The 60,948-nt window shown below is 39.8% G+C and overlaps 1 long non-coding RNA gene across 1 annotated transcript; it reads left to right on the top strand.

The window, feature by feature from the left end:
• The first annotated feature begins 1,473 nt into the window (after positions 1-1,473).
• On the top strand, positions 1,474-19,603 carry LOC124283439. Its single transcript, XR_006900342.1, has 3 exons — positions 1,474-1,547; positions 15,313-15,484; positions 19,533-19,603. It is a non-coding gene; the product is annotated as an uncharacterized LOC124283439 (long non-coding RNA).
• The last annotated feature ends 41,345 nt before the right edge of the window (positions 19,604-60,948 follow it).

The raw sequence follows: 60,948 nt of genomic DNA, 5'->3' as shown, positions 1-60,948 counted from the left end.
TGACATTCTCTCCCGAATTCGGTTCGAATTTCGGAAATATTTTTTTTCTGGCTGATTCTCCTTGATTGCTGTCAATTCAAAATAAGTGTGAATGAGCCTTTAGGTAGTTGTTTCGCTTGTTGTGGATTCGCCGAGATTGAAGTATTTCATCCCTCAACTCTAACACAGAGATGGGAGACTGTCACTTTGAGAATCTGTCTTCATTATCTAGCAATAACTTGTTGGGCCAAGCCATTATCTAACAGACAACAGATGATGACTCGGTTTATTATATTTCTTAAATTTGGAACTGGATTGACAGAAGGTAAACGAAAATAACAAAAAATACACACATGAAATTAATAACATAAACATTTTTATGTAGCTGTGGATTAAATAGTTGTAGCTATTAAATAGCCGTGGGTTTGCATTGAGTATTGATGAAGACAAAACGTTCAATAAGGTGAAATATTTTGCTTTTGATAGATGGCGGCTGCTTTCACACTCAATGAAACCTCAAAACAGTTATCTCGTCTTACTCATTAATAAGCTTAAAACAGTCATTTGCATTGGTCTTATTTTCTGTTTAGAAAATAATCTACCGTAGGTGTTGCGCACAGAAGTATCATCATCATCATCATCATCATCATCATCATCATCATCATCATCACTAGTATGCTCTGAGATGGCCCTAACAATGCTCCAGAACCTATACTGGACTAATTACACACTCACAGGGTAATATGGATGTTATCGTCACACATGATCCAGTGCATGGACAGTGCATCATCATCATCATCATCATCATCATCATCATCATCATAACTAGTATGCCCTAACCATGCCCCAGAACCTCTACTGGACTAATTACACACACAGGGTAATATGGATGTTATCGTCACACATGCTCCAGTGCATGGACAGTGGTGAGGTGTAACGGAGTGTCCAAGCAGCAGTACATGAGCAGTGCTTATTGGAGGGTAGATGGAAATCATGATTTCAACAAGAGTTTGTATTTTTTTTCCAAACCAGCTGCACTGAATTTTTTACTGTGTGTTTTTTCGGTTCAGTGAGGTATGTATCGAAAAGCATTGAGGTATTAATCGAAAAACCGAAGTGCGCAGCAGACTAAACACTGCACATAGGTTTTTTCGATTTATCCCTCAATGCTTTTCGATTCAAACCTCAGTGCTTTTTTATTTAAACCTCAGTGCTTTTCGATTCAAACCTCAGTCCTTTTAGATTCATACCCCAATGAACCGAAAATGAACACAGTCAAACACTTGAATTACGTTCGCTAACGAACACCGTTACATCAATTCAATCAAAAACAATTTTATATACTTACACAGACAAAGATGACGAAATTGATGAACAGAATAAATACAGCGGCGGTACGTGAAGGTCAGCTTCTAATTTGCACACATAACTTGACACGCTTACAAAGTCAGTAGCCTTCGAGGGAAAGTAACACCAAACCAAAGTTCATATTACCTGTCAGTCGAGGCTAGAGTCGACTAAATATGACACCCGGAGACGTGAGGATTAATGGGCTATGGATGACACAGGTATGCAGAAAAGGGAATTCCCGCAGAGTAATAGGAGCTATTTGAGATTCCCTGACTGTCCATAGTGGTGAAATGTTTTTGCTTGTTGTTTAACGTTGCTCTCATCAATAATGCCGATATATGGAGGCGGTTTGTAAATAATCGAGTCTGGACCAGACGATCCGGTGACTGACATCATGACCATCGACCTACACAACTCGGATACGATGGCCTGTGTCAATCAAGTCAGTGAGCCTGGCCACCCGATCTCGTTAGTCGCCTCTTACGACAAGCATGGGTTACTATAGACCAATTTTGACCCGGGTAGTTGTGAAAGCAGTCGGTTTTGTTGAGTTTGTTTGAGTTTTAAATTCTATTATAAATCCGTGGAAAAATGAACAAGAAGCCTTCTTTGGTGGTCATGTACACAAGCATTAACTGCAAAGAATGAATTCCAAGCCGGAGCTCTAAGTGTACATTTTAAACAACGATGAAGTCAACAAAGTGTCCATCTGTGACCTCTGGGACACTCGCTTCTACTGGGTGGTATCGCACTTTAGCAACACAGCTATTTGCTCACACCAACGTATACTGTTTTTTGTTTCTGGTCTGACCCGAACAAACTGACCACTGTTATGCAACATTTGCCCATTTATTCGCCGAAGTGCTCGCCCTTGGTAAGACATTGTGATTTTACGGCCGTTTCAAACAACTTTGTTCATTATAATTGTAATTTATAAAACCGGAAAAGTCTTTCAACAGTCTCTTCATTTGTCTATATAATTGAACATAAAACACAATGTACAGTCTACTGTATAGCGAGACAGCTTGTTACATATTGCACCAATGGTTATCAGTGTGAGTGTGCTTTTTAAATGTTCCACGTGTTCCTACGTCGCCAGTGTAGTGTAAACTCATTGAAGCGCCATGTATATCCTTCGAACCCCGTCCACGCAAAACACAGCGCTGTCTTTGAAGGCTGGCACTGGATGAGGGATTGCTTCTCTGGTATACAGGGTAACAAGGCCACAATCGTTTACATCGTAGGATCGATTTCACAAATGTTCCAAATGTTCAGCATATGTTTTCATCCGCTATTTTACTGCTGTTGTTTGTAATGACTGGGTGTTATAATCCCCATCAAACAATCTTTGAACAGGAGTTGAATGATGCTGTTAGAAATCTTTGCATTACGTGTTTGGTCTATTTTACCTCGGAAGTTCAAAAGAATGGAGCTACAAGAATATTGACTGAACTATAAGGCAATTTACCATTGGAGTGTTGAAGATATAAGCAAATTATCATGATATCTTTCTTCGAGCTTCCAACCCCAAGAGAGAAAGAAGATGCTGGGGTCCAAGCGCCGTAAGCTCCGACAGAGCCCAAGGTGGAAGCTTTGCTCCCTAAAACCAAAGCATAATTGCAAATTCCCTTCTCAGAAATGTCACTGAAAACGATGCATTGAGACCTATTTCTATTTCTGTGATTTTTATATGAAACCATTGAGAGATTTATCATTTTCTTTCGTGAGAGCGTGACATGTAAGCAAAGGCGTGAGAGTTGGCAGGTATGCCTTTTTCATGTTACACGACAAAGGAACCTCTAGCCTACCGCTAATGCTACATTACTGCGTCAGCACTTATTGCGAGTTTGCGGCATGGTGCTGTAACATTATCGTTGTGTCATACATTGGAGTTCTTCCGTTTTGTCTGCAACATATGTGTTTTGTGTAGATGATGCGTTTATGCTCTAATTATAAAAATTATACAACAGAAAATGTAAAGAACGTATAAAAAACATTTGTGATATTGACTGGAGATCAAACCAACACTATCGGCTGCATGTATGACAAACAATAGAGAAAGAGCATATCAAGTTCATTATGTCAGGACATAGTTATGAAGCTAAATTGTTTTCCAGAAGGTTCTGGAACAAATAATGTTTTCAGACCAAAAGCCAGTGGTGGCCCCATGCCATCATTAACCGACTTCAGAGCTTCATCCCTTTAGGAACTCTCTGTGACAGCCTTCCAACGGTATGTGTTTGTAGACTGTCTAAGGCCTTTTGTACTACGTCATTCAAAGTTGTATGCCCAACATACTGTGCATCACTGCCGACAATGTCAATAGATTCACGACATCGGATCTTTGAGGAGAGCCACCAACCTCTATTGGAATGGCGCTAAGAGGCAGATGTTAGATTCGTGACATAAGATTATGTTTGTTGTCAGTTCATAAAGAAAGAGAATAGTGTGTTGAAAGCCAGGCAACTCTGAAGATAGATATTCTGGACGGGGCAGTAAATACCCGAAGGTCTTATGACTCAACCGCACTGACATGAAGATGTTCAATGATGTCTTCGAAACAATGTCAATTGGAGTATACACGTTAGAGTCCCCTTAAGAGGATCGATGGGTATTTTTTAGGGGTGGGTATTGCAGAGAATTTTCATATTGCGATATATTGCGATGCGAAAGCATCTATTGCGATATGTATTGCAATATATTGCATGAAGTATTTTAAAACAAAAAACTACCTATAATCGAGGTAATGCTTGATTTATAGAGCAAATACACAGCAAAATCACTAAGCTTGATTAAGCTTTAATAACAACTTTTATTCATGATTAAAAATAAAAATGTGAATAATATTTGGCACAAATGAAAAAAGGAAATATCTGAAGATTTCCGAGTGTTACGAAGTTTTCCGAATGGAAGTCAAAATACCGGTTTTCGATCAGCGTATCGCAATACGTATCGTTTTCATGTCTGAACCGGTAAACCGGTTATATTGCGCAGGCCTAGTATTTTTCGTCGCATAAAATAATGTTCTCAGTAACTTAGCCCTCGCACCGGGATTGAGCGGATGATCTGGCTCAGTGACGTGGTTGACAGGTGTCTTCCTATCCCAATGGCGTTGATCGATGTTCATGGTGTTGATCACTGAATTGTCTGGTCCAGACTTGATTGTTTACAGACCGTCGCCATATAGCTGGAATTTTGCTGATAAACAACAAAAACAAAACGTCAGCTTGATTCTGTATAGTGAGTACAAACATTGGATCACTGTGCAGAGTATAGACATCCCCTTTACCCAATGATAGTTGCATAAGTAGATCAGATAGACACATAACGAACCAGGTGATCATTGTGCAGAGTATGTGCATCCCCTTTACCCAATGTTAGTTAAAGAAGTAGATCAGATAGACACAAAACGAACCAGAAGTTCATTGTGCAGAGTATGTTCATCCCCTTTACCCAATGTTAGTTACAGAAGTAGATCAGATAGCCACATAACGAACCAGATGTTCACTGTGCAGAGTATGTACATCCCCTTTACCCAATGTTAGTTAAAGAAGTAGATCAGATAGCCACATAACGAACCAGATGTTCACTGTGCAGAGTATGTACATCCCCTATAGCGGTAGTCCGCTAGGTTTCCAAGCAACTCACGTGCAAAACACAATCTATAAAAGTTCCAACATTTATTCTTCATTTAAAATACAAAGTTGTCGCAAACCTTGTCCGTACACATTCTCTTCACAACTTTGTGAACACCATGGTTCCTCACATCGCATGAATGTCCATCGAAGAAGACATCGCAAAGTTCAACATGACATGTGCTTTCAGCCATGATCTGGTTTCGCAAGGGGGACCAAAACAAAAGGGAGGCAACCCTCTGCCAATGCCAACCCAAATACCACTAAAACTCCCCACAAATTAGCATATAAACTAATTTTAATAGGAAACTATCTATAACTTGCAACTAATGATACACATATAATTGCAATATCCTTAATTTCCATTCATGCCATCGCAATTTACATATTCATATAGCAAGTTAACTCATCCTCGCAATTTAAATGTTACCAAGTAAATTAATTCTTAACACACATTCAAACTTTAAAGTAAACATAGATTTCACTAAAACATGACATTTCAATAAAACAAACGGTTTTGAATAAAATCTTATCCAACCTTAAAATGTTCAAACATCATTTCAATTTCAGATATTTCACACTTCAATACTTGCAAAGTTCACAAACATATCCACTCAGATCAGTTCAAGTAGTTAGCTCAGTCAGCATAAACAGTTCAAATCATTCTTCATGTTCAAGGAGAAGTATCAGTTTCTGGACAGGCCGTTCCAGAAAGGTAGTGGAAGATTGCCGTCTTCCCTTTGAGTCTAATCCTTGATCTGCGATCTGAAGTTTTACTTTCCGAACATGTCCGTCCTTACTCGGAAAGGTCTCAACAACTCTACCAAGTTGCCACTGATTTCTTGGTACATTGTCATTCTTGAGGATCATAACATCGCCAACACGTACATCTCTGAAATGTTGGGTCCATTTCTGTCGTGTCTGCATGTTTTGAAGAAATTCCTTCTTCCATCTAGACCAAAACTCATTGGCATAGTACTGCACTTTACGCCACTGCTTGCACGCATACAAATCTGCCTTCTGAAAATGTCCGGGAGGGGGCAGTACAATCTGACTTTTCATAGTCAGCAAGTGATTTGCTGTCAGAGGCTCTAATGATGTTGGATCATTAAGAGTATCAGTTGATAGCGGCCGACTGTTCACAATCGCCATAGCCTCCAGCATCAATGTTCTCAGGGATTCATCATTCAGCTGGGCCTTCACTTGGTCCATTAGGGAATTGAGCACTGAACGCACTGAGCGTATCTGTCTTTCCCAGACACCACCCATGTGGCTGGCTCCAGGTACATTCATGTTGAATTTCACTAAGTCACAATTACATTTCAAAAGGTAGTTTCTTAACATCTCAGTCTCAAAAGAGTCCTTTAGTTCATTCATGGCACCAACAAAGTTTGTGCCTCTATCACACCGCAATTCTCGCACTGGTCCCCTAACTGCCTGGAACCGCCTCCAGAGCATTTATGAAGAATCTGTGGAGAGTGATGAAGCAACTTCAACATGTATGGCACGACAGGCTAAACAAGTAAAAGAGTATGCCATAGCGTTTCTGAGTCTTCCGACCTTCTTTCACCAGGAAGGGTCCGAAGCAGTCTACACCACAATATGTGAATGGTGGGGACGCATTCACTCGTTCAGATGGTAAATCTGCCATCCTTTGTTGCTGTACTTGACTTCGGAGTTTCCTACACTTCACACATTTGTATATGTAAGATGAAACTGCAGAGCTACAGCCTACAATCCAATAGCCACTTGATCGTATTTCATTTGTAGTCATCCCGCGTCCTTGATGACACGTTTTCTCATGGCAATGACGAATAATAAGGTTGCTAACATGTTGTCCCTTTGCAAGTATCACTGGATGTTTCTCATTGCAGGTGACAGAAGACTGCCTGATTCTACCTCCGACACGAATCACACCAGAGCTATCCAAGAATGGATCAAGGCGAGAGAGTGAGCTCGTCTTCTTCAGTTGTCTGAATGTGTATTGATTGTCTTTCACAGATCGCAAAAATTGAATCTCCTCTGCATAAGCACTATTTTGACAGTGTTTGACTATCTCATTTTCAGCTTCCAGCATGTTATTCACAGTAACACTAGTGCTTGATCTAATAATTTTGTCAGCTCCGCAGGTCTCGCTGTGTTTCAATTTCACATCTCGTCTCAACTTTCGCTTCAGTTTCAGGCACATTGCAACAACACGCTTCAACCTGAACCAATCAGAGAAGCGTGCAAATCGGTCAACCATGTCTAGCTTGGTTGATTCAGTTGTCATCGTCTTCATCACAACACCTTTAACACATTTCACTTCTGGATCATCTGCGTTTAACATCACACTGTTTGAATCTGTGTGCTGTTCAGGTAGTTGCTTGTTCCAGAGAAAGACTGGTCCCTTCAGCCAGTCGGACTTGTGTATCAAGTCATGAGGTGTGAGACCTCGAGAAGCGTCATCTGCTGGGTTATTCTCAGTCTGGATGTATCTCCACTGAACTGGCTCAGTCTTATCTCGGATCTGTGACACTCGATTAGCCACAAAGACGTGAAATCGCTTCGAGTCGTTGTTTATGTAGCCAATTACCACCTTGCTATCTGTCCAGAACACATGTTTCACATCTTCAAATTCAAGTTCTCTGGACAACAAAGTACTGATTCTGACTGATACCAGTGCTGCAGTGAGTTCTAAGCGAGGTATGGTGACCTGTTTTAGCGGAGAAACTCTAGATTTTCCCATCAGGAATGAGACATATATCTTTCCGCCACTATCAGTCAATCTGACGTAAGAACACTGACCATATCCCAGATTGCTGGCGTCTGAGAAATGGTGAAACTCCACTCTTTCAATCTCACTGAACTCCTGTGGTTTGAAACATCTATCCACGTTAAGACTTGTCAATTCTAAAATCTCAGTTCTCCACTTCTCCCATTGGGATCGCAGGGTTTCTGGGACTGGGTCATCCCAGTCAGCATTATCTCGGCACATTGTTTGTAGTATAGCCTTTCCAACCATGATGACTGGAGCTATAAAACCCAAGGGGTCATACACAGAACTGACTGTTGATAACACGCCTCTAACGCGTCAGTGGAGAGTCCTGTAAAGTAACTCTGATTGACAGAGTATCAGTTTCTACGCACCAGTGAATTCCCAAAGGCTTCTCAACAATGTCCATGCCTTTGAGCAGTTCTGTCTCCTTGGAATTGGCACGATCCTGTGGACGGAGAGGTCATGACCTCTTTGAGTTGGACACAAATTTGTGTAACCTGATGCCACCCTTCGCACAAAGTTCTTGGCTTTCACTGACAAGTTTGACAGCTTCCTGTACTGTCTTCACCGACTTCAACCCATCATCTACATAGAAGTTGTTTCTCAAAAACTCAGCAGCTTCGTGTCCAACTTCTTCCTCATAATCATTCGCACATTGTCGCAGACAATAGTTGGAACATCCCGGCGAGGAGGTAGCTCCGAACAAGTGCACCTTCATGCGATACTCAACAGGATTGGAATTAAAATCCCCTTTATCGAACCAAAGGAAACGAAGATAGTCTCTTTGATTCTCCTCAACGCGAAATTGAAAAAACATCTGTTCAATATCACACATCACCGCAATCCGTTCTTGACGGAATCTGTGGAGGACTCCGATCAATGTGTTCGTCATATCTGGACCTTGCAAGAGGTGGTCGTTTAGGGATTCACCACGAAATCGTGCACTGCAATCAAACACGACTCGTATTTTGTTGGGTTTCCGTGGGTTGTACACCCCATGGTGTGGAATATACCAAACAGTTTTCTTGCTGTCATCTATCACAGGGGCTCGTTCAGCATGTCCGTTCTGGATGATCTTATCCATGAATGCTACGTAGTCTGTGTGGAATTGGACATCTTTTTCTAAACGTGATCTCAGCTGCTCCATGCGACGGGTAGCTTGAACTTTGTTGTTAGGCAACTTTGGTTGTGGGTGACGAAAAGGCAGGGGCATTTCATAATGACTGTCAGCGCATTGACGAATTCTGGTTCTTTGCAATCTTTACGAATTTCGCATCATCGTAGGACAACACCTTGTCACTCTTCTCACATTCAATAAAATCTTGTTCAAGCAACTTGACAACTTGTGTTGTTCCTATAGTTTCCTTCACCGAAGTCTGCAAGGATATCACCACGTGGTTCAAAAAGCTCAGACTTCTCTGCATTGCATCTGGAAGACAGCTCTTCTGGTACCTTATACGTGAGCATACGGTGGCTCGTTCCAATAGGATCTTCATCAACAGCCTCTGGATCCATGACACCAACCACACTCCATCCTAGGTCTGTTCTCACAGCATACGGTCCACTTGCATCTGCAGGTATGACATCTCTGGGTGTGAGAGCTTTGGGACAGTTGTACCCAATCAGAATACCAACTTCACAGTCCTGTAACTCTAACAACTCACTTGACATGCTTGCGAGGTGCGTCCACTGAGCTACATTCTCGGGTGTAGGAATGTGACCACGATTCACAGGCATTATACCCCTGGTATAGGAAATAGGTAAAGGTATCTTCAGTGAAGAGTTGTATCCTCTGACAGTAAGATTCCTGATCGTCTGACACTCAATTGTTTCGTTCTCTGCATGCATTGTAGATAACATCAGCTGAACCTTTAGGTCCAGTAACACCAAGCCTCTCACAGGTATCCTTCAGAATGAACGTTGTATCAGACTGGGTGTCCAATAAAGCATAAGTCAATATCTCAGAATCTGGATTATCATCATGTGACAACCACACTGGTACGATCATCGCACACTTGTTATTCTGAGCAGTGTCCTTCATATGACTAACAGCTACTTTCCCGTTCACAGATTTCACTTGTGTTTCGCAATTCAAACTTCGCTGATCTGATTTCATCTCACATTTGTTGTCCACACGGTCACCATGAAACACTGTTGGGTGTTTCCGAGAACACACTTGACAAGTCAATCTGTCCTGGCAATCCTTTGAGCGATGACCCCATTTCAAACAACCGAAACAGATCCCACGTTGCATCGCAAATTGCTTCTTATCAGCAACAGATTTCTTGAGGAAAACATCGCAATGTTCAAGTTCATGATCTTTGTTGCACAGGAAGCAATATTTCTTCTTTACTTCTGTTGACATAGAGATAGCTGGTCTTCTCAGACTATGATTTGTCTGTGTGTCTCTAACCCTATCCTTCTGTGTAAAGGAATCCTTGATTTTGTCCTGCTTCATGACAAGGACACGTGTGACTGGTTCACATGCAACATTGGCTTCGTCAGTCACAAACTTCACAAACTCCGAAAATGGAGGATATACTTTCCTCGATCTAAAATGACAACTATGCGACTCCATCTGTGAATCAAGTTGTCTGGCAATTTAGACACTAACATTCTATTCTCCTTCTCAAAGTCGAGGGCTCTCAAACTTGGAATAGTTCTTGTTGCAATCAAACACTGTTTCAGAAAGTCAGCGTACTTTCTCAATGCTGTTCCATTTTTCCAACTAATTTTCGGCCATGCATCTAGTTTATCCCTGAATGCATCTCCTAACACAACTTGATTTCCATATCTATCTTCAAGAAGCTGTTTAGCTTCATCGTAGGCTTCAGGGGTTCTCATAAGAAAATATCCTTCTAGGTCATCTCGCACACTGCCACCAACATATTTCTTCAAATAATAAAGTTTTTCTTGGGGCTGAATTTCACGGGTTTCTATCAAAGTTTCAAAGGCAGTTTTCCAAGAAGGAAAATAAATGGGATTTCCATAGAAAATACCAGGTTCAGGAACTGGTAATCTACTCAAACTAAACTTCTCTGCAAATGTCCTAGTCATTTTAGCAATCTCACTTGCTGCAGCCATAACACAGTCTACATTTGAAATCTCAGACCTTCTGGGAACACAATCAGGTGTAAACTTGGGTGTGAATTCATCTGCACCAACATTCAGCTTCGTTGAAGAAAATGGCTGTGTCTGTCTTTGTGTTTCTCCTGTAGAAATTGGTGTGGAATAGATTCCTGGGTTTGAGCACGATCTGCACCATCAAATGTTTTATCATGATCCTGGTTAGAATTCTGAATATCAACATTTGGTAATGTTTGAATATATTTCTTAACAAGTTCAGTCTTATTTTCTTCCTCAATATTTACTGATTTCTACAGCCTGTCCATTAACATTGGGAGAGATTTTATCTGGACTAGCTCCATAAAGAAATGTTTCACTCGATTCAAACTGTTCAAATACCTGTGACTTGGCATTTTCAATATCAAGTTTCTTCTTTAATTCAAGTTTCAAAAGTTCACTGCGCGTTTTCTCTTCCCTTTCAACATATTCTAACTGCACACGATATTCCGCTGCCTTCGCTTGAGCTGCCATTTGCGAGTCACGTGACTTTGCCGACTGTCCTGACAAACAAACCACTTATCACTGAAACTTTATCACTCATCATGAATCGTAAAATGTTCTGCTATTCACGAGTTGCATTCAGAGGAGGTGTTCACTATAGCGGTAGTCCGCTAGGTTTCCAAGCAACTCACGTGCAAAACACAATCTATAAAAGTTCCAACATTTATTCTTCATTTAAAATACAAAGTTGTCGCAAACCTTGTCCGTACACATTCTCTTCACAACTTTGTGAACACCATGGTTCCTCACATCGCATGAATGTCCATCGAAGAAGACATCGCAAAGTTCAACATGACATGTGCTTTCAGCCATGATCTGGTTTCGCAAGGGGGACCAAAACAAAAGGGAGGCAACCCTCTGCCAATGCCAACCCAAATACCACTAAAAACTTCTGACCTACACGATAACCGCTACATCCCCTTTACCCAATGTTAGTTGAAGAAGTAGATCAGATAGCCACATAACGAACCAGATGATCATTGTGCAGAGTATGTACATCCCCTTTACCCAATGTTAGTTAAAGAAGTAGATCAGATAGCCACATAACGAACCAGATGATCATTGTGCAGAGTATGTACATCCCCTTTACCCAATGTTAGTTAAAGAAGTAGATCAGATAGCCACATAACGAACCAGATGTTCACTGTGCAGAGTATGTACATCCCCTTACCCAATGTTAGTTGAAGAAGTAGATCAGATAGCCACATAACGAACCAGATGTTCACTGTGCAGAGTATGTTCATCCCCTTTACCCAATGTTAGTTAAAGAAGTAGATCAGATAGCCACATAACGAACCAAATGTTCACTGTGCAGAGTATGTACATCCCCTTTATCCAATGTTAGTTAAAGAAGTAGATCAGATAGCCACATAACGAACCAGATGATCATTGTGCAGAGTATGTGCATCCCTTTACCCAATGCTAGTTACAGAAGTAGATCAGATAGCCACATAACGAACCAGATGATCATTGTGCAGAGTATGTGCATCCCTTTACCCAATGTTAGTTAAAGAAGTAGATCAGATAGCCACATAACGAACCAGATGTTCACTGTGCAGAGTATGTACATCCCAGAGTTTACCCAATGCTAGTTACAGAAGTAGATCAGATAGCCACATAACGAACCAAATGATCATTGTGCAGAGTATGTACATCCCTTTACCCAATGCTAGTTACAGAAGTAGATCAGATAGCCACATAACGAACCAGATGTTCATTGTGCAGAGTATGTACATCCCCTTTACCCAATGCTAGTTACAGAAGTAGATCAGATAGCCACATAACGAACCAAATGATCATTGTGCAGAGTATGTACATCCCCTTTACCCAATGCTAGTTACAGAAGTAGATCAGATAGCCACATAACGAACCAGTGGATCACTGTGTAGAGAAATGATATCCGCTGTACCAAGCGTTAGTTTTGGAAGTTGATCGGCTGGAGACAACGGATGCTGGAATAATACATGCATGTTGCTGTGAATTTATAGATTAAATACCTGGATCAATGTGGACATTCTGTTAATCCACAGCAATTCAGTCTTGAACTAATTACGACATTGGTCGGCCTGTATGTTAGTCTAATTCCAAAGACTAATTTACCATTTTCCCAAGGTATGTATATGCCTAGAATTACTCAAATGCATTAATTGGAAGATGCTAGTCCCGACTGTTAAAAGTCCCTATTGTAGTGCGCATGTACGGTCAGCCACCTAGAACGAGTAGTGCAACATGGCAGCTCATCAATTACTATGGTTGACAGACTTAATCTGTGTCAGTTGTGCCCAGGGACACTAACACAATAAGTACCTCCACTGCCCATCTGGCTTTAACTCAGTCTTGTGTGTATCTACTTGCATTAACAAATAATCCCCGGAATTTCCTCTGGGCTAACATATGTCACGATGCAACCCTGGTTGCCACTCATGTCTGAAGTGTTCCTTAACTGTGAATCCATTTGATGACTTGCTTGTTGCTCAACGCCGCACCTAACAATGTTTCCATGAGAATTTGATGTAACTTACTTTAAGGCCAGTTAAACTTTAATACTATATGTTTGTGATGTGTAAGAATCTAATTTGCAATTTGAGAACAATTTAATTGGTCAAAATAATGTTTCGAGAGTCGAAATATAGGCCGAAATAAAAAAAATGTCTGTTCTTGCTTTAGGACATAACTTAGTTTTTTGTGTATCATATCAGTTGTGCGACCTTATAAAATCCGTCCAATCAAATAACTCTAATGAGCGAGAAACGTTTCATTTTCTAAATGAATGTACATGGTGCTGGGGTGGGTGTCATGTCGTCACTTCCGGAGCGAAGCCATTATGGAGAAAAGGTCCAGGGCATTTATAAGAATAAGATGGTTATATGATATTCCTGAAACTCGAGGAAGGATTATTTGCACAATGCTAGTCTGTCTCACAGTCCCTGAACCACATTATTTTCCTTATTGCTTAGCCCTCTCTGCAATGCCAAAGTCCTGAATAAAGAAAGTCTAGATTTCTTCACGTTCAGACTTTCCTAACCCTCTCGGGCTCCATTTTAGTTTAAATGGGTTTATTTGAGAGTATCAAAATTATATATATTCAGGGACTAAGTGTAGCACTATGCTAACAAATACATGATCACTGTTGCTTTCTACTTAAAGTATACTTCGGACGATGGTGCTAGACATCTCTCTCTCTCTCTCTCTCTCTCTCTCTCTCTCTCTCTCTCTCTCTCTCTCTCTCTCTCTCTCTCTCTCTCTCTCTCTCTCTCTCTCTCTCTCACACACACACACACACACACACACGCCCCCTCCCATACTGACACGCAAATGTTATAGGACTTCAACAGAATGGAAACTCTTATATAGTCCCGTGGCTAAGTCCCGCTGGGTGTCCTGTCGAGAACGAGATGTCATGTCTACAGGCCATCGTCTTAAGGAATATTGTCGAGTGCGGCATTAAGCAACAAACAAACATATTGATTCTGTCACCACATTAGTTATACGTGAGTTTAAAAAATGATTGCACCGAGGAACAAGCGTCAGAGCACATACATCACCTTTCAAAATGAGACGTATTATCATGAGAACTTATATTAAAAAATAACTGACATTGAACGTGTTGATATCCCGTTAAGCCAGAGAACTGGCAATGTGTAACCTGGTAAGAGTATTGTGTTTCTCCTTCACTTCTGTCGATATTTTTGACAGTTCTGACAATTTCCCCAGTAGGTCCTCTGACAATATTGTTGACTTAAGAAACCTACTGCCATGTCATTGATAACCAGAAATACCATGAGGATAACCAAAGTGGACGTTCTGCTTTCAGAAACATGGAAGCTACAAAAAACCCTTCAGTTTCAGAATAAAAGCCTCGATTACAGTATTGACAGTAAGAGGGGAATATTTGTCAGTAGACTTATAATTTGCTGTCGATGACCTATCACTCTAAAACCATTTCTTGTTTTCGTGCCCAAAAGTGGTAGACAATGTTCTCTTGTTTGAGGGATCAACAATGAACCATACCTTATAGGTTACGAGTAGTGTCGTGCAGAGAATAAGCTGTACAGTTGTCCCAGTCATTAGTGATTTAGACATGCCAGATAGGTTATCGTGGGTTCGAATCCCAGAGTCGCCGTGACTGTGTTTATTTATTTTGGTTCAATTAATGCTTCAATTTGACTACCCCTACGCATCAAAATGGCCTCTCTCGATGTAAATGAAATTCATTCGGTTGAACAGGGAGAATTTGAATGGAATTGATTTCTCTTTTTGTGGTAAAGTCAGAAATAAGGGAGATAACCTTTGGTAGAGGGCGATACTGGATGGGGTATATACTATACAAGGGCCTGTTAAGCCGGGTTGCTCAATCTCTCCTGTGGTGTTGCCGGAACGACGCAGTCTAGTTCCCATTGTTTTAATATCAGTATGCATTGTGCATTATGCATTATCATGATCATGGCCATTTTCTGTCGACAGGTGTGGCAGTCTTGCTTGAAGACGGAATGTTGCCGTAGTGACACTTACGGCTCTGAACCGCAAGTGAGCGTGGATTATGGTACATGCGTCATACAGTGAGATGGTTTGTTAAGTGGATCCGAACTAAGAGAGCTGACCTGTTGATGTAATTGACGCGATTCAGTAAATATTGGTGAGTACATGCCTTGGGGAGAGTGTCACCGGGGAGGACGCAACGATGTGTGTTTGTTCTATATTTGGCCTGGCGGGGTTTGTAATAGAACTGAAATACTGCTCAAAGCGACGCTAAAACAAACTCACGCACTCACTCACTCACTCACTCACTCACTCACTCATCCATCCACTCACTCATCCATCCACTCACTCACTCATCCATTCACTCACTCATCCATCCACTCACTCACTCACTCACTCACTCACTCACTCACTCACTACAGTTCCTGGTCGTGTAACATACTTAAACCGTTACCATTTACTGGTTGCTGACCATCTACCCTACCTACACCCACTCAAACGCAGGCAAGCACAAGTGCGCTCTACCATCCGCACATACAAACACATCTACTCCAGACTGATTCATGACGAAGGCTATATGCTCTTGTCAGTGGCATAAGAGGGGGTGATCACCTCTACTTTCAGCCACTGAGCAACTTACATTAACACACATCCCTCCACGTCACTCGTAAATCCCCGTGTAGGATGTTGAAGGTTCTCTCATGTCAACTGGCCCACTGATGGAGATTTATTACGACACCCGCTTATGTTTCCACGCAATATGACATAAAACCTAGTCGGGCCTCCTTGACCAAATTCCACGTAATCTCGTCAGAAAAATAAGAAGCAAGTATAGATAGCCTTGTGATTGACGTAGCCCAGAGAGTAAATATTTAACTCGCCCCATTCACGAGATGATATAAACATGGAATGTGGCAAGACAGTATAAATATTCTATTTATTATACACTTTATGTCAGTAATATTGGACGTAATTATTGATAAGAGAGATTACTGTATACGTACATCACAGCTTACCGTGTATTTTGCACAGTTAGGCGGCGTTTGCGTTGAGCTTTGGTTCTGATGGTGGGGAGTTGAATTGTAGCTGTACCAATACAGTCGTCTACCAGTCTGCGGTTATATGGAAACGATTCTCGTGAAAATACTTCAAATAAATCAAACGCTTTCCATATTCATAAGAAATTTGTCCCTGAAGTAGAGTCGATTGTACAGTCCTGACCATATTGGAATCCGTCCTTGAATCGTCAGGAATCGCCATGTAATAGCGGACATATAATGTTCTCTCTGAACATTATAAATTTGGGTCATGCATTTTGGTTAGTTCGCGCAAATTCAGTTATTTTCAGTCTCTGAGTCTTGGCTAATATCAACGTGACGTCATATCAACGCGCTATCAAGTAATGAATTGCGTCATCGATTGTTCGTGAAGTCTTGTGGCGTCATATTACGCATATGGAAAAGATTCTCGTGAAAATACTTGAAATAAATCAAACGCTTTCCATATTCATAAGAAATTTGTCCCTGAAGTAGAGTCGATTGTACAGTCCTGACCATATTAGAATCCGTTCTTGCATCGTCAGGAATCGCCATGTAATAGCGGCCATATTATGTTCTCTCGGAACATTATAAATTTGGATCATACATTTTAACACTATAACAAAAATGTCGGAGCTGATGCTTCTTTGAAAAAATTGGATGTGTTCGGTTTAAGATTAGTTTACCTAATTTGTTTGATACAAGGATGAAACTTTCATGGTGTTAGACACACCTTCTTGAGCCACAATACTGATTGTCTTGGGATGTAACACCACGGATGCATAGACACATTAAGAATACATCTTAAATTCGATGGTGCTCTTTTGAGGCATTTTACTTCAATTTGTCACGTCCACGAGTTTATACAGTGACATGAGCTCCATCGCACAACTCGCGAACAAATTTGAAATAACTTCAGTATAAAGAATCACACTGTGTTGTGGTACAAGCATCGTGACGTTGTAAAGTTTCAGAGTATGACAGACAAATAACATAGAATCACATCACATCGCATTACATAGCATTCATCGGTACGTAAGTCCCAAAACTTTCAAAGTTAAATTTTTGCTAACCCGATTTTAAACGTAGTATATTTGTTTCTTTAAAAGTCGGTTAAACTTTTCCTACAATCGCGAGCGGCTGAAGGGATGGTGTAAATCCAACTAGGGTCCATGCACGTAGCAAAGGCACTGTAAGTCCCCATGGACCCTCGTATGGTGATCTGCCTTCGGTTGTTGGCGATCTATAGCCTGCTTTTATCTTATATTGTCCTAATAGTGCTATTAGTTTTAAGTTTCTACACTAGTTTTAATTGTATTTGTGATATTCTAGTTGTTTTACTGTCCTTTGATGACAGGTTTTTATACTATACACATATTCCATTTCAATGTCAAATGTGTTCTCGTCACGATATGGCTGAAATATTGCCGACCTGACGTTAAATATTAACTCACTCACTCACTCACATAGCATTCAACACCCCTTCTACTAACGACCTTGAACTTCGGGTTCCAAATGACCATGTGGCCTGTCCTAATGATGTCCCCACGTCAACTAATGCAGTTATGGCTTAACCGTAATGGCAATCAGGTTCATAACAGACAAACTAGATGCTGACGCTTATGACGCCAACTTGATATGACTACATAAGTTGATCATCTTTCGAGGTCATCCCCCGCACTACACAGAGGTTAAAGCCAGATTTGTGCATTGAAAACATATGTTCGATGTTAGTATGAATATGTGTTCAGAATCGGTATTGTATCGTTTCTTACATGTATAATCTATCTCGGAGAAAACTATTTAATGGCTAGATTGATCCCAGGGAACTGTCTGTGATGGAATCATTAAATCCTGAAATTGGAATACGGTAAACCTACAACTAACAACGGATATTTCAACATTGAAGTTTGAGTACATACAAAGTTTAAGTGAGTAATAATTACAACTCTAATATAAATCCTCTAATACTAATTTAAACCACAGATATATTGTGGTTTTCTCATATTTTGATACATTAGTACACTTCTTCATAGCATGCAAAACGTTTTGCAATACACCTCTTGTAATATCATATGTTATGTACGATATATGAACATGACAACTCCAATATCCCTTTTCTAGTGTTTGCAAACCTTTCAATACATATCGCCGGTTTGTTTGTATCACCATTCACACCCGGGGATAGAATACATTGTAAGTCATCTTACATGAAACCAGTACCCAATTTGAACGAGTTCAATCTCGTAGAGTTCTTTGATATTTAACCTACCCAAACCTACCTAACAAAACATTCTTGGCAGTCTTTCACTCAGCATTAATGATACTGTCTTACATCTCGTACGACACAGCTGTGTTTGGAAAACTGACAAAAAATCTATGTAACCAGGTTGTACAATTCGACCGCTGTGAAAAAGCGTTGTTGCTCTGGATTTTATTCGCCCTCTCGCTTACGTCAATCGATTCGATCGTAGTCTTACATTAAACTGCAATTGTACAATCAGCAGCCAGACATTGGACCTCGCAGACAAAAAGAATCTTGACTGATGTCTTGAGGTGAACTCAATTTTGTAGTAAATTGATCTAATTCCCTACTTACAAAACATCAGCGTTTTGTCTCAGGGCCAAGGGAGATGTCTTATCGTTTGATGAGGGTACTTTCAGAAGAGATTCATCTGGCCCTGGCGTTGCATCTATCCTTCCCTGAAGCGAGCTGCTATGAAGAAGATGATTAAAGTGGTGTATGCAATATAGCTGGTTCAGTTGAAAGCGACATCAGAATGTCTAGGAATGATAATTAAATGTACTGCATTATATATAATATATATGCGATAACAAGCACCTCTGTGTGTATTCTTGTCTTATAAAACTTTAAACTACAGAAAAGTTTACTAGGGAAAATATCATTTAAAGAAACTCCATATTAAACTATCCGAAGATAGAACCTAGATTTTGCTGAATTAAAAGAATTCTGCTAGTTATTACTGCAGAACAAAAGACATTCTGACAGAAGTTTCAGCAGAAAAACATTTCTGCTAGTATTTTCTGCAGAAATGCATTTTCAGACACATTTTGTGAGTTTATGAACAGGTTTTTGGATTTATCTCAGCGAGATCTTTCCAGTGATATGAAATATGTCATCGTAGCATGCTTCCTTCTGTGTTTCAGGTTAGGACTTGCTGACCATTCCTAAGTTGTTCCACCCGACCTTAATAGTTGCTGAATGTAATCAGTTTCTGGGCAGTAGTTATCTAAAACGTATGCACGCTAAGTAACAATGTCATTATCATTATTGAAAACGTTGCACGGTGCCAATGCGTGTTTGAATATTGTTGTTTTATTTTATTGATGAATATTTATAGGACGTTGGTAAAATGTGCATTTCATTTTGCACTGGCCAGTATCGTAACTGGTCTTTGTATAATTAGCTGTGTCCAGGATGAAAAAGTGTGTCTACCGTCGCATGCAGTATTGTGTTCTGTGTCATTACTGGTGGTGGTCCGATTAATTGAAATAATCGAAGATTGGTCGACCAAGCAATCGATCATAATTTCTCATAATCGAACACAAATAACTCTGGAACACTTGTTTTCATTAACAATATTTTTCACATGGTTGGTTTTGTCTGTTACATTTCGTAAGCACTACAAGCTCGTTTCAAGTCATGATTGATTTTATCTCAAAGATTCAAAGAAATATATGTTCCTAACATACTAGTCATCCTTTAAAGATGTGAAATTTTGCCCAAAAAACCCCAAAGAACTACATGTTTTTTTCCTTATTTTTATGTGCATTAACAAATTTCATAAATGACGTTAACCAATTATTTTCGATGATTGATCGGTAGTAATGAACCAATCATCAATTATGAGATTTAACCAATTCCCTACACTAGTTATTACTACTGGTATCAACACTGGTAACACTATTACGCCAACAAAACCACCATGAAATGAATATTTTCATTGCTTAAATCGATACACATGATGTCAATCACTGGATTGTCTGGTCCTGACTAGATTATTTACATGTCGCCATCATATAGCTGAGATATTGGTGAGTGCGACGTCAAGCAACAAACAAACACAATTAGACGCTTATCACGAACCACTTGGACAATCATCAGTTGTTCACCAGTTTATGTATGGGTGTGGGGTAGTACAAAGAGGGCAGGTCACAGATCAGTTGAAGTTAAGCAATGTTGGTCGCAACGTAGTCCTTGGATGGGTGACCATATTTGGCAGCACTAAGAGTTTCTTGGACTTGGCAAGTGACTTTGTTCAGAATTGCCTCTGTTCACCCAGCAGTGACCATATTAGGCAGCACTGAGAGTTTCTTGGACTTGGCAAGTAACTTTGTTCAAACTTGCCTCTGTTCACCAAGCAGTGAATGAGTACCCAGTTGGATGAAAAGCTCATGACTGTTAACCGTCTAGCGCCTCATAGGCAGCTTGGGTTATTGTGTATACAGTAATGCTGGCGCTTTTAACATACACTTTGTGTTTGAAAGTTAGCGCAATATATAGTACATACAATATCATCATGTCAGAGTCTTGGCGTGGGGCGTTACTATACGTTACGTAACTAAAACTTGATTGTTTTGCTGAAAACCTCTTCAGGTAGTGTTTCTACTGACTGACTGACTGAGTTTGGTTTTACGCCGCTTTTAGCAATATTCCAGCAACATCACGGCGGGGCACACCAGAAATGGGCTTCACACATTGTACCCTTGTGGGGATTCGAACCCGGGTCTTCGGCGTGACGAGCCAACGCTTTAACCACTAGGCCACCCACCGCCCCTAGTGATTCTATACTGTGTACCAGACTGAAGGACACTTGTAGCTCTCCATCTGTCATTTTGCTGGGTAACCTTCCTGAATATTTCATGCTTCTTGCAGTTTTCTTGCAATTCGAACACCAACTGTTTTGTTGCGTTTGTTTCGCCAGATTCTTTCTCTGGTTCAAAACCAAACATTCATTCACAAGGTAACCCATTAAAAAGTCCACGTCACAATAACACCTGCCTCTGAGTATAAGATGATGTAGTTCAGGTCAACGTCATGTTTGATATTAATATTTTAGCTATATTATTATGTGACAGCTTAATGTAGGGGGAAGACCGTAGTGATACAGATTTGGAATGTTTACCGCTGATTATTAAACCAAATTTAGGAATTTAGATATAAGAGCGGGTATTTGTGTATAGCGAGTTCCCTCCCCTTTGACAAGTTGGTCAAACTTGACCCCTGTTAAGATGAGTGAGAGTGAGTGAGTTTGGTTTTACGCCGCTTTTAGCAATATTCCAGCATTATCACGGCGGGGGACACCAGAAATGGGTTTCACACATTGTACCAACGTGGGGAATCGAACCCGGGTCTTCGGCGTGACGAGCGAATGCTTTAACCACAAGGCCACCCCACCGTCCTTGTTAAGTGAAGTAACTCAAGATGCTTCATCGAAAGTAAGTAATACCGGTTTAGTTTTTAGGCAAGAATGATAACAATCACATAAAGGATATAACAGGCGTACGCCCAGCTACATAGGTTTAATGTTCCGCTGTGATGTAAGCGATCATGTGACTACTACACCGCCATTTATATTCCGGAATATACGGTTCTTATATCCTTTGGATGCTGGCTGAAGTTCCATCACTTTGATACGTCACTATATGGCTGAGATATTGCCGATGTGACGTTAAATATTAACTCACTCACTCACTCCATCACTTTGATGAACCTCTGACATCATTGTTCAATGTTTTAGGTCTAATGGCCAGCTGCGACTGGACTACTATACCACAAGATTCCACGAACACTTTTCCCCCATTCTTATACAGAAATACAAGCGATGGCCGCCTTTGGCTGAAGTTCCATCACCTACAGCTTTGATGAATCTCTGACATCATGGTAGGCGTTTATAAAATACATCAGGCTGTTGTGGAAATTGAAGCATTATACGACGTCAAACTGCATCCACTGCTTCAACCGCAAGTCCTTATCAGTGCCGTAACTGTCGTCGGAGTGAGCGATGATGAAAGAGGTGAGAGCAATTTTCTCGGAGCAGATGAAAAACAAGTGACAAATTTGACAAGAATTCCAGAACTGATTTCCCCAATGCCCTGCAATCCAACATTGCGACATATTGGCACTTATAGTTCTGGAGTTCATCAATCAGTGCTTTATTCAGAATGAAAGTCTAACACCGATATACACTTAACAATTTACATGTATGGAAGTGGCAATGTGCATCATGCCTTTTCTGTAATAATCATGATTAATAAACAAGCATTATGATTTGATTATTCTGTTAAATTTCATTTCTCATTTTTGACATCGTCATAGGTAAATATTAATAACACCCAACGTTCACCACACAACTGTACAATGACGTTCGCCCTCAATACCTCGACCACATTAAGGGCAGTTTGTCATCGCATTTCTTGCAAGTACCTTCGTTATTTACAAACGCAAAAGTCATCCTATAAAAGTCACGAAAATGTTTCAAAGTTGAGTTTACTAATTATATGAAATATTGTTCTGTTCAAAAATGTTTCTTTCATATTTTATGGATTATACTGTTCTTACCTATCAATAGTTAATTGTAGGTTGTGTCTTATAATTGATATTCAATTAATAAAGCTATTGAATACGTGTTATATGTGATGTTGATCTTAACAACGAGGAAGACATACGAGTATTTCTGTGTTGCACTGGAATCGATATGGAAAGAACAAGACGGCTCATATTTACATGTCCATGTAAAATTTAGAAAAATAATTCATATTTCTTTTCCAGAAATGTTGCGTATACTTTAGAATAAGAACCATGATCCCCACCGATCCCGCTCCCCACCCCACATGGAGGGCAGAGGTTCATAGGCATCAAAACGAATGGCGGAACTTTGGATATAATAAAATGATGGTTTCCCGTATTTCGGTACATTCGAGCTGATGTATGTAAATTAAATGTTAATCACAAACCTGGTTATGGTTCTCGAAAACAAACCTTGTTAGGGATATACCTAGTGGCTCAAAGGCTTCATTGTTGACGGCATCTGTATACCTTGCCAACAATATTGGGTTGGCCTAAAATATGAAAGTCGTTATCTTATTCAATTTCATTAACGGGCGGTGGGGTAGTCTAGTGGTTAAAGCGTTGGCTCATCACGCCGAAGACTCGGGTTCGAATCCCCACATGGGTACAATGAGTGAAGCCCATTTCTGGTGTCCCCCGCCGTGATATTGCTGGAATATTGCTAAAAGCGGCGTAAAACCAAACTCAGTCAGTCAGTCAGCAATTTCATTAACAACATTAAATGTGTCTATGACAGCCGTGCGGGCATAATGAGTTCCTTTGATGGAAGCCGAAGAATTATAATTGACTGGACATTTCTTACTGAACCTTTCATTTCTTGGATCTGAAATCGTTTGATTGCATAATTAGAAAAGATCAATCCCCGTCCATGTTATTTCCCTGCGGTCACAAGACTTTGTGTTCCCGAGATGAAGTACACTTGTACAACTGCAGATCAGAGTCTCCTTCCAAGACACCAACACGCAATAACATGTGCAGTAATGTCCACTTGGCAAACTCGTATTTTGCACACTTTCGATGATCTCAGACATTGCTGGATGAAATAAGAAAAAGAATTATGCCACGGCGTTATAGCTCACCTGAATCGCAATAATCCAGTCTGTTCCCCTGACGACAGCTATTAGAGGAAACTAGCAGCTCCATGAATAGGCTGTGATCTAAAAATCACTTCCTTTTGAAGATTCAGCGTCTCTGGATAATCAACCTTTCAGCTTGTCAGGCAAAATAAAACATTAATCACATGGTTTGTGATTATATGTTTTAAAGAAGCATGTCTCTTACATCACTCAAGACGACTGGGGACTTTGCAAGTGTAAGATATGTATAAATCCTCCGTAAGCTGAACGAGTCCTAAATTTCAGGATCACCTTCGAAGACATTCATGTAGAATTATGAGGCAGTCATATATGTAAAAACACAAGAGCATCTTTACTTAATCCATGTGGATGTTTTTTTAAAGTCATCCAAGGGTCTGTGAAACATTAAACCTTATACTTCGTATGTTCTAACTGAAAGGAATTTGGGCAGGTATTAAAGCACGTTGATGATTTTATGGCTCAGGATACTTGGTACGCCCTACAGAAAAAACAAGAACACAGAGCGTTTGAATTCCTCGAATTCCTTGAAAGTAATATTGACCTTTTGTATCAGAAATATGTTAGGTAATGTGTTTTCAACAATTTACCAGTAATCATTGGGCAGGGCGCATATATGTGGCTTCCTGATTAAAATATTGTCTCGACGCGCTGACACCCGTTCCATTCCAACCTTCGGCTGTATAAAGCCCATTTGGGGGCACTCGGCGTGATATGGTTTGAATGATGCTTATAATGACATACAGTCTGACCAGTTCTGGATGTTACTGGTGCTATTTCAGAAATCTAATGTTAAAGAATTATTTTTTGGACCAACTGTACAATAGACATTATCTTTACTCTTGACGACAGCTACAGATAAGATAGATACACACGTGTGCACTATTTTGCATCAGCTGTTTGATCCCTATAATTGGTTTGACAAGGCAGGATTGTAAATATTGGTAAGGCGTTGACTGGGTATCAATGGCCAGGGACATCTTATTATGGACAAAGAAATGTTAAATGGTTTAACATGAAAGCACATGACGGCACATTTTACATTTATGGTCCTTTTGGACATACTTTGCGTTTCATTCAGACACCTGTTAATTGGTACATCTGCCATGGCCAGAATATGACATGTAAATAGGTAAACCATCGTTAGGGATACTTATTTTTCTCGAAAATCTCCTTGAGGGTAGGGGCATGATCTACCACATGCTAGTTTCAAAACGGCGATCAACCCAACATTGTGAATATTTTACTTACAGATGTTCACGTTGTTGTCACTACCCCTTTTCCTTCAGGAACTGCTTGATATTCCTTCACGACGGATGTCATCGAAAAGCGAAAATAATCTGGTGTCGTCAATGAAACTAATGTAGAAATTAATGAGGCCAAATGTAATATAGCGAACGTGTTGTTGCAGCTTTCCTCGGGTTTGTTGAAACTTGTTCACAGCTGACAAAGTATTCATTGTGAACATAAAGTCTGGTAGCTACAGGCATTTAACAAGGAGGGGAAGACGTCTTCTATAGTTATGCAATCAAACTGTTCCAGGAACAAGATCTAGAGAGCTGGGCAAACAAAGACAGACTGACCACACTTCGAGTTTGACAATAATCAAACGAAAGCACGTACACGATTGTAATACATTCTATGAGATTGGTATTTCCATGGTAACCACGAGAACATTTTGAGTGTTCATTCTCCCACCTGATAAAACCTGGCATGTTTGATTATGAAATCATAAATTGTTTTAGAGTGTTACAGATATTTTGAAGTAGATTCAATACTCTAACCCAATTTGTTTTCTTTACAGAAAACCTAAAATGTACCGGTATCATGTCCGAAACACATTCCGATTGTAAATTTGTCAGACACACAGGTGGAAAACATAACCATCCGAAGGAAAATATGTTTAACACCTTGCAGATGAGACAGAGAGCGAGTGAGTTTAGTTTTACGCCGCTTTAGCAGTATTTCAGCAATATCACGACAGGGGACACCAGAAGTGGGCTTCACACATTGCATTCATATGGGGAATCGAACCCGGGTCCTTGGCGTAATGAGCGAACGCTTTAACCACCAGGCTACCCCACCGCCCAAGATGAGACAGTAAAAGACCCGGTTGGTCGATGATGAGATAGTGAAGGCCAGCAATAATAATCGTCAGGCATTCTGTTTACGAAACACAACCACAAAACCCCACAAATTCGAAACATAACACTATGGCTCTTAAATGCAAATGACACAAGACGATGCATCTATTGTGTTACCTTGCCAGACATTATGCTTTATGTACAGCCATTTTAAAGTTCTTTGCGATTACCTTTCCTGCACTCAAATAACATTTTCAACATAGCACAAATACCAAGTCATCATACTTTAAATGCTTTCTTTGACTCGAGTTGGTCAATGATGTAAATCACTGCTTGCCAGAGAAATATAAGTATCCTTCAAACTTTTTTCCAGCCTGATCATCTTTGATTGAGTTTATGCTGTTTGTGCTCACCAAAGCCTTGGGGGTATTCCAATTATTATGTCTGCCAGATGAAAGCAGCATTATCTCTCCATCATTAGTTAATCAGAATATCCTACGGACACCGAGCAGATATACGTTGTAATAAGGTTAGAAACGTTTAGTTTAACTTTAATGCATGAGTTTACTGGGACATCAAAGTTGAAATGATACACTGACATATCGCTTTGATAACGTCAGATCTCGGCTGTTCAATTTTAGTTCATAGTAAACATCTGTCTCGTCTCCATACAAATACCTAATTCTGAAGTAGACCCGTGGCAACAGGTTTGTGAACTACTTTAAAATATATTTTTTCAAGTGGCTTATAGAAACCTTTCATTTCGTTTGGTGTGTATCCGTAGAACACATTTAGATATTATCAGTCTATCGATCATATTCTTTTTCGGTTTTATCATGAGTTATTCATAAGCCACTTGTAGACCATTAGTCAAAGATTCGGAAACCTTATAAAATGAAAAACCCAATCTATCAATCCAGTGCACCACTGTTATACCAAATACGGAAAAATGTTCCGTATTTAAATTCTACCCCCAAAGTGGAACGTCTTATCATGAAGGAACATCCACATGTGTTCAGTATGATCCACATAAAAAAATTAAACTTTACGTTTATCAGTATTTTAGAACTGATCGATTGCTGAAGCGTAGTGGTTCAATCTGATATTACTATCTTTCCAGTGCAGCTGTCCATTAACATTGGCAGCGCCATTACCTGCAGTATCGTAGATTGTTGAAAAACAAACGGGGTGTCTAATGGGAGTCTTGAGACATGTGAAAATATTATCAGTTCTTCCATTAGCACTGTAGTTCGTCTTGATAATATTCACCTCAAATATTTCAGACAGTTGAAAAACGAATACAAATATCTTCATTGAGTCTTGACATGTGCAACAATATTGTCTCATATAATAACGAATGGCACAAACGTAATTAAACGTCACCCTCGACGACAATCAATGTCTATCATAAATATTTTCTTTTCATATCTGTACGCTATGTCAGGACCGATGCTAGATAACCAGGAGTGAGTGAGTGAGTGAGTTTGTTTTTTCGCTGCTTTTAGCAATATTCCAGCAATATCACGGTGGGGAACACCAGAAATAGGCTTCACACATTGTACCCATGTGGGGAATCGAACCCGGGTCTTCGGCGTGACGAGCGAATGCTTTAACCACTAGGCTACCCTACAGCCCCAGATAACCAGGATACTATTGACTGTGGTAAGAGGCGACTAAAGTGGATCTGGTGGTCGTTAAGACGTTAAACAGCATCCAAGCACTGTTTACGACTTGCTTACCCTTTACGCGAACATCTTGTGTCATTACTATTTGATAATGATTCATAAACTCACTCTCCATCATCGTATCTCATGATGTCAATCACTGGATTTTCTGGTCCAGACTCAATTATTTACAGACCACCGGCCTACTGTACACGTATTGCTGAATACAGCGTTGAACGTACAAACACATGGCCATAATATATTTGGAACTGTACAATCAACTCAGCCTTTAGTAGATGTCCGGATGGGGAAAGGTTTTTGATTTTATAGGATAACTTAACACCACTGACTGACTTCTCTTCTATATTTTTCGAAATAAATGAACATATTCCAATAATAAGTAAAACGATTTATACCAGATGCACCATTAAGTATTCACTGTTTAACCGAACCTTTCAGAAAAGTTACAGAAGAAACAAACAAGATTCAATATTAAGCAATCTCTATCTTGGAATCAAACCTAAGAAGCATAAATCTAAAACAGCGAATATCATTGTCCACAAATTCGCTGACAAATTGATGAGTGTGCCGTTAAAAGAAACATTCTTCAACATCAGAACATGCGATCTTTGAAACATATGTTAGTGTTGAAATGACTTGACCATGACTCGACATTATAACCATCTTACCATTGGTTCCAGTGGTAAACCACCTTCCCGTGTTAATCAATCAGCCACATTTATGTTTAACTGGTAGGTCTGTCTAAACTATCATACCATGACTACTTCAACGTTTGTGCTTTATCAGTCGTTTTGGTCATTTGTCTCGATGGCATGTGACGTTTTGTATGTCCAGTGTGGCAAATACACAAGCAGGTTCGACTTGGGTGTTCACTGAAGAAACGCCGAAAGTCTGTTTTTCGGCATAAGATTAACGACAGTTGTGGTTACACAATCACCGACGGTGTTATCGATTTAAACTGAGAGAGACGTGGCATGAAACAAACTTTCCCATTTCACTCATGTTTACCAGTTACTGACATATATTATTTACAGCAAGCTAAAAAACATGGATTCTTTATAGGAATATATTACTGTGTCAAAACAGTGATAACAAAACACTGCAATATCTCTGAGATTATTACAATAGATATGAAAAATAGCAAATTCGCGAATCTTGTGGAAGTCCTTTCAACGCATTTGTCGACAATTGGGTTTTCTCTCAGATGGAGAAAAACTGGTAGGATTCCATGACGGTGACGTTTTTTAAAACAATAATGGTTCTCTAGTCCTCTTTGTTTCCATTTGATGCCTTTCTAGAGGATTATTAAAAGCCGCAGTTGGACCATTAGAGAAGCAGATTCAATTAAATTGATAAACTGATTTAATCTATCCCCGGGAAGGTTTCTAGAAACCAATCATAGCAGACTGTTCCACATACCATATATTTGACTTCACCAAGGTAGATCTTCCTATCAACACTGATGTGTATCCGAAGTGTCCCTCTCCATATGCAACATCAGGTTAAAGAGAAAACACACACCAAAACATTCACGTTTTACGTTCCCTAAAGTACTGAAATGGAACCACTGCTGTTGTAAGATGGTCTAATCTAATAGTGCAAGCCATCCTCAGCTGAGGCCATGTGCTTTTACAACAGCATTGACAGAACTAAGGCTTCCTCGGGATCTATTTTGTCAAACTCGTCTTAAATGTCTTATCTGGATGGCATGTGTGTGACATTTACCATTCTGAACCATAGGTCACACCAACCCTAAAAACTGATTATTTCTCCGAAAGACAGATGCTCTGTGCTGGCAACTGCGTTAAAGCTTTCAATAAAATCTAATTACAGACACACTTTATAAGACACAGTCGACTTAAATACATAGAAAGGTTAGATAAGCACGACTATTGAAGAGGGATACACTGTTCTCGCAAAATTAGTTCCAAGATTGTCACACTGTTATTGTACTATTGATTTTAAGTTGTGTAGGTCATTTCATGATTATTACCTTTTTAAAGGATCTTATGGCTCTATAAAAGGCCTGAGAGACAAAAGAGAATATGTTCTGTGAGTAGAGAACAGGACAGTAGATGAAAGAACTTGTTTCAGACTATTCAATTGCCTAGTTAACTATATTAATTTGACCACTGACCGACTTTTCTGCTATATTTTGTGAGTTGCAAAATATAAATCCAGTGTACTTGAGACTTCCCAGTGGTTGACACAAATCGAATTTTATGGCAGAATCCTCAGGAATCCTCAGGATAATTCCTTCTGTCGCCGATAGGCACACAACATTGAAGACTACCTTCATAAATGAATCTCTAATCCATGGGCCTGTCGCCTGTACCAACACTAATCCATGGACCTGTCTCCTGTACCAACACTAATCCATGGGCCTGTCGCCTGTACCAACACTAATCCATGGGCCTGTCGCCTGTACCAACACTAATCCATGGACCTGACACCTGTACCAACACTAATCCATGGACCTGTCGTCTGTGCCAACACTAATTCATGGACCTGTCTCCTGTACCAACACGAATCCATGGACCTGTCTCCTGTACCAACACTAATCCATGGACCTGTCTCCTGTACCAACATTAATCCACGGACCTGTCGTCTGTACCAACACTAATCCATGGACCTGTCGTCTGTACCAACACTAATCCATGGACCTATCGCCTGTACCAACACTAATCCATGGACCTGTCGTCCTGTACCAACACTAATCCATGGACCTGTCACCTGTACCAACACTAATCCATGGACCTGTCGCCTCTACAACACTAATCCATGGATCTGTCACCTGTACCAACACTAATCCATGGACCTGTCACCTGTACCAACACTAATCCATGGACCTGTCACCTGTACCAACACCAATCCATGGACTGTACCAACACTAATCCATGGACCTGTCACCTGTACCAACACTAATCCATGGACCTGTCTCCTTGTACCAACACTAATCCATGGACCTGTCGTCTGTACCAACACTAATCCATGGACCTATCACCCTGTACCAACACTAATCCATGGACCTGTCACCTGTACCAACACTAATCCATGGACCTGTCTCCTGTACCAACACTAATCCATGGACCTGCCTGTCTCCTGTACCAACACTAATCCATGGACCTATCGCCTGTACCAACACTAATCCATGGACCTGTCACCTGTACCAACACTAATCCATGGACCTGTCGCCTGTACCAACACTAATCCATGGACCTGTCTCCTGTACCAACACTAATCCATGGACCTGTCACCTGTACCAACACTAATCCATGGACCTGTCTCCTGTACCAACACTAATCCATGGACCTGTCTCTGTACCAACACTAATCCATGGACCTGTCACCTGTACCAACACTAATCCATGGACCTGTCACCTGTACCAACACTAATCCATGGACCTGTCACCTGTACCAACACTAATCCATGCCTGTCACCTGACCAACACTAATCCATGGACTGTCACCTGTACCAACACTAATCCATGGACCTGTCACCTGTACCAACACTAATCCATGGACCTGTCACCTGTACCAACACTAATCCATGGACCTGTCGCCTGTACCAACACTAATCCATGGACCTGTCACCAACACTAACCAACACTAATCCATGGACCTGTCACCTGTACCAACGCTAATCCATGGATCTGTATCCTGTACCAACACTAATCCATGGACCTGTCACCTGTACCAACACTAATCCATGGACCTGTCAACGCTAATCCTGTATCCTGTACCAACACTAATCCATGGACCTGTCACCTGTACCAACACTAATCCATGGACCTGTCACCTGTACCAACACTAATCCATGGACCTGTCACCTGTACCAACACTAATCCATGGACCTGTCACCTGTACCAACACTAATCCATGGACCTGTCACCTGTACCAACACTAATCCATGGACCTGTCACCTGTACCAACACTAATCCATGGACCTGTCACCTGTACCAACACTAATCCTGACCTGTCTCCTGTACCAACACTAATCCATGGACCTGTCTCCTGTACCAACACTAATCCATGGACCTGTCACCTGTACCAACACTATCGAGAACATGCCATTGTTTTCAGCAACGTCTCTGCCAGCGTGAAGCAAACGTTTCAGATCAATAGCCTTAAGAAACTTCTTCCAGCCTATTTGCCTCCATATTAGTTCTTGGGATTGCTGTAAGAATTAAGAAATACTGGCACGATTGATGCCAGGACGAAGAGACTGTCACATAATTTTGTAAATAATCACGTTTTGCTATGCATCATTGTTTTTAATTGATGGCATTCTGGGGAATCATTCAAAAGCCGCAATTGGACTTTAGCAATGGATGCGGGAGTCAAATCATGTGTTCATCTGAAAAATAAAATTCAGAATAGCATCAGACATTGTTTTGCACTGTAAGGCCTCTAGTAACCAAGCACTACACAAGGCTGCGTTTTGCATGTATATATGGTCACCATGACAGATCTTCCTGTCAGGGTTGAACACTGACATTTATCCAATGTTTCGTGATCCAAATTCTGCAGTGTCAGGAAAAGTGTCTATGTCAGCAAGAAAACATATGAGCCTTGAGTTACGCAATGTAGGAATGGATTCCACGCGGTTGTAACGAGGCATAGTTCAATATTGCAAGCCATTCACAGCAAAATGTCGTGTGGATCTCTGATAAGCCGTAACAAAGATTAACATCCAACAACTGTGATTTAACGAAACTAATTTGCAAATGAAAGCTAGAACTGAGGTTCTCCTTTGTCAAGCTATAAGAGTCTTTATTGGTGGAAGGTACAGTGTGACATTGTCACTATTCTGTACCATGTGTCACAGCGTCCTATAATCAGATTCACTCAACGTAAGACAGATACATTATAAAGCCGCATGCGTTAAACCGCTTACTTTTTATTACACGCGTATTTTATACGTGTCTGTTAAGTTAAATGAACCGATTAGGATAGAATGTGTCGTGAAATTGATTCCAAGATTGTCATATGCCAATATACTATTGGTTCTAAGCCGTGTAAGCTATTTGCTGGTAATCACCTTTCTCTACATGAGACTAAGCCATAATTCTTCCTGGATCTTAGGTATCTGAAAAATACCCATAACTTGAAGACCTTCAGAGAGACAGCATAGATAAGGATAAGGGTCCAAATGTAGACAACGAGTCATATAATTGGAAGGCCCATTTCAGCATGCTCAATAACCTTGAATGGGGTCGTTTGTTATCTGTTGCAATCATGGTTGAGATGATGTACAATTAGTCCCAGGCCGATAGTGTATCATTACTTGCAGACGTATCGACCGCTTGGGAATATTGGAAATTATGGTTCCAAGACAATATCAGGAACTCCTGAGATTTAGCTGTGACAATGTTCCTGCTGAGACAGCTTTGAAGATACTGATATTCCCTTTACATCGGGAGGATCAGATATATATATATTTGTGTGTGTGTGTCTATATATATATATATATATATATATATATATATATACATACATACATATATATACTGCCAATGCCATGTCCTTACCATAAATTAACATCTACTTCCCCAAAATGTTAGCGTTCCGGCTTTGAAGTCTGAGGAAGCTCGTGTTTACAGTGAATACATGACAGTGAGTGGTGAGCCACTAACTGATCTATGTGTCGGAGACACTCCTCTGATTTCCCCAGTGTCCAGCAGACCAGTGTTCTTCACATTCTGTCACGTTCTTTCTTCTGATGAGGCTCAGGATGGTAACACCTTCACGGATGTAACTGCCTTGAAACATACATTGACTAACTGAATTACTGTGTGGTAGGCTGTGACATAGACTCGCAGACCTGTTACTCGTTTTGTAGTTAACAATTAACTGACATAATACAGTTATCATTATGCTGCCAGTGAAGATACTTTGGTTGCACCAACAGTTTTGGCGACGAGGTAAATATTGCTTTATACAGCTAAACCTCTACTTAGGCATAACCTGTAGGAGGAATGACATAGATTATAACATAATGTATGATTGTATAATGTAGACTTGATAGACGTCACAGTACAACTTGTAGATATCGGTTAATAATATATCATTAAACAACATTCTCTTGTCTTCCTTTAATGCAACAAAAGCATGTCTAATATGTTACGAGAGGGGAATGACGTAGTTTTAATCATTATTTTTAATGTTTAAGAAGCCAGAATCAAGTTCTGGATATCCAATGAGATTGTGTCATCGCTTCTCATATTATGCTATTGTCATTTGCTTTCTTTGTGATAGATGCATTAATTTGTAGCCTATAATCCATTTCGGGCTTCTCTCTGATAGCTTTGTGCATATATGCACATTTCACAAATATTTATTTGTAGGAAAAGATATAAACATTGTTCGGACTGTACTCTTGTTAGTTCCATTTTAAAATATTGCTGATTTATCCCAACAACAAAATAATTATCGGGTTCTGGGAAATAATGACACTAAAAATGTTGAGTCTTTACGTACATGACGAATGTACAAATGATCACATTTTGTCAACCCCAAACCTTAATAAATGTAATCTGATGTACGGGATGTTAGTAGAAGTTGACATAGAGCTGGAAAATGCACTGTTGACAACAAACGAACAAAGAAAGATTTCTGGGATAGCGGTCACGTTTGAATTTGAAAATATTTCGAAAGGACACGCAGTAATATCAAACCATCCAATTAAACTTGAAGAACAATGGAGAACAATACAGGTACCGATCGCAGAAATGAAACCATATATGTCCAAGAGTGTGTGTCTTCTTTTATCCAAGACCCCGCTCGTCGCTAAATGGCTGGGAAAGTGCCGATGCGACGTAAATATTTAACTCACTCACTATCCAAGACATAATACCCCCCTTCACACTTAAGGCGGAATGAGTCGGAATGCCGGCGGAATGAAAATTCCTGGAGAATCCTGGATATTCGAACTGCATTCTAAAACTTCTTACTCCATTCCAAACGCACTCCAACTAATCGTGTCAGTTCTTGTAACATGCCCGAATGTTTTGAACATGTTCAAAACTTTCGAGGTACATTCGAAGTGGATAAATATCGAACAACATTTGAAGTGTATTCTAACTGCATTCTAAGTATTCTTACTGCATTTTAACTGCATTCTAAGGATTCTGAACGTATTCGAAGGAGAATGGAAAAGGCAAATCCTGCAAGAATGTCCCGAATGCGCTTCGATTGTATTTCGATTGCTGGTGGAAGTTAGGTGGAATATTCTTCAAACGTATCGCAATATTTCGATTGCACATGGAATACAGCTCGAATGTACATCGAATACACCTCGAATACAGTCAGAACATCCCATATTGCTCTTCAAATGAGCCCTTACGTCTTCAGAACACCGCCAATCGCATAAAACCGTAGCCACCTGTCACTGAAACTTCAGATATCATTCACATCATCAAGTTGCGCAAGCTGTCTCCAGCCTCATCAATCTTCCTCATCCACCATACCAATGTGGAGATTAGGATAACGATTCCTCATCAAGTTGTGCAGGCAGACACAGCATTCAGTGATGTCCTTCACAACGGACGGCCTTGGCAGCTTGGTGGTGAGGAGGATTTGCCAACTCTGAGACATGATTCCAAATGCAATTTTCACTGACCCGTCAGCCCCTGCTGATCCTGTAGTTGTTGATTCTTTCGTCTCTCTGGAGAGTCCTTTGACCATGCGGTTTCATGTATCCTTTGATTGTATCCAAGGTTGTCATGGTCCTGACGTATATGTAACAAAGAGATGTGTTGGATCATCAAATGTTCCTTCATTTCCGTGGTGGCCTTCAATGCACCTTTTGCAATTTCCCCTCGATGTGAAAGACACGAATTCTAGTTGTTTCTGGGGATAATGAGCGCGAATACATGGCCATTGAAGTGGCCTGTGCAGATTCAGTTGTAGATTGACAGTGTTTGTATTGTAGGATATTAATGAGAATCCAACTGAATTGTGATACGGTAATTGTATTTTAATTATTTTAAACATTCATTTAACATTCTATTAACTCAACAATAATAACATGTTGAGTCAGTTGGCAAGTTAGTGAGATAGGCAGTTAATTAGCTATTTAGCGATTGCCCAATAATCCACCAAACACGATCTTTTACAAAATTTTCAGGATGTTGGTATTCAGCTGTTACCTTGAAGTCGGCCGTCGTGAAAATACGACATCGGAAGGTCTACAGAAAGACATGCCCATTTATTCCGGAAAACATCTGGTGTCGTCAGAGAAACTATTGAGATAAATTAAACCTCCTGAAACATATTGAACGTGTTATTGAGCATTGCAGCTTTTCCCTGGCTTGTGGGAATGTTCGAGCAAGACTGATAAAAGTCGTCTCACATTGGGAACACAAAGTCTGGTAACTATAGGCCGTTTACAAGGAGGGGAAGTCGTCTTCCATAGTTATGCAATGAAGAGACAAGATCTGGAGAGCTTGGCAAAGAAAGAAAGACTGATGGCATAAATGACGTTTGACAATAATCAAAAGATAGCACGTACACGATATCCAAAAACTTGGCATTATTTCTTCGCAGGGTATTATTGGAAAATTGTGAGTGTTTATACTTACCATCTGGTATAAATGGAAATTGTTTGTTAATAATGTTGTCTGTTGTTTATCATTTGAGAATTAGTCACACCCATAATCTTGGAAATATCAATTTGTGAAATACTTGTAAATATATTCTTTCAACTACTCACTCACTACTCGTTTGTTATGTTCTTAACTTTCTTTTAAGCACATTGTATACTATGAGTGTATTGATGATATCCATTTTAATAACACATTTGGATGCATTTAAGGTCTCACGTATGCCATAAGCAAAATATACCATGTGCGCCATACCTAAATATCATTAACCAGAAAAATCAGTTTATCAATTACCAGAAATACTAATCAACCAAACACGGAACATAAGTTCTTCCGAAAGTCCAAAGTCAAGTGTTTCCTATTCCATGTATGAACGTATCAAATCAAACAAGGAGATTAGATTCCATGAAGTTTTGTTCGCAAAATGGTGAGCCAAATGACATTTTGTTCGCAAAATGGTGAGCCAAAACATCAACATTATTTCATCGTTAATATGTGAAGAGCAAGAATATATAATTGAAATGTGTTGGGTGTTATTTAGATTTACATCATTTTATACCTATCCGGTTTGTAAACTCTACGACCAAAACTGATCCCAATGAATTTTACTCACAAATTGAAACATAAAACCATCAAATCCGTTGTGTCTTGCCGAAGTAAGCCATGTTTGCTCGGGACAAAAACAAAGAACCTACAGTTGTTGGAATTTAAAAATGCAACCTGAAAATAAAACAGCCAACTTTCTCTGTTGACTCGTTTATGGCGTCATATTGAAATATACAACTTATAAGGTCTAAACAAACACCTGGTCTTTAAAAGTATGAGATGTATCTATACAACAGCACAAAATGAGATTATACTTCCCGAGTGAAGGGAAAAAATCGATCGTTTTCAGAAACGTCTCTGCAGTAATTACAATTCCAATGAATCGTTTAAAGCCTTGATGGAATCCTTCCAGTTAATGTGCCGACAACTGTACTTCAAAACTTGGGGTTTCTTATAAGAACAGAGAACTACTGGCAGGAAGCCAAGACGAAGAGACTACTTTGTAAACAATCATGTTTTGCTTTCAATCTTTGTTTTTATTTGATGTCACCATGGAGGATTATTAAGAGACCGCAGATAGTTTATCACCGGAGATTCCATCAAAAGGATAAACTGATTTAATCAATCCCCTACAAGAATTCTAATAATACAGGGCGGCTTTACGGTGCGTTTAGTATGCATACATCTCCACCAAAAGAGATCTTCCTATCAGGGTTGTATATTGACAGACATCCAATGTGTCGTGATCCATATGCATCTGTACAAAGACGAAAAAAGAAACACTCCAGCCTTACGTCTCCTAATGCATTAACATGGACCCTCTGTTGTCCTGGGATAGCTTAATCTAATCTTGCAACCATCCCCAGCTGACGTCAGCTGTTGTTCTCTGGCAGCACTGGCATGCCACAGAGTAACATCCCACAGTTATTATTCAACAAAATATTTCACAAAAGAAATATGAAACTAAGGTTTTCTGAGGACCTCCTTCGTGAACGTAATAGCTTTTAATGTCTTATCTCAAGATCGATGGTGCCGTTTGACAATTTTACTACTGTGCGTTCTGCACCATATGTCACACCAACCCCAAATGTTATTAGCTTAACGTAAGAGAGATGTAGTGTGCTGCCGAACGCATTATACCGTCAACTTAAATCTAATTACAAGCATACCTTACAAAACACAATCGAGTTAAATACATGTAAAGAGGACAGAAGCACGGTATTTGAAGAAGGATGCACTGTCCCTCTCCAAAACTTTAGTTCCAGGATTCTCATGTTGCCATTGTGCTATTTAAGCTACGCAGGCCAACTCCTCATCATAACATTTCTTCTTCTTGGCAAAATCCATAAGCTCCTGGATCTCAGAACTCTGCAAATGATCAACACTTTATAGACTATCATGGAAGCGAGATAGATATGGGACTATGTTCTGTGTGTGAAAAACGGGATAATAGATGAAATGACTTATATAGAAATAATCAATATCCCAACCACATAACATGCATGGGTTCAATAGGCGTGTCCTGTAGTTTGGTAAACACATGTACAAATTATATACAGATCTGAAGAAGTAAACGTGGTATACTTCTCAGGTAGATCCACAATTCACCTCCTTGTCTGCTCCTTATTAAAATGGCTCACCTTAGCATCGATTGAAATTACGGAATTTCGGATAAAGCGAAGTGACGATTGGAATCCTGAGCTAGACCTATATAACTTTAAAAAGAAAACATGAAATGTTTCACATGTAATGCTTAATACATGCTACGCTTTTGAAGAGGGGTAATATACTGTACTTCTTGTGACATCAGTTTGAAGATTGTCACGCAGCCATTTTACCATTGCCCTCTTACGGATCTTAGGGAACTCTAAGCAAACAACAAGACAAGACAGTTGTCGAACCGTGATAGTTAAGGGAATATGTTGCGTGTGTAATGAACAGAAAAGTAGTTTAATTTTACGCTGCCTTTAGCAATATTCCAGCAATATCATGTCGGGGGATACCAGAAATTGGCTTCACACACTGTACCCATAGATGAAGTGACTATTGTCAACATATTCATGTAACCTATACATCTACATGGGATCGGGGCGGTGGGCTAGTCTAGTGGTTAAAGCGTTGGCTCGTCACGCCGAAGACCCTGGTTAGAATCCCCACATGGGTACATTGGGTGAAGCCCATTTCTGGTGTCCCCCGCCGTGATGTTGCTGGAATATTGCTAAAAGCGGCGTAAAACCAACTCAGTCAGTCAGTCTACATGGGATCTACTATTATCTCATGCAGTCGATAGAGATAAAGTACAAATTAAGTACAGATTTTTCAAATCATACTTTATGAGTACATGTATTTCAAACTGACATTGTCTTTTGTCTCCTGGTGGATAGGGCAGAATACCACTTTCCCTTTTGTGCACCCACACACAAAGAAATTGCTTCAACGTGAGACAGATAGATTGCGTACTCGCATGAGTTTAACAGGTAACTTAAATCTGATTACAGACGTATTTTATAAGAGACTACTAAGTTAAATGCAAAACACACGCACTTTGAGGGATGCACTGTCCCTCTGGTGAAATTGGTTCCATTATTGTAATATGTCATTGGAGTATTGATTAAGTTGTGCAAGCCATTTCATGGTCATCACTTTTCTGCTAATCCTGTCTGACAAAGTCATATAACTTCCTGAAACGCAGGTATACCAACACCGACATAGATAAAGAAACAACTGGAATGTTAATTAGATGCCCTGTTTTAATTATCCCACTCAAATGCTTGGGGTCGATCAGCTGCAATCGTGAGAGATGATAATGCAATTATTCAGAGAATGGATGTGTATTATTACCTGTAGACGTATTGGCCATTTGGGAATAATCAAAAGTCGGTTACAAGACATTATCAGAAAGTATTTAGCTCTAAGAATATTGCTCTTGTCACATAGGAACTCTGTCATAGCAAAAACCCTATACGTATTTTATGCAAATTTCGTTGTTTAAGTCATAAATTGAATGTTCAACAGCAACATTATAATGATTATATAGATAACAATGTACTCGTATGCGATAAATGTGATTTTAATGTTATACAAGATCAATTTCATTTTTTACATGTGTGTCCATTCTATTCTGTACATAGAAAACTGTATATACCAAGTCCTAGTTTACACCATACTTTTTCATCAAGTTTTGAAATTTAAACAACTTTTTAACAAAAACAAATGTACATCTATTGCAATATTTCTAAAGCGTAACTTGCCTGTCTGAAAATGACCTAATTGCTGCACATTGTTTTATCTGTCCATCCGCAAAATATTGTTTTAAATGGTTGTACTCTTGACCAGCCTCAAATACTGAAACAGACTTCTTGTTACAACTCTAATGTACCCATAGTACCTATACCTCGGGTATCAATTATATATCAGTCATGTGTACAAATATTTTCCCCACTGTTTGAGATGATAAATGTTATCATTTTACAATACCTCGTCCGTCTTAGTGTTTGAAATATCTGCTATGTCTATGATCCTGGCTTCATTAGACACGATATTATGTTTATATGACATGTACCTGCTGAGGTCTTGTAATGGTGGGTGGATGTTCCAGTTTTCTAGGACGCAACACCTTGTTTTACAGAGTTGTGTCCCTTTGTTTGCATCACCTTGTCGAATCCTATATTCTCACTGATTAGGAACCTATCATCACTTACCCTTTCTCGTGTGCAATAAATGAAGCAATAAATCTCTACGAAATGAGTTAGTGAATGACACACTGGGTCAAAACACATTCTTCAAGTCGCGTAGAAAACAAAAATACTCATTTCAAGATGTTTTCCATTCCATAAAACATATTGTATCAATGTGATATATAGTAAGTTCACGTTATCAGGAATGGTTATCAAATAATATAACTCAGGCGCCCTCTTTAACCTACCCTAAATATTCCAGGAAGCAATGCAAATACACAACCAGAAATTTTTAAGAATTTAAGATTGTAATTTTATACATTTCTTTCACTCATTACTCACGTATTAAATGTGAATATTAGTAGAACATAACTCCAGATTCAAAGACAGGTGAACAGTTAGTATTTTGTCAAGTCACCATGGGCAGCAATGCAGCCTTCAATGCGGCGGGGCATAGTACTGATCAAAGAAGTTAGAAAGTCGTGGTCTATGCTGTCCCAATATCGGACCACCTCTTCTTTCATTTCAGCAATATTTGTCAGATTTTTCTTATTGACACTTTCCTTCATAAGTCCCCAAACATTTTCTATTGGATTTAGGTCAGGGCTATAGCTTGGCCAATCTAATAATGTTATATTTTGGGTCCGAAACCAGGCCTGTGAATGCTTTGAACGATGTTTTGGGTCGTTGTCCTGCTGGAAAATCTAAAAATGTCCATAGAACACGTGAGCAGATGGAAGTAAATATCCCTCGAGAATATCTGTGTACCGCTCACTGTTCATATTCCCTTCAAATACACAGAGGGGCGTTGCCCCTAACACAGATATGCCACCCCACACGTTAAATTTCGGACTGTACTTTGGGCGCTGATACAAAAGTTTTTCAGTTTGTTTGGTCCAGTATTTCAGTGTATTAGAAAACAGCCACACAGAACTTTCATCTGAAAAAATCACATTGTCCCAGTTAAAATTTCTATGCTGTAAGCACCAGATCAACCTTCGCTCCTTTTGTCCAGGTTTCATGATCGGTGATGGAATTCCTCGACTTTTCTGCCAACCCATTGCATGCAGCTCAGTTCTAATTGTATCCTTACAGACAGCCACAGTTCCTCTATCAATCATATCCAGCCTTAAGTTTTCTAAACTCCTACGTTTGTTTTTAGAAACGAGAATACCAAGCCGCCTGCTGTCACCAACAGTTATATTTCTGGGCCTACCTGCGCCTCCCTGGTGCTCAATGCCATATCCATTTGCAATATTTTTCAAAACACGATAAACAGTGGACAAAGGGATGCCTGTTCTACTTGAAATCACTTTAGCTGATCTGATGTCCTTGTTATAATACTCTAAAATCAACTTCCCCTTCTCTAAATCATCCATACTGAGTATCACTGAAAATGTCGTCTGCTAGCAAGTAAACAAAGGGGGATAACTCTTCACAAACTAATGAAAAAGGATTAACGAAGTTGTCTCTCTTGAATGATTATAAGTGTGTGTGTGTGTGTGTGTGTGTGTACATATATATACTGACAATGCCATGTCCTTACCTTAAATTAACATCTATTTCCCCATTTCCAGGTTCTTTTTTATAAAAGTTTGCAAGTCAACATCAAATAATACCTGTCGAAACCGATTCTGTACGGCAAAATGTTAACGTTCCGGCTTTGAGGTCTGAGGAAGCTCGTGTTTACAGCGAATACATGACAGTGAGTGGTGAGCCACTAACTGATCTATGTGTCGGAGACACTCCCCTGATTTCCCCAGTGTCAAGCAGACCAGTGTTCTTCACATTCTGTCACGTTCTTTCTTCTGATGAGGCTCAGGATGGTAACACCTTCGCGGATGTAACTGCCTTGAAACATACATTGACTAACTGAATTACTGTGTGGTAGGCTGTGACAAAGACTCGCAGACATGTTACTCGTTTTGAAGTTAACAATGTATTGACATAATACATTTATCAATATCCTGCCAGTGAAAATACTTTGGTTGCACCAACAGTTTTGGCGATGAGGTAAATATTGCTTTATACAGCTAAGCACAGAAAAAATCTCTACTTAGGCAAACCTGTAGGAGGAATGACATAGATTATAACATAATGTATGATTGTATAATGTAGACTTGATAGACGTCAAAGTACAACTTGTAGATATCGGTTAATAATATATCATTAAACAACATTCTCTTGTCTTTCTTTAATGCAACAAAAGCATGTCTAATATGTTACGAGAGAGGAATGACGTAGTTTTAATCATTATTTTTAATGTTTAAGAAGCCAGAATCAAGTTCTGGATATCCAATGAGATTGTGTCATCGATTCTCATATTATGCTATTGTCATTTGCTTTCTTTGTGATAGATGCATTGATTTGTAGCCTTTAATCCATTTCAGGCTTCTCTCTGATAGCTTTGTGCATATATGCACATTTCACAAATATTTATTTCTAGGAAATGAAATAAACATTGTTCGGACTGTACTCTTGTTTGTTCCATTTTAAAATATTGCTGATTTATCTAAACAACATAATAATTATCGGGTTCTGTGAGAGGTCCTATATTGCATTTATACTCTAGTACAATAGAGAACAGATGAAGCTACACATGATACGTAGTAACAGAAATAATGACATTAAAAATGTTGAGTCTTTGCGTACATGACGAATGTACAAATGATCACATTTTGTCAACCCCAAACCTCAATAAATGTAATCTGATGTACGGGATGTTAGTAGAAGTTGACATAGAGCTGGAAAATGCACTGTTGACAACAAACGAACAAAGAAAGATTTCTGGGATAGCGGTCACGTTTGAATTTGAAAATATTTCGAAAGGACACGCAGTAATATCAAACCATCCAATTAAACTTGAAGAACAATGGAGAACAATACAGGTACCGATCGCAGAAATGAAACCATATCTGTCCAAGAGTGTGTGTCTTCTTTTATCCAAGACCCCGCTCGTCGCTAAATGGCTGGGAAAGTGCCGATGCGACGTAAATATTTAACTCACTCACTATCCAAGACCTAATACCCCCTTCACACTTAAGGCGGAATGAGTCGGAATGCCGGTGGAATGAAAATTCCTGGAGAATCCTGGAAATTCGAACTGCATTCTAAAACTTCTCCATTCCAAACGCACTCCAACTTCCAAATGCAATTTTCACTGACCCGTCAGCCCCTGCTGATCCTGTAGTTGTTGATTCTTTCGTCTCTCTGGAGAGTCCTATGACCATGCGGCTTCATGTATCCTTTGATCGGCAAAGGTTACCATGGTCCTGACGTATATGTAACAAAGAGATGTGTTGGATCATCAAATGTTCCATCATTTCCGTGGTGGCCTTGAATACTCCTTTGGCAATTTCCCCTCGATATGAAAGACACGAATTCTAGTTGTGTCTGGGGATAATGAGCGCGAAAAGACACACAGAGCAAGCGAATACATGGCCATTGCAGTGGCCTGTGCAGAATCAGTTGTAGATTGACAGTGTTTGTATTATAGGGTATTAATGAGAATCCAACTGAATTGTGATACAGTAATTGTATTTTAATTATTTTATCCACTAAGTCCTGGATAAACATACATTTAACATTCTATTAACTCAACAATAATAAAATGTTGAGTCAGTTGGCAAGTTAGTGAGATAGGTAGTTATTTAGCTATTTAGTGATTGATCAATAATCCACCAAACATGATCTTTTACAAAATTGTCAGGATGTTTTTCAGGATGTCTTTTACAAAATTTTCAGGATGTTGGTATTCAGCTGTTACCTTGAAGTCGGCCGTCGTGAAAATACGACATCGGAAGGTCTACAGAAAGACATGCCCATTTATTCCGGAAAACATCTGGTGTCGTCAGAGAAACTATTGAGATAAATTAAACCTCCTAAAACAAATTGAACGTGTTATTGAGCATTGCAGCTTTTCCCTGGCTTGTGGGAATGTTCGTGCAAGACTGATAAAAGTCGTCTCACGTTGGGAACACAAAGTCTGGTAACTATAGGCCGTTTGCAAGGAGGGGGAAGTCGTCTTCCATAGTTATGCAATGAAGAGACAAGATCTGGAGAGCAGGGCAAAGAAAGACAGACTGACCGCATAAATGACGTTTGACAATAATCAAAAGATAGCACGTACTCGATAGCCCAAAACATGGCATTATTTCTTCGCAGGGTATTATTGGAAAATTGTAAGTGTTTATACTTACCATCTGGTATAAATAGAAGTAGTTCGTTTATAATGTTGGCAGTTGGTTATCATTTGAGAATTAGTCACATATCAATTTGTGAAATACTTGTAAAATATGTTCTTTCAACTACTCACTCACTACTCGTATGTTATGTTCTTAACTTTCCTTTAAGCACATTATTTACTATGAGTGTATTGATGATATCAATTTTAATATCATATTTGGAAGCATTTAAGGTCTCACGTATACCATAAGCAAAATATAACATGTGTGCCATACCTAAATATCATTAACCAGAAAAATCAGTTTATCAATTACCAGAAATACTAATCAACCAAACACGGAACATAAGTTCTTCCCCAAAGTCAACATATAGAGGAACACTGACATGTGTTCAGTGTTTCCTATTCCATATATAGCAGCGTTTCAATATACAAACAAAGAGATTAGGATTCCGTTAAGTCGTTCGTGCAATTCCGATATTACAAGCGTGCGAGTATGAACTATGAAATCGTAATGACATTTTGTTCGCAAAATGGTGAGCCAAATACAGGTACACCAAAAACATTAACATTATTTCATCGTTAAAATGTGAAGAGCAAGAATATATTATTGAAATGTGTTGGGTGTTATTTTAATTTACATCATTTTATACCTATCCGGTTTTTATATTCTACGATCAAAAATTGATCCCAGTGAATTTTACTCACAAATTGAAACATAAACCATCAAATCCGTAGTGTCTTGCTGAAGTAAGCCATGTTTGCTCGGGAAAAAAACAAAGAACCTACAGTTGTTGGAGTTTAAAAATGCAACCTGAAAATAAAACAGCCAACTTTCCCAGTTGACTCGTTTATGGCATAATATTAAAATATACAACTTATAAGGTCTTAACAAACACCTGGTCTTTAAAAGTATGATATGTATCTATACGACAGCACAAAATGAGATTATGCTTCCCGAGTGAAGGGAAAACTTCGATCGTTTTCAGAAACGTCTCTGCAGTAATTACAATTCCAATGATTCGTTTAAAGCCTTGATGGAATCCTTCCAGTTAATGTGCCGACAATTGTACTTCAAAACTTGGGTTTGTTATAAGAACAGAGAACTACTGGCAGGAAGCCATGACGAAGAGTCTTCTTTGTAAACAATCATGTTTTGCTTTCATTTTTTTTTTTTTAGATGTCACCATGGAGGATTATTAAGAGACCGCAGATAGTTTATCACCGGAGATTCCATCAAAAGGATAAACTGATTTAATCAATCCCCTGCAAGACTTCTAGTAATACAGGGCAGCTTTACGGTGCGTTTAGTATGCATACATCTCCACCAAAAGAGATCTTCCTATCAGGGTTGTATATTGAAAGACATCCAATGTGTCGTGATCCATATGCATCTGTACAAAGACGAAAAAAGAAACACTCCAGCCTTACGTCTCCTAATGCATTAACATGGACCCACTGTTGTCCTGGGGTAGCTTAATCTAATCTTGCAACCATCCCCAGCTGACGTCAGCTGTTGTTCTCTGGCAGCACTGGCATGCCACAGAGTAACATCCCACAGTTATTATTCAACAAAATATTTCACAAAAGAAATATGAAACTAAGGTTTTCTGAGGACCTCCTTCGTGAACGTAATAGCTTTTAATGTCTTATCTCAAGATCGATGGTGCCGTTTGACAATTTTACTACTGTGCGTTCTGCACCATATGTCACACCAACCCCAAATGTTATTAGCTTAACGTAAGAGAGATGTAGTGTGCTGCCGAACGCATTATACCGTCAACTTAAATCTAATTACAAGCATACTTCACAAAACACAATCTAGTTAAATACATGTAAAGAAGACAGAAGCACGGTATTTGAAGAAGGATGCACTGTCCCTCTCCAAAACTTTACTTCCAGGATTCTCATGTTGCCATTGTGCTATTTAAGCTATGCAGACCAACTCCTCGTCATAACATTTCTTCTTCTTGGTAAAATCCATAAGCTCCTGGATCTCAGAACTCTGCAAATGATCAACACTTTAAAGACTATCATGGAAGCGAGATAGATATGGGACTATGTTCTGTGTGTGAAGAACGGGATAATAGATGAAATGACTTATACAGAAATAATCAATATCCCAACCACATAACCTGCATGGGTTCAACAGGCGTGTCAGATAGATCCACAATTCACCTCCTTAGCATCGATTGAAATAACGGAACTTCGGATAAAGCGGAGTGACGATTGGAATCCTGAGCTAGGCCTATATAACTTTAAACAGAAAACATGAAATATTTCACATGTTATGCTTAATACATGCTACGCTTTTGAAGAGGGGTAATATACTGTACTTCTTGTGACATCAGTTTGACGATTGTCACGCAGCCATTTTACTATTGCCCTCTTACGGATCTTAGGGAACTCTAAGCAAACAACAAGACAAGACAGTTGTCGAACCGTGATAATTAAGGGAATATGTTGCATGTGTAATAAACAGAAAAGTAGTTTAGTTTTACGCTGCCTTTAGCAATATTCCAGCAATATCACGTCGGGGGATACCAGAAATGGGCTTCACACATTGTACCCATAGATGAAGTGACTATTGTCAACATATTCATGTAACCTATACATCTACATGGGATCGGGGCGGTGGGGGTAGTTTAGTGGTTAAAGCGTTGGCTCGTCACGCCGAAGACCCGGGTTCGAATCCCCACATGGGTACATTGTGTGAAGCCCATTTCTGGTGTCCCCCACCGTGATGTTGCTGGAATATTGCTAAACGCAGCGTAAAACCAACTCAGTCCGTCAGCCTACATGGGATCCACTATTATCTCATGCAGTCGATAGAGATAAAGTACAAATTATGTACACGATTTTTCAAATCATACTTTATGAGTACATGTATTTCAAACTGACATTGTCTTTTGTCTCCTGGTGGATAGGGCAGAATGACGCTTTCCCTTTTCTGCACCCACACACAAAGAAATTGCTTCAACGTGAGACAGATAAATTGCGTACTCGCATGAGTTAAACAGGTAACTTAAATCAGATTACAGACGTATTTTATAAGAGACTACTAAGTTAAATGCAAAACACACGCACTTTGAGGGATGCACTGTCCCTCTGGTGAAATTGGTTCCATGCTTGTAATATGGCATTGGAGTATTGATTCTAAGTTGTGCAAGCCATTTCATGGTCATCACTTTTCTGATAATCCTTTCTGACAAAGTCATATTACTTCCTGAAACGCAGGTATACCAACACCGACATAGATAAAGAAACAACTGGAATGTTAATTAGATGCCCTGTTTTAATTATCCCACTCAAATGCATGGGGTCTATCAGCTGTAATCGTGAGAGATGATAATGCAATTATTCAGAGAATGGATGTGTATTATCACCTGTAGACGTATTGGCCATTTGGGAATAATGAAAAGTCGGTTACAAGACATTATCAGAAAGTATTTAGCTCTAAGAATATTGCTGTTGTCACATAGGAACTCTGTCATAGCAAAGACCCTATACGTATTTATGCAAATTTCGCTGTTTAAGTCATGTTCAACAACGGGGGCGCGGTGGGCGAACTGGCTAAAGCGCCAGGCTAGTGTTCCAGCGAGCTTGTGGTGACGGGATTGAGCCCACCTGTGACCGGGTGTAAAAACCTTGGAGTCAACTTTGTGTGCAGACTCTTTCAGTGTTGTCACAACCCCTAGTGTACAGTACACAACCCTGTGCACTTAAAAGAACCCACGAATCCGTTGGTATATGACCAGATGGTGGCCACATGAATACGTGCAAACACCCAGTTGCGGGTACAGCAACGTGCAGTGACAAAGTACTGTGACTATGTGTCCCAGTCCACCCAGCTGTGAATGGGTACCTCGTAAGGATGGGAATGCCACAATAACTCGGTGCGCCTAGTTGCTGCAAGAGTTGTATGCTCCCCAGGGAGTTGAGATTGACAATACGATGTGCCGTTGAGATTGACATCCAGTGAACGAGGGAAAAACAAAGCGCCTTTGAGCAGCTGAGCTGAGCTGGATATCGGCGCTATACAAATGTTAGTATGTATGTGTATGTATGTAACATTATAATGATTACATAGATAACAATGTACTCGTATGTGATAAATGTGATTTTAATGTTATACAAGATCAATTTCATTTTTTACTTGTGTGTCCATTCTATTCTGTACATAGAAAACTGTATATACCAAGTCCTAGTTTACACCATACTTTTTCATCAAGTTTTGAAATTTAAACAACTTTTTAACAAAAACAAATGTACATCTATTGCAATATTTCTAAAGCGTAACTTGCCTGTCTGAAAATGTCCTAATTGCTGCACATTGTTTTATCTGTCCATCCGCAAAATATTGTTTTAAATGGTTGTACTCTTGACCAGCCTCAAATACTGAAACAGACTTCTTGTTACAACTCTGATGTGCCCATAGTACCTATACCTCGGGTATCAATTATATATCAGTTATGTTTTCACAAATATTTCCCCCACTGTTTGAGATGATAAATGTTATCATTCTACAATACCTCGTCCGTCTTAGTGTTTGAAATCTCTGCTATTTCTATGATCCTGGCTTCATTAGACATGATACTATGTTTATATGACATGTACCTGCTGAGGTCTTGTAATGGTGGGTGGGATGTTCCAGTTTTCTAGGACGCAACACCTTGTTTTACAGAGTTGTGTCCCTTTGTTTGCATCACCTTGTCGAATCCTATATTCTCACTGATTAGGAACCTGTCAGCACTTACCCTTTCTCGTGTGCTATAAATGAAGCAATAAATCTCTACGAAATGAGTTACTGAAGGACACACTGGGTCAAAACACATTCTTCAAGTCGCGTAGAAAACAAAAATACTCATTTCAAGATGTTTTCCATTCCATAAAACATATTGTATCAATGTGATATATAGTAAGTTCACGTTATCAGGAATGGTTATCAAATAATATAACTCAGGCGCCCTCTTTAACCTACCCTAAATATTCCAGGAAGCAATGCAAATACACAACCAGAAATTTTTAAGAATTTAAGATTGTAATTTTATACATTTCTTTCACTCATTACTCACGTATTAAATGTGAATATTAGTAGAACATAACTCCAGATTCAAAGACAGGTGAACAGTTAGTATTTTGTCAAGTCACCATGGGCAGCAATGCAGCCTTCAATGCGGCGGGGCATAGTACTGATCAAAGAAGTTAGAAAGTCGTGGTCTATGCTGTCCCAATATCGGACCACCTCTTCTTTCATTTCAGCAATATTTGTCAGATTTTTCTTATTGACACTTTCCTTCATAAGTCCCCAAACATTTTCTATTGGATTTAGGTCAGGGCTATAGCTTGGCCAATCTAATAATGTCATATTTTGGGTCCGAAACCAGGCCTGTGAATGCTTTGAACGATGTTTTGGGTCGTTGTCCTGCTGGAAAATCTAAAAATGTCCATAGAACACGTGAACAGATGGAAGTAAATATCCCTCGAGAATATCTGTGTACCGCTCAATGTTCATATTCCCTTCAAATACACAGAGGGGCGTTGCCCCTAACACAGATATGCCACCCCACACGTTAAATTTCGGACTGTACTTTGGGCGCTGATACAAAAGTTTTTCAGTTTGTTTGGTCCAGTATTTCAGTGTATTAGAAAACAGCCACACAGAACTTTCATCTGAAAAAATCACATTGTCCCAGTTAAAATTTCTATGCTGTAAGCACCAGGTCAACCTTCGCTCCTTTTGTCCAGGTTTCATGATCGGTGATGGAATTCCTCGACTTTTCTGCCAACCCATTGCATGCAACTCAGTTCTAATTGTATCCTTACAGACAGCCACAGTTCCTCTATCAATCATATCCAGCCTTAAGTTTTCTAAACTCCTACGTTTGTTTTTAGAAACGAGAATACCAAGCCGCCTGCTGTCACCAACAGTTATATTTCTGGGCCTACCTGCGCCTCCCTGGTGCTCAATGCCATATCCATTTGCAATATTTTTCAAAACACGATAAACAGTGGACAAAGGGATGCCTGTTCTACTTGAAATCACTTTAGCTGATCTGATGTCCTTGTTATAATACTCTAAAATCAACTTCCCCTTTTCTAAATCATCCATACTGAGGATCACTGAAAATGTCGTCTGCTAGCAAGTAAACAAAGGGGGATAACTCTTCACAAACTAATGAAAAAGGATTAACGAAGTTGTCTCTCTTGAATGAAACCAAGCACTTGATAGCTGGTCAAGGTTGTTTATACTAGAAATCCAATTAAACATATTCCTAAAATTCGCAATAATTTCTGGTCATACTATACTGAAAGCCATTAAAAATGCAATTCGACATTCATACTTTCCTTACTCACACTAATTTCAACATATATAAACCTAACTGGCAGATATGTTTTAAGTGAACATCTGTCAATAATTTCATCTGAAAAAGTCCAGTCAACAACAACATCAGTAACGCAACAACGACATCACACAAAGGAGGGGTCACTTGCAGTCAAAATCGTGTGTCCACCGTGCGCTGCAAGACATGCTCGCAGTCTTTGGGGCATTGAAAGACACACATTTCTCAGGAACAGCTGTTGGATGGTCTGCAGCCTTTGATGGTCTGTGGTCTGATCATGACACCACCCCTCCAAAACGATCATGTTCAAGGACACAGTTTGGCGCAAATCTTTCTCCTTTACGTCGATACATCTGTTGACGTCCATCTGCAAAGGATAAGTTAAACCTGGATTCATCTGAAAAAATGACATCTGGCCATGTCCTGTTGCCAAGATTGGCCCCATTTGATGCCCATCGCTGTCTGGCAAGTCTGTGGCGATGCAATAAGGTTGGACCAGGGTACGGGTGACGACACCGGATGTTGAAGGCAGCAAGGCGTCCTTGCACCTTTTGGGCGCTGAAATGACGTTGACTTGTCCCAATTGTCCTCCTTGCCTAATCATCAGCTGTTTGGAACCGATTTCGCAAGTGTGAAACTCGGATATTGCGGTTTTGTAGAGCTGTTATCACAGGTGGTGCACCAGGTCGCGGACGATCAGCAACACTTCCGGTAGCCCGAAAACGTTGTCTGAGTCGACTTACAGTGGATGGATGCACATTAAAGTGCCTGGCAATCATCACATCTGAAGTAATAACAGCCTTTTTATCCCTACATCCTCTGTATCGCAGGAAAAATCTTCAATAGAACTTTTGTAAGTTTCAGGACAACAAATACCAATTGCGTTTTTAATGGCTTTCAGTATATATATTTTCAGATGCATACATCTTCCAAACAACAGTTACTAGGCTAGCCTTCAAAAAGGAAGGTAATACAGGTGACGCACTAGACAGTTCATACAATCATGACGATAATCAACAATTGACCTTCTGGTCAGCCTGGCTGCTCACTTGCAGTACGTTTTGACCTGTGGGTGTCTCTCTGATAGTGGTATGCATGTATTCAAAACGCCATAGTCAAGTGACAGTCAAACTCCATTACATGGTTGAAAATAGGTCACAAAACATCAAACTTGTGAAGAAAAGGCGCCAGCATGTTTATGTTCTTGGCACCTGACGCCAAATTGGTGGTTTCAAGGCTGTGCTGTTAAGCAACGAACGTATATGTGTACCATGTATGTGTACCAGATCATAAGTGCACATTTATTGAGGGATACATGGTGTTGGAGCTTAGAGGTCAGAGGACGTTTACACTGATACGTGACAAGCGTGTTACATGGACAGGTAGAAGGCCACATGACAAGGGTGAAGGTTACATGGACAGGTCACATGACAAGGGTGAAGGTTACATGGACAGGTGCATGACGTTACATACAGTTGATGCGTGACAAGCGTGAAGGTTACATGTAGAAGGCCACATGACAAGGGTGAAGGTAGAAGGCCACAGGTAGAAGGCCACATGACAAGGGTGAAGGTTACATGACCAGGTAGGGTAAAGGTAGAAGGCCACATGACAAGGGTTATGGCCAGGTACATGAAGGATGACCAGGGTGAAGGTTACATAGCAAGGGTGAAGGTTACATAGCAAGGGTGAAGATTGCATAGCAAGGGTGAAGATTACATAGCAAAGGTGAAGGTTACATAGCAAGGGTGAAAGCTACATGACAAAGGCGAATATTCTTTCTTTAGAAGTTAGGTCGAATTACAACACCTTCACGAATGTAGGTCTGTGGAACAGGATGGTCTTGAAAGGTACTTTCAATACAAAGTGACAGTCTTCATCAGTATCCTGTCTGAGCATAGTATTTTTCCGTCACACCAACAGTTTGATGTTGAGGTGAAGGCATAAGAGAGAATTTCACGTTCTAAAAACATCCGGTACCTACACATGGACCTACACGTGTTACAGAAATGGTTTTAGCAATGTGTTTCCGTCGTGTTATCTATTGTGAAAATGAGCCAATTTATTGTTCTGGTTAGTTACTGAGAATATATCACTGACTGATGGCTTCTGTGATCTTTTATTTTGCAAAGGTTATCATTTCTCATATGCTAGCAGACAACAATGATGTAGTTTGAAGCATGATGCATGTACCGATAAACTGTCATGAAGTCATTATGAAGTTCTGGGATGCTAACGAGAATGTATCATCGCGTTGACAGTCTGTTATATATTGTCATTTGCTCCAAAAGTTGCCATTAGTATGATAGATGGTTTAATGTGCAGCCTACGGTGGAGATGTGAGATTTCACCCTGATAGTTGCATACATGCAACGAAAAGTGACACAGTTCACAAATATGTATTTTTATGAATGTAATTGAATTATGTCTATATGCGAAACTACATGTTGTCAGATGTGAGTGATGTTAGTAGCAGTAGAAGCTGTTTTTAATTATCGGGCTGGTTCCCGGCTCCTTTTGAAGCGCTCCAACTTGCGATATGCGAGACGGGTCCCAGCATACTTCCGGTACCAGATTTCCGAGAACTAGATTTCCGTATATTCTAGAACTAGTTCTGGTTCCAAATCGCGCGACCGCTAAATATAACTTTACTAGACCGGACCCAGGGCCAATACCTAATGGATTGTATCTGTCAGTGGCAGCAAATGATAGAAGCACCAGTAAAATGTCTAGGACTCTTTGTGACGGAATGTATTGTGAGTTATATGTTTTGTGAATAGAGTTCGAGTAGTTTCTGGATGGAACGGTTCCAGGAAGCATGAACGAAATTATATGCTGTTTCCGGCATACTATGTGTCTTATCTATCTGCCAACTGGAGAATGCATACCTATGAATGAAAGCACTAAGCACTATCAATAGCATAACAATCTATCTGCACAATTGGGATATGATAACATTTGTCAGCCAAATCATCGAGCCTGACCACCCGATCCTGTGGGTCGCCACTTACGACATGTATGGGTTACTGAAGACCAATTCCAACCCGGATCTTCACGGGTCAAACACCACTTAGGATTCAAGAACGGAGACAGGTCTGTTTCAAGACTTCTCACAGTAGCATAATACCTTTACTTTCGGACATTCGTAAGTGTACTTACATTGGCTTAAAAAAAGTGCTTCTTATTGCCGCTGCCCCCTATTTCTGTTTCAAAAGATTTCATATAATGTTCATAGATCTTGTGTGGTCATTTACTGACTTTTGCGTACAATGTAAGAGAGGCGTGTGGAGTGTTATTTGAACGGTGTGTTATAGAGTTCACAGTTTCTGTACAAGACAAAATTCCTGTCTTCCAAGTAAATTTGCGAGAATCATTTGTATTAATTTGCCTACCAAAACTAATATCTACCAGATACCCGGTCATGTATAAGTTTGTAAGTAATAGACGTTCATGTTAATCATTTCGACTCCCAGAGAAAATCCGATCATATCTGTTATTGCGATAAGCCTCTTCAATGACTTCAGCAAAGTGGATATTCATGAAGGTCACTGAGCGGTCATCCTGTCTTGGCATATGTCATTAGCCTATGACAGGACTGATATCATTCTCTTCTTGTTAACAATTGTCAACCAGTTTACAAATGTGACCTTAATGACAATCTGCATTAAGAGTCCTTTTTGGTTTTCTACTTCCAAAACTTTGCCTGCTGTCTCGCAGAATAATTGTTCGAAGCCTAACGATGCTAAACAGATTCTCATCTTTGAGAGAACCTTCCTTATACTCTTTTAAACTTTGGTATTTATTTAGTATCAAAATAAATCGTCCGCAACTGAAAGAAACAACTCACGATTATTAGAGAGAGAGAGAGAGAGAGAGAGAGAGAGAGAGAGAGAGAGAGAGAGAGAGAGAGAGAGAGAGAGAGAGAGAGAGAGAGAGGGTGGGCAAAAAGATTGACCATAATCCTTACCACAATCAAGGAATGTATTTCGATATTTTTGCCGACAAAGTATCAATACCCAAAGACTTCAAAGGATATCAGGGCAATAAAATCTTCATGCCATAATTAAAGTTTTTCTTTTAAATATATTATAAGGATTAAAATGAATACCTTAACTGAAAAAATGAGCTTTGGAGGATTGCCAGCGGTGGTCAGGAGAATATTTATTTCGATGACCTTTTCGCGAACACGTGGTATGATATTTGATTATCATGGATGGGTATTTATGCCACAGTCTAACCTATAAAACTGTTTACATCATTTTTTACTTGGATGGTACTTATATCTCCATATATGACACTTCCTCGGGAAGTTGTTTTCCTTGTTGAATCTATAGTTTATACGAATATGTAAGTGATAGTATATTTAAATGTTTAGTGGTGTGTTTGAATTTGGTCTGTATTTACACAACTTAATGAAATCCTTTCAAATCGTCAAACTATGAGCATTAAAATATACACAATCCGTATATGTTTAGTCAACATGTAAATGAAACGTCATTTATTGGATATTCAATAATGACATATTTAAGGACATGTCAAATTTTTAAAATCGGCCATTACTAATGATGACACAGGTTACATGAACCAGACCCGGAACTATTGTCGATTACTCGAGATGTTATGGTTCCAAGGTTGATAATTCGATAGTAGATGATAATTTGATATAGAATGACGGCGTCTGTCACGTCAGGACCGCCTACGTGTATTCGGCGTCTTTGAAACTGGAACAAGACAGAGCTCTGTGGCACGAGATCTTAACGTTTCAGAGCCAGTAATTAGCAGATTACAATCGCGATATCGACACAAATATCGTTGATGAGAGACGTCAGTCTGGTCGACCAAGGGCGACAACTGATGCACAAGACCGTTTCATTAGAACGACTGTGTTACGAAACCGTGGTAAAAGTGACTTTAAAATAGGAGATGAGCTGCACAAAGCTAAAGGTTTTAAAGTGACTGGACAGATTCGTAATCAGCTGGACAGATGGAACCTGCGAGCCCGATGTTCACGTCAGCACGTAATCCACATCATTAAGGTTCACTTTGGACTTCCTTGACAGGCGCAACTGACGTGAGGCGTTGAGGATTTGCATCTCATGCCCTTAGTGTTAGGTGTGGGATAATGGTTTTTGGTGGCATAATTCTGACTGGCAGAATAAATCTGTATATGTTATTCACTGATGTGTTACTGTACAGTACTACTCTGACAACATCCTGGTGCCGTGGTGCCAACACGGACGTCGGTTTGAGTTTCAGGATAACAACGCAAGAACACACTGGGTCCTTTTGTTTCTGAGCACCACAAGCAGGAGAGAGTAACCACCCTACCATGCCCAGCACTCAGTGACAACTTGCCACCCATCGAACTTGTCTGGGATTTCCTTGGACGTTGGGCGCGTAAGTCAAGTAAACGACTACCGAACACTGGCTCTTACCTTCATGAAGAACGGGGTGGAATTCACCACGTTGACAATGGACCTTTGATTAGGAGTATACCTCGTCGAGTACGGAATGGTGTTGAGAACAGAGGCGGATTCAGGGGATCTTAAGGAGTTTGACTTTTCATGTAGTGACGTGATGGATAGGAGGGCACTTTGACCAATCATCTGACAAAACATATGGTCAGAAGACGTTTAACGCCAAATCTCAGTCAGATGTTCCTGTTACACTGTTAAACCATATATCTCATTAAAGATGCAACATATGAATAGTTGATTATTGAATACCCCCTACTTGTTTTAATGGTATACAAGTATCATCTACATAGATACAAGTATCTTCTACGTAGAAGAAAAACTATGATACATTATTTAAGACCTTGGCACTAATAGGCTTCCATAGATTGTTATTCCTTAACACAAACTTATGATATGGTCAGAACCGTACAGTGGACTTTGCTTTCTCAGAACTGAAATTCAAACTTTGTACCTGGGGGAGAACTGAATGCAGACGTTTAGGTCCACATCTATTTGTTATGAGATACACCGCTGTCGTAGTAAGAGAGGGTAACATCTATTGTGTTCGTCACTGGGTCGAATTTTCAAAGCTTAGCTTAATGCTTAGCGTCAAAGGATTATTTTAGTTTCAGTTTCTGTCCATATGATAAACAGGAAATTGATCATTTAGTTAGGCATGGATCTGTTATGATTGTGACATATTAGTTACCATTACCACTTCTTAAATGCTAGATTTAGTACCGTGTCATTAAGTTGATACTTCCTGATTATATCTGAAGATTGTCTAGATTGAGTAACTTCTCTTTAGCCATTCTTCCCACATTCAAAGCTGCGTTAAATCCAATTATTTCACTCATATCGTCCATCATTTGTATTGACATTTCCGAAAGACAAATCAGCCAAGGAAAAGCAGATTAAAAGTAATATGTTAGATGGTTTCAAGGAAACTAAATAAAAAATACAGGAATGTGCTATAAAATATGCCTGCTTCAGGCTTCCTAAAATTCCATAATACTTGTATAGAGTATTCAAATGTTTGATGAGGAAAACAATTACCCCCGCTAGATCTATATGCCTTTGATAATACTTCATAGGTATAATGTATTGTTTCAGTATTAGTTAAGAAAAGTAATACGAATACGCTGGAATTCAAAACAAAGAACAAAAAACCTATATAATGGGACCTGTTGATTGTGCTGGTGTGTGGTCCTGTGCGTAGAGCTCACGTCGCAATCACTTGAAGTTAGTAACGTTAGGCGCGGAGAGTCTTTGGATGGGTGACGGTGTTTGGCAGCTTGAGTGTCTAGGACTTCAGTCCTGCCCCACAACGAAGCGCATGTGATACACGTGATACACGCAAGTGAGTTCCAAATAGCCTCTGTCCACCCAGCAGTAAAATTGGGTACCTGGTATGATACGATGAATTTGAACCTTGAGCGACAGGCGACCGGTTGTATTCTCCACAGGGAGTATTCTGTACTCGTTAACCAGAGGTAATATGTCAGCGCTTTGAGCATGCAATGTGCATGGATCAATTAGAAGATAAAGCTACTCTGTTTTCAAAACTCTGATTAAAACCGCTAAATTAAACATTTTGCGGTTTTAAAAAGCGGTCCTTAAACTGCCATTTAAGTACGGTCTTGATGAGCTCTCAGCCAATCAGAATCGAGTATCACACAATGTCGTGCTAGAATGCGCAATATAAATGGACTTATGTTATTATAGGGCACAATATTGATAACACTTTTATGAACGGATTACCAAAAGTCCGCAAAGACCCGAAGCACCGTACCTTGCACAATTTCCATTCAAAAGGTAAGTACCAGCGAGTAAAGAGACGTGGAGCATCGTGCGTCATATTCCACGCGAAGTGTCACAATGTATCAATATACCTTTTTTAACCATGCTCCATTTTTAGCTCCATGTATATAGTCCCACGAGTAATTGCATTCATGGTACGGAGCCAGCGTGTCGTTGAAGTGCTTTAAGCGTGAAAAGCTACTTTCTTGACGACAAAACCTTGTAAAATGTATGCCACGCCTATCTAAAGATGAGTGGATGTCCACGAGTAACGTCACGTTAACAAGATTATCACATCCTTCCGATTCAATCGGTTTTGTTATGCGTCTTGTGAGAGCAGTAGTGTGGCGAATAAGAACATTACATCCGACCATGATGTCCAGATAGCTTTTCTGCCACGTCAATGCACCGTCTCAAGTTTAGGTTTCAGGGTTGGAGGTTTGTCATCTTCACAGGTGATCTCAGTTGTCATCTGGACAGAGATGATGGACATCGGATGAACGCGTGCGTTGTTCAACGTTTTGGTTTGTTGTTTTACGTCGCGCTCAACAATTTTCCAGCTATACGAGAGCGGCCTGTAAATAATTGAGTCTGGACCAGATAATCCAGTGATCAACAGCATAAGCATCAATTGGGATACGATGACATGTGTCAACCAAGTCAGTGAGCCTGACCACCCGATCCCGTTAGTCGTCTCTTACGACAACATGAGTTACTGAAGACAAATTCTAACCCGGATCTTCACGGGTGCATTCGGTGGTGGGAGGTGAATTGTGTGGGAGATATCACATGGTCCCTCGTATGGTCGTGATGGCAACTGGACAGGTGTACGGTACTGTGATGACGTTATCCGTCAGAGACGTGGGCTTTACAAGAGGACAAATTCACGAACTGACAAGCACGTGTGGTCAAAGATTTCACTGGACCCAGCTCCCATCGAATATCTGTGGGACCAAATGAAACGTCGTTGATGCCGACATCCCAAACACTGTATGACATTAGTTAAGATCTGGAATGACATCCGTCAAGCTTTTACAAACGCACTTGTCCGGCTGGTGTTACTGCTTCAGACACATGTGAAGACCCAGGTTAGAATTAGTTCTCAGCAACTCATGCTTGACGTAAGAGGCGACTAACGGGATCGGGTGGTCAGGCTCGCTGACTTGGTTGAGACATGTCATCGCATCCAAATTGCGATCGATGCTCATGATGTTGATCACTGGATTGTCTTGTCCAGACAACCGCCGTCTAGATGGAATATTGCTGAGTGCAGCCTTAAACAAAAATGGAACAAACAAACAAATAGTGCGAAAGGTGTTTTCTGGACGCTGACTTGACAGTCTGAAATGACCTTTTAAAGAAAAAACTTGTTGACACCGTCGTGAAAAATTCATTCATTCATTCATTCATTCAAGGGCTTTGAACGTAAGAACCCCATCTGATAGATAACAAAGAACCCTAATTCACATCTACATTTAATGTAAGACAGATCACATGTCAAGCCTATAAAACCTACTGGTATACTAGAGTATTTACAGAAAACGAGAAGACGTGCTTCTTTACAGACAGCATCAAAAACAAGGGAGCTATCAAAGCCTTTGGATCTATCACACCACAGTCCATCGCATTGACACAAAGGACCAGGCCGTAATATTTTATCTATTCGTTTGACGTCTACATTTCTTATATGTGAACAAAGAGGTCTCTTATCGTGCTATTATATTCAAAGAATCTCACTCGTGCCCAAAAAGCACTCAGCAGCTTTATACGACAGGATTAAAGAGCGTTGTCCAGTGTTTGCCCGCAAATACTATCGACGACACCATGATTGCCTCGCAGTTGTCGTGCCAGTTTGGAACTCTTCTATCTCATTCAACCGTCGTTGGCTTCATTGTTGTTACAAGAGTTCATGACAAAAGTCAGAGAAAAACAAACACAACAACAAACGACATTATCTCAGCCCGCAATACATTGAATTGGTTCTGTGGATTGCCGGGGTTATGGTTGTTATTGTTGCTGTTGCTGTTGCTGTTGCTGTTGTCATAAATCATAACCATACATAAGTTAGGGTGGGATAACATACATCAGCCACCCACTGTGTCTGATATGCAGATGTCGCTAGTCCTCCTGTTGATCACTGGATTGTCTGGTCCAGATCGATTATTTACAGACCGCCGCCATATAGCTGGAATATTGCTGAGTTCTGACAAAGTTCTAACCTTGTTTCCTGATGATAAATTCTAACAATGGTTGACAAGGGTGATAATCCAGCGGATTTGTCAACACATCTAATTGTCATGGAAACGTCAATGCTGGTACCTTTAAACTGAAAACTCACAGACACGTAACAGGGTCTACCTATAACACTATTTCCTTGGCTTTGGTCGAGTTGGGGTAAGCGGATGAGCGGATTACGTTCGACAACACAGTGAAATAAGAGTGGATCTTTGCGTGACTGGAAATCTATCTCCCAGCGCATGAGACAAGGTATTAACCGCCACTATGAGTGCCTTTTGAGAAA

The sequence above is a fragment of the Haliotis rubra genome, unplaced genomic scaffold, assembly GCF_003918875.1.
Source record: "Haliotis rubra isolate DU_JTF1 unplaced genomic scaffold, ASM391887v1 Scf315, whole genome shotgun sequence".
NCBI classification, from domain to species: Eukaryota; Metazoa; Mollusca; class Gastropoda; order Lepetellida; family Haliotidae; genus Haliotis; species Haliotis rubra.
This window is presented reverse-complemented; position numbering and strand designations above follow the sequence as displayed.